The sequence below is a fragment of the Protopterus annectens genome, chromosome 2.part1 (genome assembly GCF_019279795.1).
Source record: "Protopterus annectens isolate FY-2018-M chromosome 2.part1, PAN1.0, whole genome shotgun sequence".
Classification (NCBI taxonomy): domain Eukaryota; kingdom Metazoa; phylum Chordata; order Ceratodontiformes; family Protopteridae; genus Protopterus; species Protopterus annectens.
In genome coordinates this window covers 1,608,486,513-1,608,558,601 of record NC_056729.1, presented here as the reverse complement: position 1 = coordinate 1,608,558,601, position 72,089 = coordinate 1,608,486,513, and positions in this window count along the sequence as shown.

Below are 72,089 nucleotides of genomic sequence, written 5' to 3'. Positions count from 1 at the left end.
ATTATTCGTTTGTACTCTATGTGGAGTTTTCCCTCCAGGTCTCTGCTGAAAACAGGCTCACACACAGTCGAACTATCCTAGTAAACAAATGTAAAATACAATAAAACAAATAAATAAATAATTACAATATAGAATATATGCAGATAAGTTACATCTACTTGATGTATTACACCAATACAAAAATCCAGTTTCCTGCTTATTCCTCCAGTGAAAACAATTTGCAACAATTATTAATGGAATTTGTTGTTTAAGATTCCTGGACACCAATTAATTTTGCTGTCTCAGACATACGTATTTCTCAGGAATGTTCTGGCTTCCATATATATATATATACCAGGTCAGGGTTATAAAAAATCCTACAGTGTACAATTTTCAATTATAAATGCCCAAAGGAAATAGTTAAATGGTGTCTTTTGATTTTTTTCTTACTGCAATTGACTATCAGCTGCCACCAACTCCTGTCTTAATTCAGTAGGTACACTGGACCAGCATTAGCCAGTTCCAGGTTCAACCTGACCCCCATCTGAGGCCAGTAGGACAATTAAGGATGTTGGTGCAGTATCATACTGTTGCTGAGGGGTGTGCCCTAACTCCTGCCCCCGCAGCAGTCTTGTGAGTTCCACAATTGCTGCCCTCAGGAGTAACATGCATGCTTCAGTGCATTCATGCATGGTTCAGTGCATTAACAACTTCCCAACTAAGCAGCTCACCATTTATGCAGTGTAGAGCTCTTCAGGCTGATTCGCTGCATATTACAGTGAGTTTAGGCAATCTCCATACCTGCAGGATGGGCATGTTGACATCAGTCAGTCACTGTCACCTTGCCCTGTGATCCCTCTATCACCTTTGCTATTAATCAGACACAGGTTATATGGGGACAGTAAGAGCTTTATCCCTTTGTGCCACTATGACAGTAAATTATGTATTTTATTAACTGTTTTTTTTTTTGGTACAGTTAGCAGAAGAGTCATAGAACGCAGAGAAAATGTATTCACTTTCACATTGGAAGCAAATAAATAAATATGGCAATCCAAATGGTTTGACATAAAAAAGGGTAGCACAATGGTACCTTAAAGAGGCAAAGTTGGTACGTATTTAAATTTGCCAACTATTTGTGCAGAAAATAATATGCTGAATATTAAGAAGAAAAATAGAAAGTTCTAAATTTATCAAAGAAGAATAGGAGACAAGCATAAGATGTGTGGCTGACAATTAGAAGAAATACAGAAAGAAAAAGAACATGTAACAGAAAAGTCACTTAGCAAAGCTTTCCTATAGTATGAGCAATGACAAATAGAATAAGTATCAGATACAGGCATCAAAATGATGGACACTATCAAAAGATCATACGTAAATTTTATTGTTAAGATTAAAATTATATCAAGCCAGAAAAAAAGTTTACCAAAGTTTTATATGGAAAGAACATAACAAGAAGAAACATTAATTAACCTGGGCTTTTAGTCAGTGAATCACAGAAATGGAGAAATGGTCAATTAATGTTATGTATGGCAGTACATTTCCTGCTTGAGCAGAAGGAATACATTCGGTAGTGAAAACGATAAATAAAAGGAAGAATCAGTGACAGATTGAGAAAGAGTAAACAGATAATTGCATGATCCACTACAGGAATTCCATAGTAACAGGAATACTGAGATTTCCAGAAAAGCCTTCAGTGATTTTCCTTGTTTTAAAAAGTTTTAAGTAGCAAACATTGCAAGGCTTGTAAAGGGATCAGATACTCTCACTGACAAATAAATATGTAAGAAATGCTAATATTAAGTCTGAAATTTGCAGACTGCAAATAGGACATGATTAAATGGCTAAAATTACTCAGCAAAAACAAGAACAAATGGAATATTCCATATAGGTTCATGGAATTTGAAACTTTTACAGGGTTCCCATTTAATAGCTGAAACTGGTTTTGAGTGCCAATATTTTAAAAGTATTAGTAAAACATATTTTCTTTGTACAATGGGGAAATAAAACTTGGAAAGGAAATTCATGCAACCATAAAAGTAATATTTAATTTGCAGGGTAGTAAAATGAAATGGTATTTGCACAGTGGTGCAGTACTTAGTATTGTTGTCTCGAAATTCATTTCCAAGCTCACCATCTGGGCGGGATCCCTTCTGTGTGGTGTCTCCATGTTGTTCCTGTATCCCTGTGAATTTCTGTAGGAGTCTTTTTGCTTCCTCCCACATCCCAAATACATGTTGATGGCTGAGATGCTGAGTTCTCTGATTTGCCTGCAGATGCATATAGTGTGTGAGTGGTGCATATAATGAAAAACTAGGTAAATGAGAATGGATACAAGATACATTAAAGAAATTGTAAAGTTAATTGGTAAAATGAAGTTTTGTAGCATCTGATTGCCAAAATGTTTATAGGAAAATACAAATGAAGGACTTATAAAAATGATAAAATTCTGGATATAGAGGGCAAAATCTGATTGCTCAAATGTTTATAGGAAAATAGATGAGAGACTTGTAGAAACAGTAAAATTCTGAGTATAGAGTGCAAACTCCTCTCATGGAGTGCAAACTCCTTAGTATGGAGAAAATTAATATATGTGCAGTAACAGAAACCTGGTTTAAGGCTCCAGAGAGCACCCCAGCACTACCAGGGTACAACTCATATACATTTCGGCTACAAAACCCGTTCCGAAATACAAAAGGTGGTACCCATATTCATCAAGGATACCCACACCTCCAGGTTAGTGGCACAGCACGATGCTTCAGAGATCATCCACGTGCAACTAACAATGGGCAAAACTTCTATTCAAATTATAGCTTGCTACAGATCAGCCACCATGTCCCAGGATCCCCACTCAGCATTCCTGGAAACACTGAGAAACATAAAGTTCTTACCAAACACCCTGATATAGGGTGATTTCAATTACCCAAATATTAACTGGGAGAACTACTCAAGTACAAACTCCCTTGCCCCAACATTTCCTAGAATTTATAAACTCAAATGCCCTGGATCAACTGGTCAACACCCCCACCAGAGGTGACAACATATTGGACCTGGTCATCACCAACATGGGCGACCGGTGTTCCACATCGGAGTTCAACCCCTCGCTGGTTATATCTAACCATAAACTAATCACTCTGGATATCCACATTCCACCAGCACCCCTGGTCAAAGAAACCACAGTGAAAAACTTTTCAAAAGAAAACTTCACTTTACTTAAGACCGAGGTGGGAAGTTTCAAAGCCCCCATGCTAAAAGATAACGCTGTCCAAGCTGCAAAATCATTTACTAATGCACTCTACGGGCACCTACAAGAATGCATGGATCATGCTATCCCAAACAAAACTAAGACTCACACCTCCAAGAAAAGGAAACCAGTCTGGTGGACCCCTGCCTTAAACAAGCTATATGACAGAAGGAGGAAACTAGTACAGATAAGAGTAAAATCCCAAGAAGTGAAGACATCCCTGATCAGTATCAGAAAGAAACTACTTTCCCTCATAAAATCATCCAAGGCTAGCTTCGAAAGAAGAATTGCCATGGACTCCAAAGATAACCACAAGGCATTCTTTAGCTATGTCAAGAATCTAAGTGTCAATTCTCAGATCTGCTCGGAGTTAGTGCAGAATGGCACAAAATACAGTGAACCGACCAATATAGCCAACATCCTAGCAGACAGGTACATTGCAAACTTCACCCCTCTCACCCCCAAAAGGGCCCATAACTATACCAGAAGAATGTAGTGCCCCTAAAATCACAGACACTCAGGTTTAAATAGCCCTCTCCAAAGCCAAAAACACAGCATCAATGGGACTGGACGGTGTCCCAGGCTGCATTCTACACAAGCTCAAAGATGAACTAACCCCTCACCTAAACACACTGTTTAAACTAAGCCTCTCCACAGGCTATGTGCCCACAGAGTGGCGCACAGCAACAGTTATTCCACTCCACAAAGGTGGAGCCACAACAGACCCTGTGAACTATCACCTATAAGCCTGACTAGCTTGGTCTGCAAAGCTATGGAGCGCATCATCATGGTTCTCATTAACAGAGACATTGGGAACCTCCAAACACTGGACCCTACCCAGTTCGGCTTTGTTAAGGGCAGATCATGCCTCCTAAACCTGGTGGACTTCTTTGAGACAGTTACCAAGGCTATAGATGAGGGAAAGGTGGTCCAGACAGGTACCTGTCAAATCTTCGAATGCTCAAAATTTCAAAAGTTACATGGTTGAGACCAAACGTTCAAAATTTTGAGTGTTCGAAGATAGGCTTTCAATGGCACTGTATGGTGCAGATAGGGAGAATTTCCCTTTTCTGCACTGAAGTGCGGTCTTGGAGTTCATATATTTAAGTAGGGGGGTGTGGGGGTGCAGTGGGGCTTGCCCCCCTTGCCTACACTGTTAAAGTGTTTTTTTCTGTGTTTTCTTTTTTTTTTATGTTTGAACATCCAAATGTCGAACATTTGGTCTCGACCATGTAATGTTCGACATTTTGGATGTTCAAACATTTAACATAGACCCATCCACACAGCCTACCTAGACCTCGCAAAGGCCTTCGACACCATTCCCCACTTAGGTATTATAGACAAGCTCACCAGCCTTAACATAACCCCCTACGTCATGAGATGGGTTGCCAACTGGCTCACGGACAGAACCCACATGGTAAGAGTTGCAGGTGCTAGGTCTAACTCTTAAACGGTTACAAGTGGCGTTCCCCAGGGCTCAGTCCTAGGAACCCTCCTGTTCAGCATATACTTCTCATAGGTACAGACAAGCACAGGAGGACTATGGCTGACCAAGTTTGCAGACGACTGCAAACTATGGGCTATAATTGACTCTCCGGCTGACACAGACATCCTCTAAAAGGGTCTCACTGAGACAAATACCTGATGTCAAAACCATGGCCTCAAGTTAAATGCCAAAAAGTGCATAGTTATCCCCTTTGGAAAAAGCAAAGTACCCACAAACTACCACATAGGTGGTAGCCCCCTAAATACGGAAGATGTAATAAGGGATCTGGGGACCCAAGTAGATAGTAACCTCTCCTTTGATAATCACATTGCCAAAGTGGTTAGAAAATCCTTCTATGTGGTCCACCTAATCACAAAAGGGTTTGCATCCAGATCACAAGAGGTCATTGGGCCTCTCTATGCATCACTCATCAGACCCATCATAGAGTACAATGCCACATTTGGGATGTACCTTACAAGACAGCTGCAACAGCTGGAAAGACCACAGAAGTACCTCACCAAGTGGATCACTGACCTCAAGCAGATGCCCTAGTCAGCTCGACTGAAGAAACTCCAGCTGTACTCAGTTGCATACCGCCTACTCAGAGGTGATCTCTGCCTAACATACAAGGCCATGTCCAACCCAGAATTGATGGACATGCTCCACCTAAAGAAAACCATATTCCCTCGAGCCACATGCTCCAGGGATCTAAACCTCACCACAACAATAAATAGGACGTGCTGGAAGGATAGATTCCTGTCCCAGAGACTTCACATGCTCTGGAACAAGATTCCAATCTACATTAGGCAGAGCTCCTCACTAACCCTCTTCAAAATAAACCTTCACGAGTAGATGGGAAACAGAAAGTTTACCCCAGGGATCACTTCAATGTCTCTGCTGGACAGAGGCACAGGAAACTAATCTAAGGGGGGCGGTGAAAGCCAACACATTCCAGCTAGGCTTATATAGGGCTGCCACCTTTTCAAATGCCCAAAGTGGGACATTTTTGGTAGAAACATCAGATTTTGCAGGCCAAAACATACCCACGGCCAGTACAAAGTACAGAACTTCACTTTTTTTTACAAAATAAAGCTTATTCTTGTAGTATTTTAATTGTTATTTCTGTTTCTTATAATATTTAGGTGTTTCAGATACAGAATAACTGTTTTATGCAACTATTAAATATAATGTAGGAAATAATTTTGTCCTAAAATCTCAGGACATTTGCCGTTTTTACAATTTTTTTGCAGGGAACAACTGCCCAAAGAGGGACTGTCCCTCACAAAGTGGGATAGGTGGTAACCCTAGGCTTATAAATGCCTTCGGGCAGCTAGCCTAGTACCAACCTATGACTCTATGAACATGAGACTGTCTAATGAACCTTAAAATGTGTATATCTTGTTAACAGATTTCTGTTTAATTAATCTGATCATCCACTTGATTACTTATAAGTTCATAGGTTCGTAGGTGTGTGCTAGGCTAATGACCCTGGAGCCTTTACAAACCTAGCTCATAGGATTACCCTGGCATCGTGCCACCCAACCTTAGTTCCCAGTGCCTCTGTCAAGTAGAGCCACTGGAGTGATCCCCAGGGTGAATTTTCTATTTCCCATCTACTCATCAAGATTTCTCTTAAAGAGAGTCAGTGAGGTGCTCTGTTTGACAAGTATGGGAAGTCTATTCCATAGCATGGGCAGTCTCTGGGCTATGAAGCTGTTATTCCAACAAGTTCTGTTGATTGTGGTAATGAAGTTGAGGTCTCTGAAGTGTGTGGTGTGGAGGGAGTGGGATTTCTTTAGATGTAGCATTTCTAACAGAGCTGGGTCAGACATGGCTTTGCAAGTCAAGCAGAGATCACCTCTTAGTAGACAGAGAATAGCTCGAGTTTTTTGAGACTGTCCATGTAGGACATGTGTTTAAGGCCTAGGATCCTCTTCATGAGGTAATTTTGTGGCTTTTCCAGCTGTTCCATGTGTCTAGTGAGGTACATGCCAAATGGGTCATTATACTCGATGACTGGCCTAATGAGGGGAAAGTAGAGAGAGATGAGGACGTCTTTCTTCCTGGATGCAAAACTCTTGGTACTTAGATGTGCCACATAGAAGGACTTTATGACCACAGTGGCAATGTGGTGGTCGAAGGAGAGGTTGCTCTCAACCTGTGTCCCCAGATCTCTTATAATGCCTTCAGTGTTCAGTGGGCTCCCATTGATGTGGTAATTAGTGGTAACTGAGTTTTTCCCAAAGGGGATGACAACGCATTTGTGGCATTAAGCTTAAAGCCACAATTTTGACACCAGTCATTTGTCTTATTGAGGCCTTTCTGCAGGATGTCTACATCACTTGGGGAGTTAATAATGGCTCCCAGCTTGCAGTCATCTGTGAACGTGGTCAGCCAGAGCCCCTCTGTGTTGGCCTGGACTTTTCAGAAGTAGATGCCAAACAGGACAGGACCCAGGATTGATCCCTGAGGGACTCCACTCGTGACTGGTCGACAGTCTGACTTGGAGTCCACTACTTTCACACTGTGGATTGTATCTGTGAGCCAATTTGCAATACACCAAGTGATATAAGGGCTGATGCCTAGTTTGGTGAGTTTATCAATAATTCCTGAGTGGGGAATGGTATCAAAGGCCTTGGCCAGATTGGGGTAGGCTGTAGGAACTGCCTTGCCCTCATCCACAGCTCTGGTGATTGTCTCAAAAAAGTCTTCCTTTCACAAAACCAAATTTCATGGGATCTAGAGTTTGGAGATTCCCTATATCCTTGTTAATTATATCCATAATGATGCGCTCCATAGCCTTACATATCAGACTCATCAGGCTAATGGGGTGATAATTCCCAGGGTCTGTAGTTGCTCCGCCTTTATGGAGAAGGATGACTGTAGCAGTGTGCCATTCGGTAGGGACAAAGCCTGAGGTGAGGCTGTGATTGAATAGGGCACACAGATGTGGTGCCAGTTCACTTTGTAGTTCATGTAGAACACATCCAGGGATGTTGTCATGTCCTATGAAAGCTGTATTCTTGGCCTTGGACAATGCAGCTTTAACCTGTGCTGCAGTAATGTTGGGTGCCTAGCATTCCTCCGGTATTATAATTGATCCTTTGGGGGGGGGGGGGGTAAAGTTGGCACTGATTCTGTCAGCCAGTATGTTGGCAATATCTGTTGGCTCAGTAATAGGAGGTACCATTGTGCAGTAACTCAGAGCAAACCTGGGTATTGCCGTATGTATTCTTGATATAACTATAGAATGCTTTGTGGTTGTTTTTAATATCTGCCATAATTCTGCCTTCATAGCTGGCTTTAGAGGTTTTGATGAGGGATCTCAACTTTTTGTCGAGGTTAATAAGGGAGTTTTTCCAGTCTTGGGACTTCACCTTTTTCTGCAACAGTTTCTTCCCTCTATTGTAGAGTTTATTAATAGCAGGGGACCACCAGATTGGCTTAATTGTTTTTGGAGGAGAGCATCTTGGTTCTGTTAGATATGACTAGTTCCATGCATTTATGTACATGTTCGTACAGTGCATTGGTGTATGATTCAGCAGTCATGCATCTATTTTACATTGACATGGGTGCCGTGAAGTTAGCCACCTCTGTTTTTAGGAGCTCAAAGTCAGCTTTGGAGAAGTTTTTCATGGTGGTTACCTATGTGGAGAGCGGGGGGGAGGTTAGTGAGATGTGGATTTCCATGGTGATTAGTTTGTGGTGATTGCTGACTATTAGTGTAGAGCAATGATTGCTCATGTTTGAAATAACTAAGTCAAGGATGTTGGTTCCTCTAGTGGGGGTAAGAATGAGCTGGTTCAGGGAATTGGAATTGATGAATTCCAGGAAGCGTTGAGCCAGTGTATTGGTGCATGAGTAGTTTTCCCAGTTGATGGAGGGGTAGTTGAAGTCACCTAGTATGAGAGTGTTGGGTTGGACCCTAATAGTTTCCAGGGTGGTTTAGGAATGTGGAGTGAGAGTCTTGGGACATGGTTGGGGACTATAACAGGCTACGACCTGACATGCCATTTTATGAAAGTTTGTTGTACCTGAAGTATCTCAGATGTGTTATATTGGGCTACTAGTCTAGAGGTGTGCCTATCCCTTATGAATATGCAGACACCACCACCTTTGGAGCTTCAGTCCATGTTCTGGGGGTGAAAGGTGTAGAATGAGTTATTGCCTGGTAGTGCAGGGGTGCTTTCTGTGGCTTTAAACCAGGTTTCCATTACAGCACAAATGTCGATGTTCTCCATTTTGAGGAGTGCTTTGATCAAGTGCATCTTGAAATTTAGACTTCTAGCATTGAGTAGCATGACTCTCAGATTGCATTTATTTATAGCTGTTATGGTGGTAATTTGGTCTTTGGAGCATCGCCTAAAAAGGCACTATAGGGGTGGCAAGAACATTAGCCAGTATCCAGAAACCCAGGGGTGACAGATGCAGGCCATCTCTGGCAAAGCATCGAGGTCTGTCAATCATGTCATTCCAAGCAGACAGATACTGGATACCCTTAGAATGACACCAGAAACTTAGCCACTTGTTGAAGTCAATTATTGTCTGCTTGCACTGCGGTATCATTCTGGGTGATGGTAGGATGCTACTCAAGGCTAGGGTCATACCTGCCTGGGCCACATAATCCAAGGGCTCCTCCATGTCTCTTGTCATGTAGTCCAAGGAGGTGCATCTCAGGTCATTCAGACCCACATGGACAGTGACAGCATCATACTTGTACTTACTGTGGAGTGACCTGAGTGGGTGTGTTATGTGTCGGATTCTGGCAACTGATGGAAAGCTGACTGTTACCTTCTCCTTATTCAACCTAGTGAGTGGGACATCACTGTGCCTCACCATTGAGTCACCTATGGGCAAGCTGTTTTGCCTTAGGGGCTTAGATTGAGGGGCACCCTGTGTAGTTGAAGTATGTGTCTTGTGGTTTGTGCTGTGTTGTGGTGGTCAAGTGCGTTTCTGCCTTGGAGGTCTCTGCTGTTTGGGTAGATTTCAATTGAGAGCCTCTGCAAAGGTGGGTGTGTGGTCTGTGTTTTTATGTGAGAGCTGTGATGGTGAGTGTTCTGGAGGGCTACGTGTTGCATCTGGTATGGTGCAGGTGTTGACCTCCTCTTGACCAGCTATTCCGGTCTTGGCTTGAGAGTGCATGGCTTCCAATTTGTATATATAAGTGCACCTCTCACAAGTCTGAGTGTTGGGAGGTAAGATGAGAGGGTTGTCTGTGTACATGAGGTAGTTGCTACACTGCCTCAGAATGCCCAAGTTCACCAGGTTAATAGGAGAAAACACAGGGTACTGAACTTCAGAGATGTCAGAAGGGATGGTTATTATTACTAAGTAATGGAGCTGTTTCCTACATATTCCTTTTACCGGAAAAATGTCATTAAAGGTGTCTGAGTCTGTACAGAGCACTACCAAACACCTGAAGGGAAATTAGTACGTAGACCCTGAAAATTTAAGGATGAAGTATTTAGGCAGATATTCTGAAGTTAGAAATAAATTGGCTTGTCAAGAATGAAAAAAGAGGGGAGTTGCATGAATGGCTACTGCCTGGCTACTACTAATGCTGGTCTCTGCACAACTTCACTCTGTTGGGATACAATACTCCTTTGCTTCTTCTCTCACCAGAAGCAAAATGTTAGCACCAATCCCAAGAAGAGAAGCAGGCCTCGGCCAGTTTGATGATCAACAGTCTTGTCCCAGACAATGCAAGGGTTTGTGGGCTTGTAGCCTTTTTATGGTAGATGCCTCGAAAAGCAATCAGACCAATCAGGTATGTTAAGCACAGACATTCACTCTCTAACCAGAAAGAGTCAGGAATCAAAGCACTCTGCTCCTACTCTCACCAGAATCAGAATATAAGCACAGATTCCAAGCTGTCATCTATAAAGCAGTTATTTAGCTTTCTGGTGATCAGCAGTCTCCAGGAAATAATGCAACTGTACTCCTTCTCTCACCAGGAGAAAACAGAAGCACTAATCCCAAGATGACTACCGAGAGGCAGAATGTGGGCTCTCCAATAACTGGTGGTTATCTTGGAAGCAAAAGAAAAACTGGGAGCCCATGTCCAAGTTGAGAAAGGAGAGCTCCTTTCCCAGTGACTGCTCTGGCTGGTAGCAATAGAAAAGGGAAGGTATTTTAGGCCCAGAAGTGGAGGGAGTTTATTTTGGCTCAGCTTTGTCTATGTGGAAATGGAAGTTAAGTGACTGATCAAGCCATAGTCCTAGGTATTTGAAGGTAGAAGTTGTTGCGTCTATGGAATGGTTGTGTAGGTCAAAGATAGTTAAAGGGTCAGGTGTTTGGTGAATTTTCTGCGGAGTTCCAAAAAGTATAGTTTTGGTCTTGGTGGGTTTGAGAAGTAGTCTATGGTTTATGAACCATTGGTGGAGCGCATGTAAGTCTGACTGACTGGAGCTGGCATTGAATGTTGGTGTGAGAGTGACCTGATCAGGAAATTACCATGTCATTAACCTAGAGGATAAGAGAGTGATCGAGGAGGTCACAAGGACATTTGTTAATGAATACGTAGAAGATAAGGGGGGCAGGAATGGCTGCTTGTGGTACACCATTGGTAAGAAGTGCAGATTCTGATTGACAGAATCCTATTTTTTTAACTCTGAAGTGTTTGTCAGTGAGGAAGTTTTTAAATCAGTGACCAGTGTGCGGACTAATACCCATTTCAGTTAGTTTGTTTAGAAAATAATAGTGGTCAATGAGGTCAAATGCCTTTATCAGGTCTATAAATAGGGCACCTGTAAGGAAGCTACTATCAGACTTTAGCAGGATGTCATCAGTTTGGAACCAAAGGGCTGTCATAGTACTTTTTCCAGGCCGGAGTCCATGTTGTTTGGAAGACGGCAGGTAGTACTGCTGGATACAGATGGAGAATTGGGTGTAGACTATCTTTTCAAGAAGTCTGACCAGAACTGGCAAGATAGATATTAGACAGAGGTTTGAGGTATCTTTTGGGTTGGTTTTGCTTAATTAGAGCAGTTTTCTAAATCTGTGGAATGATGTTTTATGTGAGATATAGACTATATATGTGGGTGACAGGAAGACACAGATGCTCTCTGCAGTGATATATGAACCAAGGGTTTATGTTGTCAGATCCAGGAGGGGTGTCAGTGAAAATATTTTCAAGTAGGATAGAGACTTCTTTGAAATGTATGCATTTCAAGTGGAAGACGGGGTGGGGTAGGCAATGATGATCTGAGGGAGATATGGAGTTCATTCATGGGACATTGCTAAACTCCTTAAGGAAATCCTCTGGAGAATGTTTTGTTGTATCACACTGAATGGTGTTTGTAGATGGGGTGTCATAAGGAGGTTTTCTTCCTGTAAGTAGGTTAACCTCTTTCCAAAAGTGTTTAGGGGAATGTAAGAGGATAATTTGTTTCTGTGTTTGGAGATTTCATTTGTGCCCCTTTATGGACTTGTTGACTAGGTTACCCAGGACTATAAATGATGTGCAGTTGTCAGCTATGGAGATCTTATTCCATTTTTTTTCATGCTTCATTTGTTACAGTTAAAGATGTTTGAATTCAGTGTATGGCTGTTCAGTTTGGGTGGGTTTATAAAGCCTGTGGATAAGTGGGAAGAATTTGCCTTGCAGCTGGAGTAGAAAGTTGGTTAGGCTTACAGCTGCTGTATCGGGGTCATGTAAGGAGAGTATATGGTGCCAGTTGTGGGCTGTGATAAAAAGTTCTGAGTTTGTCTATGTTTGTGCTATTCTGGTTTCTGAAGGTTTTTAATATTGGTGGTAATTTTATGGGATGGTTGACAACTGTAAAGCTGATTGGACAGTGGTCTCTTAGCAATGGTGTCATAATGTTTATGTTGGCAATTACATTATTATAAACAACAATGTTTATGCTGGTAGGCATTAAATGCTATAACATTTTAATCCCCTCGAAGCCATAAAGTCTGAAGTGAGCAAAGTAATAAACAAACACACTTCATCTCTCCCACAGCAAGAAAAGATGTACTTGTCCCTCTGGTTGAATATCATTATAAAAAGTTAAGTAGATGGTGCTAAATGCTCTTTTTTATACATACATTGAAGTACACTTTGGCTTTCTTGTGTTGTCTTGAAAAGTTCCATTTGTCAAATGCCATTCTTTAAAATAAAATTGCTGATTGTTGACTTAATGGTTCTGCCCAGAATATAGCAATTCTGAATGACTTGCCTGAGTTTCCCGGTGCTGGTTTTACTTTGATCTTTTGATCCTTCCGGTATCTATTCTGCATTGTACACTGTCACCTTTGAGAAAAACTAGCTAGGCTTAAAATGACTAACAAGGGCATCTAGTCAAGTCTTAGCTATGATTCAGTGATGTCTGTTATTCATGCTTGACAGATTTTTTTTTGTTTTGCTGTATATCAGAGTTGTATATGAACTCCTAAGGGGCGCTGAGTGATCACCATGTCTTTTTTTTCCACACAGCTCGTCTGTTTATCTCATTTGTGATTTTTACTTTGTTGCCCATTTTTGGTAGCTGTTGCTATGTCATCTCAGACTCTCTTCTGCTACAATTACTCTAGGGTGACAATTATGATTCATGAAAGGCGTTCATCTGCTATAGCAGAAACAGGCAACTTGTCAGTTCTGTTTTAGAAACAGTTTCCTCAGCTTGGATGCTATGCTACTTGACAAAGTATTGCTGAATACCTGAGTTGCTGCTAAGTGTCACATCTATGTTTCCTCCAGACCAGTAGCATGCATTCAGCAATTCTTCACTTCTCATTAATCAGCCATGCTAGGAGAATTACAAAGTGTGTGTGTGTGTGTGTGTGTGTGTGTGTAGATGCTTGATTATTGTAGGCACTTTATAGATGGCTGTCCATCCATATCATAACGACATGTTGTTCTGACCATTACAAGCATGTATTTTGAAGTACTTCAACTGCAAATTTTAATGCATATTTTTTATTATTTGGAATTTTCTCTCATGTTTATTTTTATTAGTTTATATATTTATCTGATGTGTTTTCGAGTTTTGTTTTCACAGTTTGTGTAAAGTACATGCATGTAAGTACTTTGATAAACCGAACTTGAATTTAATTACCAAAAATCAAGCATTTGTTTTAGAAATTTTTGAAATCATTAGTAACCAGTGGTTAGTCTTCATAGTGCTGGTGAATATCAAACAACTTAAACGTTATTAGGCATGTTCTGTCCCCCACTCTTACTTTTGGAATTAGCAAGAAATATAATATGTTTCATATTCATTCTGTTAGCCTGTATACTTGGTGTCCATTCACCTGAAAGTTAAATAAGGTTAGCAGAAACCTTATGTTGTTTCCTGCTGTTGGTGAAAAACTTGTACAATGCTTTGTTTCATTTAGGTTACTTTTATCTTCAGTCTAAACTTAATGTTTGTATTATATCTTGGTGTTCAGAATAAAAAAAAAAGGACGCAGTTGAAACAAAAGATCTGTGTGATCCACCTTAGGATTTTCAATGTCATTATTTACAAAGGAACACGTGGTGCGGGCTAAACTTCTTAAATCTGCAAAACAATATCACAGTCCATTGCCCAACTACACTAGCTGTTTAACTGCATAAGTTATCACTAAATTAGGAAAACTATTGATCAGTAGTCAAAAAAAAAATGAAACAATAACAGCATTTTCTATGCCATGTTATATCCATCCAGGATATGATTAATTAAGGCAAAAGCCATGCAGACCAATGAGTGTATAGCTTCAGAGAACATCCACAATAAACTGCCCATGCAAGAAATCCCCAATATAAAGTGTGTATGATTTTTTTCCTTTTGTTACAAATTGTGTTTAGTATAGTCCATCTAAAAGTCAGTCCTAATTTCTGAAGCAGATGAACTTCAAAATAAGATATGGGACTCTTATTTCAGAGAAGAAGAATTGCTGGGTCATTTCAGAGTTCCTGTTAAAAAACATTTTCATGTATACAGAATTCAGATGTTATTGTCAGTCAGTACTTATTACAAACAGGTTTATAGAAAACATACAATTTCTCCACTTATTTATTAGCTTGTCACAGCTCTTATTTGTTCATAAGCCATTTTACACATGCAATATTGTTGTCTTATTCATCTCAAGGTGGTCTTTATCTGGACATTTATTTCACAAGCAATGTACTTATTTAGTATTGATAACATGGAAGGTGAAAGGAAGTCAGTAATTATAAAGACAAAAGGGTTGAGAATGTGGTATCACTGCATGGGAAGTGGGAGTGGGAAGTGAGAAACAAGTGAAAAGATCATCAAAATGTATTACTGACAGGGAATTGAAGATAATCATCATTCGCAGGCAAGCTGATGAGAGGAATGTTGCATCAGCATTTCCTAAAGTATTTCTGCTATTATTATAACATTCCTGCGGGCTCTTTAATAAGGATGCCTCTATATCCAGAAAATAGCTTGTTTTTAATTTTTGAGACTATGTTGCATTCATTTCTCACCCTAATATACTACTAATTAAAATGGACATTGTTGGTATTTTTCCCAATTGTTCCATACTTAGTCACTAAATTTCCTTTGGGATCTGAATTCCATGGCAATCAAAAAGGGCATGTTTACATTTACTCTTTGCTGACAGACAGGGAAATACTTCTGTTGTAACACAAGATAAATATGTGACAAGTGATGAAGTGCATTGTGAACTTTCACATTATTCTTGACTTAACTACAGTCTATGAGGCAAAGGGTAAGTAGGAAGGGGAATATACTGTTCTTTTTAAATGTTCTGAAATATTTGAAAAAATGCCTTGGCTATGAGTCATTGTCATAGTTTGTAAACATATTCTCATCATTGCCTGGGAAATCTCAGCAAGGGGCATGCAAACCTTCATGGATTTGTTTGGTAACCTGTTTAAAATAGCTACTTTTAAAACATGTTGCAATATTGGTAAATTGTAGTGCATGCATTATACTTCAATTAAAGATCTTCACAATATTTGCATCTGATCTCAAGAAAGTCAGGTTTGGTAGTAGATTTCCAACTCACAAGTCAAACCATTAATCTGTCTACCTTCTCTTTAGTGCATGCCCTACTTAAATCAACCAGCCCAGGCTCAGGAGAAAGTCTTCAAGAGATTAGAATCAGCTAGTAGATAGTATATTTATACTGATAGCAAACCCTGAAGAACTTTCCAAACCTTTTAAACGTTTAACTGACTTTGCCACTTTGTCAGGAACAGGCAAAACACTACAATTATGTTAGCAGTCGCTATCCTATAACTCAAGCTGTATTTTTCTGTTGACTGATAGAAAGTTTGAATTGTTAGGAGCTTAAATCTATTCTGCATTGCAAGACATCAATCTAAGAATGTGATTTAAGAAATTTATATACATAAACTCTTACTCTTCCTAAGACAACAATGTCCAGTCATATGGCGGTCTCAGAAACACCTTAATCAATTATTCCATTCCTCCAAATTGCTATTTAAAACATGAGACATCCATCAAAAGATTATTGTGGGAGCAGAAACGATTAAGAATAACTTTAGCATCATTAATAGATCTGAATGTTCCTGGAAATCTAAGTAGTTGGCAGAGAGGGTTAAAGAAAGAATGTCTTAGCTTTGTCTTGCAGTCACTTGCTTGATGCTCTCAATGTCCATTTGCAAACTAGATGACTCTGAGTCAGTCCTTTAATTAGGCAGTTTTCCTATGCCATCCCTGATAAAGAGACATTTTGTCCTGTGAACTCATCTGATTAACAAATGAATAAATAAACTATGTAATATTTTCATGGTTATCCAGAAAAAAATCACTTAGTAGCTGGGTCTTGAGGTACAGTAAAGTCATTGCTAGGAATTCAGCGTGACCAACAACCATCCATAGAAGCAGTCTACTTCACTCACTACTTCTTCTTCTTCTTCTTCTGTTCCCAGTTAGGGGTCACCACAGCGGATCACCTGTCCGCTCATGATTGGCAAGAAGTTTTACGGTGTGGAGTTGCCAGCCCGGCACCCAACCTTCCACTGAAGGCACACACATGCACGCACTCACACCTAGGGCTGGTTTAGAGTGTCCAATCCACCTACAGTATGCCTTTGAGATGTGGGAAGAAACCAAAGCACCCAGAGGAAACCCACATGACCACAGGGAGGACATGCAGACTCCGCACAGAAGGCACCCCAGCCTCTTCTTTTTTTCTCAGAATGTTGGCTTTATATTCCATCTGCTGATGGCAGACAATGTCTGCTCCAGACAGAATCAATCAAACTGACATCATCTGTTCGACAGAAATATGCTTTTGACAGTGTGAAACAAATTTGAAATCTTCATGTCATATAGCCACTTCAAAATTCCCATAAAGAAAACCTTTATCATAAAAAGTATTATTAGCCACAATGGAAAGTTTTTTTTTTATAAAACAAATGATTGATTACCAAGATCTGCAAATCAATGCTAATGGCTAAAAACCTTTGAAAGTATAGAACAAGTGCAAACAGAGGCTGGAAATTTTTTATAAAAAAATATAAAAGGTGTCACTGACAACTCATGAGCATGGAGATTATCTGAATGATTGTTTTCAAATATATTTTTTATACCAAGAAAGTGGGTGAAATTGTTCTAAGGCTAAACCTTAAACTACTGGAGAGGCCACTTAGAAATTAAGGCTCACATGTCATATTTTCTGATACTGATTTTTTAACAAACATTTTGACATTGCTAAATGAAGTTATTCTGAAAATTTGGACTGGAAAAATAAACTTTGTCCTCATTGACAATAATCTCTCTCTCTCTTTCTTCAAACAGAAAAAGATGACACGTATAAATCTCAGTTATTAACTGTAAGAACTGTCACCTGGTAAGGTGAATAGAAGTGACGTCCATTCAAAACATGAACTGGATTATTAAAAATGGAATTCTACTTGCTGGTGTCATTTCCAGTCATTCTTTGTTTTAAATCTTACCCAGTTTGTAAAATGATTCCTAACTATTAGTCAGAATCTCTTGTTCATAACAAAAGGCTTTTACCTTTAAGTAATTCAGAGTGAAACAGCTTCAAATCAGCATTAAATTGCAAACATTCACTATGTCGAATTTAATGCTGAATTAGAGTAATCGTCATTATTCGACATATGCCTTCCCCTGCATCTTTAAGAACAGCAATGGATGTTGAACTTCTCAGCAGTACATACTTACTGCACAACACAGAAATGCCCATTTTTGTAGGGGGGAAAGCCCCCCACACCCCCTGTAAATTACATATATTCCAACTCTGAGATCGCACTACAGTGGGGAAAAAGGGTAAATTTCCTAATACGCACTGTACTGCGATCTGTAGTCCTAAGAGCGAATGCACAGTGCATTCGCTGAACTGGGAACTCGAATGCATGTAGGTCAGCAACACAGAAGTCATCCAACTGTTGTTTGACATTCCGTGTTCGCCAAACCTAATCACAGCATATTGATAGTAAATTGTTGCACAACGTTATGCCATGTAATATAACTATTAAAGCAGAAATGCAAGTGTGAGGTTCACAACTGTGTCTTATTTATGTCAGTGCTTCCTTAGTTGCTACAAATTTTACACACACCCACACCACACACACACACACACACACACACACACACACACACACACACACACACACACACACACACACACACACACACACACACACACACACACACACACACACACACACACACACACACACACACACACACACACACACACACATAAAGACATAGAGAGAGAGAGAGAGGTAGAAAGAGTGTGTATGTTGCATTTTACCATCAGTGGAAAGCCTACTTGCAGCAAGAAAAAACTTTTAACAATAAGCAGATTGTATTTAAGTCTATCGCTGGATGTGGTTGGTGTACAAGGTTTACTATCAAAATCACGAAAGCCAGAACAAAATCTGGTCATTTGCACAAATCACAACTCCATAATACAGCAGAGGAAGACATTCACTATGTCAAATTTAATGCCAAATTTGAGGAATCGGCATTATTCGACATATGCCTTCCCCTGCACCTTTAAGAACAGCAATGGATGTTTTACTTCTCAGCAGTACATACTTGCACAACACAGAAATGCCCATTTTTGCAGGAGGGAAAGCCCCTCATACTCCCTGCAAATTATATATATTCCAACTCTGATATCGCACTACAGTGGGGAAAAAGGGTAAATTGCCCAATACGCACTGTACTGCGATCTGTAGTCCTATGGGCGAATGTAACAGGGAACTTGAATGCAAGTAGTTCAGCAACATGGAAGTCATCCAACTGTTGTTCGACATTCCGTGTTCGCCAAATCTAATCTCAGCATATTGATAGAAAATTGATGTACAAAGTTATGCCATGTAATATAACTATTAAAGCAAAAGCTATGTTGCTTTCTGTAATCAAATCTAAACTATTACTTTCTGTTTGATTGTTCTAGGTGAAGAGTATAGTAACTGCAAATGTAAGCTTTGCCTTCAGTTTTCTTCCTTATTGTTTGTTTTTCTACAATGCAACAACTGCACACAATCTAAGCATGTTTTTTTTTCTAAAGTAATGTTATTTATTTTTATTTGGAGAGGAGCAGGAACTGAGGAAGGAGAAATAACTTCATTTAGCAATGTCAAAATGCTTGTTAAAAAATCTGTATCAGAAAATCTGACATATGAGCCTTCATTTCTCAATGGCCTCTCCAGTAGTTTAAGGTTTAGCCAGGTAGGTGAACTGGACCAAAGACCCTTTTCAGGAATGACCTGGACCATTCCGACAATAACAAAGTACAAACAAAAGGCATGCAGATAAGATCAATTACAATAAGATGAAAACTCATTATAGCAGAGGCAAGTAGGATAAAAAAGATGTAAAACACATTACAAAAAGATGTAAGTAGATAAGTTGAATAAAAAATATAAATGACATAAAATGTAATAAGTAAGGTTAAAAATGCACATTATTTATTTTATTTATTTATTTTATTTATTGTCATTTGTTAACTGGGTTGGTCCAGCTGAGCCAAAGTCCTGTTTTCAGTGGAGACCGGAGGATAAATGCTCCATTTACAATTACGGTCATTCAAGACAAACACTTATATCACAGATGGCATATAACAAGCAAAATATACAGCAAAGTGAAACAATCAATTTAACGGTTATGTAGGTTTCAGTGTATATCTATACAGTAGTGACAAGTTAATCTAGATGTAAAGGTTTATTTAGAAGAAACAGGGTGTTGGTGTGTTGTAGTATTAGCACTATGGAGAGGAGCAGGAACTGAGGAAAGAGAAAGATATGAGAGAACAGAGTGGATGCTGGAGGAAACAGAGAAAATATGAGAGAAGACAGTAGATTTCAGAGGGGGTTAGCTAGAATCAAGTTTGAGCTTGGCAGGGATAGGACCAGGTGTTTTGAAGATAGTGTTTAAGTTCAAGTTTGAACTGGGACTTATGAGGGATGTTTCTTATGTTATGTGGGAGGGAGTTCCAGGAGCTGGCGACTGAGTATTTGTAAAGTGACTTCCCAATATTTTATGAGGGTTTATAGGTGTCCAGAAGATGTTTGTCAAATGTATGTAACTGGCGTCAAGGATTGTATGGTGCTAGAATGTTAGAGATAGATGGGCAGAAGGTGGGGTTATAAAGAATAGAGTGTGTTATATGCAGTTGAGGATGGAGCAGTTGTTTGGGGAATTCAGGCCATTGCAAAGTCTTTAGGGTAAGGCAGTGATGGGATTTATAGGGGGGAGACTGGAGGCAAACTTAGCTATTTTATTGTAGGTTTGCTCCACTTTGCTGAGAAGAGATGAATGGAGATTAGTAAGGACAGGAGCAGCATAAAGAAGACAGGGTAAAAGGAGAGATGTGGCTAGGGAAAGTTTGGAGGAGGTAGAAATAAATTTAGGATTAGATATGGCAGGAGGCCAAATTTTGGGTGGGTTTTCTTTGTGCATTGATCGATATGTACATCGAGTTTTAGTTCATCATCGATGGTGACACCAAGTAATTTAGTGGTTCTGGTCTGATAATGGTATTGTTAAGGGAGGTGATGGAGAAAGAGGATTTATGTTGTGCTAGTGTTTTAGGAAGGAAAAGTAGAAGTTTATTTTTTTTAGGATTTAAGATTAGCTGATTATCAGTGAGCCAGGGTTCAATGGAAGTGAATGTGTCTTGGGTAAGAGAAGCGAGTTCAGGGATACTGTGACAGTGGTAATAAGGGTGGAGTCGTCAGCATATTGTAGGAGTATTGAGAGGATAGTAGCAGAGTTTAAGTTGTTAGTAAAGAAATTGAACAAGAGGGGACCCGAAATAGATCCTTGGGGAACACCAGTGTAGACAGGCAGAAATGAGGAGGTGACAGTTTGCCAGCATATAGATTGTAGTCTATTAGATAAATAATTAGTGAACCAGGCTATAGAAGGGTAGAGAGGCGAAGGTCAGAAAGTTTAATTAACAGTTTAGAGTGAGACAGTATCAAAAACCTTTGAGAGATCAAAGAATAGACAGGAAAGAAGTAGGCTGCTATCATGGGCTTCTGCTACAGTTTGTATGAAAGAGAGTAGAGCAGTAGATGTGCTGTGATGGGGTCTAAAGCTGTTCTGGGTGGGAGTTAAGAGATTATTATCAAACAAGTGTTTAAGTAGCTGAGAATTAATGCATTTTTCTAGTATTTTGGAAAGTGGGGATAGTATAGCAGTGGGACGATAGTTTGAGGGATCAGTGGAGGTACCACCTTTATGGAGAGGAATTGTGTAAAAGGATTTCCATAATTTGGGGACAACAGACTCGGTAATGGAATGATTAATGAGGATAGAGACTGGGTAGGCAATAGAACTGGCAGCAATTTTAAGGAAGTGAGGGGGGTAAATTGTCTACAGAGGGAGAGCAGGATTTGAGTTTATTTAGATGGGATTTGATAAAGACAGTGGGAACAGGATGTAAGGAGAAGGCATTAGAGGAAGATGGGCTGTGAGGTAAAGGTAAAGAAGAGGCTTTGGGACTATCTTGGGTTAGGTTTTGGATTGTTTCTATGAAGTAATTGTTTAATAGGGCAGCATTTCAGTGGCAGTATTGAGGGGGAAGAGGTTGGGGTGAGAGGGGTACTGGGGTAGTGGATTGTGTCAATGCTGGACCAGAATTTCTTGGGGTTGGTATGTGGGCTGCAATGGTTGGAAATGAAAAATTATTTTTTATCATTAATGATTAGTTTTTTACACTTGTTTCTAAGTTCTTTGTAGTGTTGGAGTAGGGGAGGGGTTTTATTTTTGACCCAGGTTTTCCAGGCAGTGTCTCTCCCGTGCATAATAAAATGTATTTGCTTGGTGAGCCAGGGGGCACAGTTTGATTTTACTCTAATTTTTCTAGATGGGGCCATGGTGTTTGATATGTCTAGAAATATTTTGGCAGTTACAGCATCATTTAGGGGGAGGTTAGAAAGGAAGGTCCAGTTGATGTTGTACAGTGTAGGGTTAAACTTGTCTGTGTCGAAGTGAGTCAGATTGCAACATACTCTGTAGAGGTGTTCTTTGGGTGGTTGTAGAGAGTACCTATGGACATAGGTGGGTGAGTGGTCACTCAGAGAGTTGGGAAGTGTGCCAGTGTTATGATAGATACAGGGGTCGGAAGTTAAGATCTAGTCTTTAACAGATCCAGAGATAGAGGTTTTGTTGGTCCTGGTAGGGAAAGATATGAGCTGATGGAAGCCATTAAGATTGAGGCCATGAGTAGTAGAAGAGGAAGAAAGTAAAGCCCAATCAATGTTTACGTCTCCAAGTATAATTATTTCATATGCAATATTGTGGGAGAGGCAGGAGAGAAAGCTTTCAAGAATAGGAATGTTGTCACCAGGGGGGATATAGATGGAGACAATGACAAATTTTTTATGGGGGTTAAGATGGCAGATTACAATGAAGATTTCTGCACAAGCAAAGCTTGGTAAGGGGGTTGAGATTGGAGAGAGAGTAAGTTGGTTGGAGTATAGTATGGCAACACCTCCACTTCTTTTGTTAGCTCTGTCTGCATGGTAGATTTTGGAGCCAGGGGATAGGATTTCTAAGTTAGAGATGTGAGGCTTTAACCAGGGGCAGGGTACAGGAGATGGTGTAGGGTAAAGTGGGAGGAGGTGTGTGTGGTTGGAGGGGAGGGGAAGAAATTGGGTGGGTAAGTGGATTGGTCAATTTTTGGTGTGGGAGGAGTTTAGAGAGTTTAAACCTAAGAAGAGTGGGGGTGGGGGGATAGGGGGAGGGTAGAAGAGCGGAGTGAGCCTGAGCATAGTGAAGGTGAATGGAGTTGGTTTTCCTAGCTGGGAGCTGGATAAGATTAAAAAAAAACAATCAGGTAAGACAGGGGGGAGTATACTAGTAGAGAGGGGCTCAAAGTGATCCTACGGCAGGGTGGGGGAATACCAGGTATGGATTTGGCATTCCAAATAGTAAAAGGAATTGCCTTGGGAAGGTGTGCACAGCTGTAGTTTAGAGGGCAAAAGCAGGACAAATTGTGCAAGGTGTTACTGTGTGTTAACATCACAATAACTAGACATTTAGAAACACAAGAGAGAAAAAACTGCTCACATACTATGTGTTATATTGTGTTTACAGCACAATAAGCGGGCACTATAAACACAAGATGCAGGATTCAGACAGCGTATGTACTAACAGAAAGCAGCTCCTGGAGATACAAGAGCTGGTGGCTATCAATTTCTAAGCAATACTTCCACCTAGTGGCAGAAAGGGATTGGAAAGAAAAAAATGACAAAAGATGGAAAGGTAAGTGGACAGAAAAAGACAAGTAAAAGCATAAAAGAGAAGAAAAATGGGTACGGGGGGGTCTAGGTGTGTGTGCAGGCTACTATCAACAGTCAACACTGTAGCAATAACACCTAAACTGATGGCAACAGTAGGCTAACAGCTACATTAAAATTTTGCAAGGAAGCACGTCCTGTTCCTTTATTTGTCTTTTAGTGTGGATAGTATTCTGCGGGTTTGCAGTCAGCAGATGGTAGAGCCAAGGTGGTTGAAAGGGCGGAAGAGTAGGCTCAACCTGGGAGTATGTGGCTTGCACACAACGTCAAGAGAGAGAGAGGGGTGTACGCTCACATGTGTGGAAAGTTAAATTAAATGTTACATTAAACATTAAAGGACCATTAAATAATATTTGGGTCTAAAGAAGGATTGAGACAAGTGCTAAATGCAATAAAAGATCAGGAAGATTATCTGTTAACAAAAGGTGAGAATACTTGAGTTTGTTTGAGTTATTATGAGAAGTGAAATTAATTTGTGTGCAATTTGACATGAGAAGGGTGTCTAAAGAACATATGTAGGAGCATAGTGCTATGTTATAAAGCGCTCTGAAATATACAGGGTGAAATAATTACAATGTCTTAATATTGTACCAATAACAACCAAAAATAGGTATAAAGAGATTAAAACAAAAGAGACGCACTGTAACATTAAGGACTTACCCTGACACATTTGCCCATAGCATGTTATGTTCATAGTACAGAGCTAGAGAGAGAGAGAGATCTTCATAAGGTCAAAAAAATAAAAGAAGGAGCATACAGAAGGAAGTTGTTAAATGTGTAATAATAAGAGTTTAGAAGTGAAGGGTGGGGGCAGCAAAGAAGTGCAATAGGGGTTAGGAGGGTGGCCTAATGGTTAAGGTGCTTGGTTTGCAAACACAAGGTGCAGGGTTTGAGTCTCACAAGGGATAATTGGCTAGGCTTAAAATGGCTCACAAAGGACAGTTAGCTTAGTACTAATCTATGAACCTATGAACCTATGAATAGCCAATATATGTAAGGTATTTACATTTATTTTCCTTACACTTGCATTTTTTTTTCCTTTATCAAGTGTGAAAGAATACACCTCCATCTATAACAAAAGTGGAGCAGAGGAGAGGATAATGAAGTTTAGAAAGGTTTTGCAGAAAAGCAATATTTTAATATACTAGTTATAAACAAGTGGGGACCAAGTGTTTGTTTTTAGACTTTTACTTGATCAGGAACCGAGTACAGGAAATACAATAATTTAATCCCAGAAGTCAGCTGTTGCTGCAGCATATCCCTGGCAGTTTGTGGAAAAGGTACGCAGTATCATCAGTAACTCTGTTACTTTTAAAAATGGCTGCACTGAGAATCCCCCCCCCCCCCAAAAAAAAAAAAAAGCTTTTTAAAGACTTTTACTATTGTCTTTCCCATTCTTGGGAATCCCAACTAACCTACATTTAAGTCTTCTCCTAAAAGAATGTAAAAAATGACAGGTTCATATCACAAATCACAAAATAGATAGGAACTGGCATAACACAGACATCATTTCTAACTCTGGGCTTTTTCTTTACAGAGTCATCACAACGGGTACATGGGATACAGTCTACATATTTTTAATATTTTTCAGTAGATATGCCTACTCTTGCTTTCCCCAAAGCAGATTTTCTGACATCACAATCTTTCATCTAGTACCCCTTAAGGCTACCTCCTTATTACCATACTATAAGCTATGCAAGATCCACATGCCATCTGTTACTGTATTAAGGGGGTCTTTGCCGCTTTAAGTATCCCCTACTGAGTGTCCAATGGCCTCACAGCACAGACAACACATGACCATGCTCATACCTCCTAGTTCACTAATGTGAACTGAGGTTTGTCATTTGTGGGTCCCTGTCTCGCTGTCCTCCTTATGCAGTAGGATGCCAGTGACAAGGCAGACATCCCCTCCCTTACTGAATCCATTTTGACAGAAGAAGAAAATAGACCATCAGCCTCTTTGCCTCCATCCAACTGGCTGTCCTGGTGCATTCACTTCATTACCAAACCTAAGATTGCAGATGGAGTGATTGGACGGCTTGCCTCTCTACAACAACTACCCACATAAGTGGAGTTTCAAGTTACAATAATTAAGGGGAGCACAATAATAAATGAGAGATCTTCACAAGCCCTAGTCTGTCTTTTTTTAGCACCTGAAGTCAGCGCTTGCTCTTGTGTTCTGTGTTCAATTCACCAGACATTTCATAGGTTCATAGGTTCATAGGTTCATACTAGGCTATCTGCCCGAGGGCATTTACAAGCCTAGCCCATAGTTTTGTGGCTTACGCCACCCCTTTAGTTTGGAGAAACTATGCCCATTATTTTGCTGTGCCTCTATCGAGCAGTGACACTGAGGTAACCCCTGAGGTGTATCTGCGATCTCCCATCCATTGGTTAAGATTCCTCTTGAACAAGGCTAGTGAGGTGCTCTGCCTCACATATACCGGGATTTTGTTCCACAGCATAGGGAGTCTTTGGGTGATGAATCTATCCCTCCAGCACGTCCTATTAATAACCGTGTCGAGGTTTAAGTCTCCCGCCCTTGTGGCTCTGAGGGATCTAGATTTTTTGAGATGAAGCATGTTCATCAAATCTGGGTTTGACATGGCCTTGTATGTCAGGCACAGGTCACCTCTGAGCAAGCGGTAAGCAACTGAATATAGCTGGAGTTCTTTCAGTCGGGCAGCATAAGACAGATTTTTGAGACCCTTTATCCTTTTGGTGAGGAACTTTTGTGGCCTCTCCAGCTGCTGCAAGTGTCGGGTCAGATACATTCCGAATGGGGCATTGTACTCAATCATTGGTCTGATGAGTGATGAGTATAGGGAGACTATGACCTCCCTTGATCTAGATGTGAATCCCTTCATGATAAGGTGGGCAATGTAGAAGTTGTTCCTAACTACTTTAGCAATATGAGTGTCGAATGAAAGGCTACTGTCAACCTGGGTCCCCAGGTCCCTGATAACTTCTTCTGTGATCAGTGGATTGCCACCTATATGGTAGCTAGGGGTAACCTTGTTTTTCCTGAAGGGTATGACTATGCATTTCTTGGCATTTAACTTTAGGCCATGGCTCTGGCACCAGTTATCCATTTCTGTGAGACCCTTCTGAAGGATATCTGTGTCAGATGTGTTTTCGACTATGGCGCCCAGTTTGCAGTCATCTGCAAACTTTGTCAGCCATAACCCTCCTGTGTTTGCTTGCACTTCAGAAAAGTAGATGCCAAACAAGAGTGGGCCCAGGACTGAGCCCTGTGGGACACCACTTGTGACAGGCTTTGAGTCTGACATGGCGCCAGCAACTCTGACCCTGTGGGTTCTGTCACTCAGCCAGTTTGCAACCCATCTTGTAATGTATGGGTTTACATTTAAGTTGATGAGTTTATCAATGATACCCGAGTGGGGTATTGTATCGAAAGCCTTCGCCAGGTCTAGGTAGGCTGTATAGACTGCCTTTCCCTCGTCAATGGCCTTGGTGACTGTTTCCTGGAACACAACCAAGTTTAAAAGGCATGATCTGCCTTTGACAAAGCCAAACTGGGTTGGATCCAAAGTCTGCAAATTCCCTATGTCTTTATTTATGAGATCCATTATGATCCTCTCCATGGCTTTGCAGATAAGGCTTGTCAAGCTAATGGGACGGTAATTTCCAGGGTCGGTGGAGGCACCGCCTTTGTGAAGTGGGACCACAGTGGCTGCGCCACTCCTGGAGTGCGTATCCGGAGGTGAGACTAAGATTAAACAGCTGTCCTAACTGTGGGTTTAATTCCTCGTTGAGTTCGTGGAGCACACAGCCGGGGACACCATCAGGTCCCATGGATACTGTGTTCTTTGCCTTGGAGAGAGCAGTTCTCACCTGGGCGTTAGAGATGTTTGGGGGGCTACAATAATTTGGTATAGATATCTCTCCTTTTGGGGGGGGGGGAGTTTGCACTGAACCTGTCAGCCAGTATGTTGGCAATGTCTTTAGGATCAGTAATCTTCACATCATTTTGAACTAATTCTGAGCATATCTGGGAGTTTCCTCCTAGGTTTCTGACATAGCTAAAGAATGCCTTATGGTTGTCTTTAGAGTCCTTGGCTATTTTTCTCTCAAAATTAGCTTTGGATGATTTTATGAGAGCTCTTAGCTTTTTACTTACAGTGATCAGCGGTGTCTTACCTTTTAAGGATTTTGCTCTATCTTGTAGTAGCTTTCTCCTTTTGTTGTAGAGTTTGTTTATGGCTGGGGTCCACCAGACTGGACGCTTGCCTTTGGTACAAAGAGTCTTTGTTTTGCTTCGGATTGCCTGATCCATGCAGCCCTGCAGGTGCTGGTAGAAGGCATTTGTAAGTGATTCAGCGGTTTGAGTAATGTTTACCACCAGCTCGGGGGCCTTAAAGGAGACCACACTAGTCTTAAGCAGTGTGAAGTCGGCTTTCGAGAAGTTCTTTACTGTGGTCTTTTTTATTTCGGGTGTGGGTGGGATAAGGACCTCCAACGAGATTAGTTTGTGATCTGATCTCACCAGTGAGGTGTATACTTCCGCTGTTGAACATTGTGCTCCCATGTTTGTGATGATGAGATCAAGTATATTTTCTCCTCTTGTGGGGATGGTGACTAGTTGTTCCATGGCATTTGAGTTTATGAATTCCAGGAACTTTTGGGCTAGAGTGTTTGGGCTTGAGTAGTGTTCCCAGTCTATATTAGGGTAGTTGAAGTCACCTAGTATGATGGTGTTCGGAGATACATTTATCCCCTCCAGTGTTTTCAGGAAGGCCATGTGAGGTTCCTGAGTTTGCGAGGGTGGCCTGTAACATGCTACAAATTGCAGAGCAGTCTTGCCTATGGTTAATTGCACCTGGATGGTTTCCGATGCATCGTCGCTTGCCACCAATCTTGAGGTGTGGTTGTCCTTGATGAATATGGATACCCCCCCACCTTTCTTGGTATTGTCTGCATTTTGGGGCCAGAACGCATGATATGAGGTAAAACCTGATAGTGCTGGGGTGCTCTCAGGAGCCTTGAACCAGGTTTCTGTCACAGCACAGACATCGATGTTCTCCATACTGAGAAGGGCCTCGAGTGCGTGCATCTTGAGGTTAAGACTTCTGGCATTGAGCAGCATTACCCTTAGTTTTTTTTCTTTGTTGTGTTCTAGGGTGGTAGGTTTAGAATTTGAGCCTTGCCTAAAAAAGGCACTATGGGGGTGGCAAGAGCCTTTGCCAAAATCTGGAATTCCAGGGGTGACAGGTGCAAGCCATCCCATGCAAAGCAGCGTGGCTTGTCCAGAATGTCATCCCAGGCAGACAGACATTGGATCCCCTTTGAATGACACCAAAGTTTAAGCCAATTGTTAAAGCTGATCATCTTATCTCTGTATTGTGGCATCATTCTTGGTGAAGGTAGGATACTGCTCAAGGTCAGGGTCATACCTGCTTGGGCTACATAATCAGAGAGCTCCTCTATGTCTCTTTTCATGTAGTCCAAGGAGGTACGTCTCAGGTCGTTTACACCAGCGTGGACAATGATTGAGTCATACTTGTACCTGCTGTTGAGAGACCTGAGTGCTTGCGTTATGTGGCGGATTCTAGCGCCCGACAGGCAGCTTACTGTGACCTTTTCCTTACTCAGTCTGGTGAGCGGGACGTCAGTGTGTCTGACTATGGAGGCCCCAATGACTAGTGTGTCTGGCATTGTGTTTGGCCTTAAGGACTGTGACTGCTTGACACTCTGACTGTGTGGTCTATGTGTTGCAGGTGTTGTGTTCTGAGGTGGTAGTTGTTTGGGTGTCTGCTTTGGTGGCCTCTGCTGTTTTGGTAGATTTTTGATCAGAGCCTCCGAGTATGTCTTTGTGTGTTTATGTGTATGATTTGAGGTTGTGATGGTATTATGTGAGACTGGGTCTATAGTGTGTGTGGTTACCTTCTCCTCCTGTCTGGTCTTGCCAGTCCTATGTTGAGAGAGCTCAGTCTCCAGTTTGGCCGTATAGTTGCATCTCTCGCATGTATTTGTGTTTTGTGGGAGGAGGAGAGGGTTGTCTGTGTACATGAGGCAATTGTAACATTGCCTCAATATTCCCAGGTTCACCAGCTGAGCAGGAGAGGACATTAGCAACTGATCCCTCGACATGCTAGAAGGAATAGACGGAAAAACTTAAAAAAGGTTTTGGGGGTGTGGGTGACCGAGAAATGGGGTTTGCTTTTTTGGGGTACTATCTATAACAAGAGTGCTGTATCAAGGTGATAAGTACTGTAGGAGCAAGTGATGGGCTATACAGATAGAGAATAGTCTACTTGGGAGTCAAGTAGAGATAATTTATAGTTATAGGATACACTAAATAGAACAGTATTATACTTTGAGGAAGGTAGTTTTAAGGGAAAATTTGAAGAGTGGACTTTAGGTAGCCCGAATAGTTTAAACCTGATTAACCGGCGCTGCCCTAGTGTGCAACGGTAGCAGCTCCACGCTAAATCACGCTAAATCGCGCTAATGTGCTAAAAAGCGCGCTTTATAGAAGGGGGCTGGAAAAGACAGGAAATGACCCAAAATGGCCAATAAACTACAAGTTACCGGTTTAAACCACTCCTCTGAGGACAAACAGGCAGCTCAGTACTCCCCACCCTCACTGGTGAGTAAAGAAACTTCCCTTTGACCAAACAAGGAAAATGGAGAAACACAGGAACCAAGACAAAGCCCAGGGATCAGCAAAATCTGATCACTGGAACAAACTATTAGGAAAGTATGGAAAACAAGAGTATATATTTTTTTGTTTTTTTCAAGTTTTTTTTTCAAATAGGCAGAAAATACAATAAATGCTGTGTTTTTCGACTAATTGCTATCAAAAGCTAGTACACTTGAGTGTAATAGCCTGTTGTTTAACTTTTAAGCAAAACTTAAACAAGCAAGTGCAACAAACAATTCAAGCTATTAAAAACAGTAAAAACAGGTAATAACAGAATAAAACAGGCAGAAATAGCAATCAAAAGGCTTAAAAAGTCGAAAATGCAGAAAGAAATACTTAGAATCTGGAAAGTTTGTCTTTTCTGGTCTCTGCTGCTCTAGGAACTCTGCTGGACACCACGAGGAGCTGTGCTGAGTTCTCTATAGCCAGAAAAGCCCGCCAAAGTGTGCTTTATAGCAGGGGGCTGGAAAAGACAGGAAATGACCCAAAATTATCAGCAGAGGCCTGTGGCGAAATGCTCCAGATGCATGTCTTTGGAATGTGGAAGGAAACCAGAGCACCCAGAAGAAACCCACGTGAACTCAGGGAGGACATGCAGATTCTATACAGAAGGCACCCCAGCAGGGAATTGAACTGGAGAACCACTTGCTGTGAGGTGACATTAACCACTGCACCATTGTACCACTGATAGAATTGATAAGACTGTAGTATACTGGAATTAGCTGGAAACAAACTGAAATGAGACTGGAATGAAAGTCTTTATGTGTTAATTGCCCAAACTTGTGCTGAACAGGTGTTGGGTTCTCCTTTATGGGCCAATACCAAGACTTTTGTACGTTTCACAAAACATATGCTGCAAACACAGTAGTTTGGTTAATAATGCTTTATCAGATGTTAATATCTGAATACTGTCTTTAATAGCAATGCTGCTAAACAATCACAGTCTGTAGAAATTTTGGAGTGCTGGATGACAGTAAGTGTTAATAAATATATTCAAAGTTTCTGCACATATAGCTTGATAATATCAATTATAATGTATCTCTCCAACATACTTTTTCTTTCTGTCAGTATATGTTTACCTTTAACATCCCATTGACTTATACACTCAGTAGTATCTGCGGCTCACTCCTTGCGCAGAACCTGAACTCAATGACGCCCAGAATTGTTCACAAAGTTTAAAAGGCCAAGAAAAGTGGGTGCATTTAATGCCTAGCTGTTATAGTGATCATTACTTCCTTGTCTCTGTTAGGTGGTCAGAATATGCTCTTTCCAGGCACCCAACAGCCAGACCCCTCTCTGAGTCCCACATACTCTATCCTAAATTAGTAACCAGGCACCTCCATTGTTTCATTCGCCCTAGCTTGGCAATCACCCTTTGGGACCACTAAGTACATGCAGTTAAGTGGTTTGTCCACTAGGTGGCAGCCCTTACCTACTAATTAACTGCTTTACTTTTTAATCCTTAATTAAACTTTAAAATTTCTGTAATCTAATAACTGCCCTGCTTTATAGCCCTATACCTCTGTGAACTACTCACTGTTCCTCTGTCACTCTTTTCAATACCCACACCACACCACTGTGAATTCTTACCTCAGAACAGGCTATTCTACTTCACTGATTATTTCTTCGCTGTCTTGGCTCCTTCTCCTTGGCTCTACCCGCTCCATTCGCCATACCCTACCCTCATATCCCACCCACCCCCAGCACCCCTACTCTTACAGATAGCAATCCCCACCCATCATCAATTTCCACCCAATCTACATAATCTACCCTGCCCTTTACTATCTCCTCCTACACTCCATCTCTTTAAATTAATCCCAACCCTCCCATTCTACTATTCCCAGCACTATAAGCTAGTCTATCCCTATATCTCAGAAGTCTAACTTCTTTCTCAAATAACTTCATTGAATATTTACTCATTCCTAACCTATTCCCTATTAAATATCTTGAGCAAACATCATGCTCACCAAACCTCTTTCACTCCTAACTCTATCACTACTTATTATTATTATATCTTACTTAAGCTATCTCACTTAACCTCTAAATGCAAACCACTCCACCCATTACCATATAACCAGCCCAACCTCCATAAAGCACACACATTCCCCAACCTATATATATCCCCCAGCCTCTACCCTTTCAACAATAGCATGCGCTTCACCTACAAACTCTTACCCAACCCCAAAACCACTACTGTCATCCATACTAGCCATACATCCTCAAAGCTTCTAAGCCACAAACTGCATACTAAACAATTCAAGTATCTCCTTTGTCACCTTATCTCTAGCCTTCTCTCTGGAAACATTCACCCAAATCCTGGTCCCTCCTCTCTACACACCTCTACTTCAAAACCCCTTCCTCCCCACACAACTGGTAAACCTCTCAAATTCTCAGCTCTAAATGCTCAAAGCAGATGCAACAAAATTCAAAACCTCCATGCCTGGCTTCTCCATAACCAGCATGATATCCTTACTATCTCTGAAACTTGGCTAAAACCCTATATAAGAGACTCAGAACTAATACCACCCAACTACTCTATGATTAGGAAAGATAGAATGCACAAAAAAGGGGGAGGGGTAGCTCTCCTTTACTCTTCATCCCTCACAGTTACCCCCTATACCAAGTCCATTCCTATATTCGGTAATACTGAATTAATTCCTGCCCTACTTCATATAAATAAACACAAATTAATATGCATAGTCTCCCTTTACATCCCTCCTGGAGACAATGTCTCAACCCTTGAAGACATTCTCTCCTGGTTTTATACAAACATTACCAATGAAACCATAACCCTAGGAGATGTTAATATTAACTGAGCTACAATTCAATCTCACACTAACTCCCTAAACATTAAATTGTATAACTTCACTCAGCTGATTAACTCAACAAGGCCTTCCAAAAACGTCCTTACCGGAAGTACCCTGGACTGGATCCTTGTTACCCATCCTCACTATATCTCCGACTGTGGTACTCTTCCTGATCCAACAAGGAATCACTTCCCCACTTTTGCCCATTGACTTCCCTCCTCCATTCAACTAACTCACACCTATGGCTCCACCCAGTGCCTAAAATACTTTAATCTGAGCACATTCTCAAATGCACTAAAAAGAACAAATTGGAACCCACTAAAGACCCTTCCCTTAGAAAATGCTGTAACCTACTTTAACTCAACTTTCCTAAATTTGCTCGAGTCCTTTGCCCCATCTGAAAACAAAACACATCAGAAGTACACCTGTGCCTTGGTTAACCAAAAATACCTTAGTTACTATGCAACTCTGTGATAAAGCTTGGAAACGTTACCACAAAAATAAAAACATCACCACTCTTAATGAATATAGAACACTTTGTAACAAAGTAAAAAAAACTTATTATCTGAGACCAAAAAAACCTACTTTTTGACACTTCAAAGCAATCATAGCATGAACCCCAAAAACTTTTTGGAATGACATCTCTTCTCTCCTCAATCCTGGGAAAAAAGAAAACCCTTACCCTGATCCAAATGCCTCAGACTTGGAATTAGCCACACAGTTCAACTCCTTTTTCATCAATTCTATAGGTGAACTAACATCATCCTTACCTAACCACTTTACTTCCCCTTTCTCACCCACATCTATGCCTTCCTCCCCCCGACCTCCTGCTTCCAAACCCCTTCCTTCTCCATTAATGCCATCCCCATAACAACCATAAAAAACTTCTAAAACTGAAACCTGGCTCCAATGCCCATGATGAAATCCTAAAAGTAGCCTCAGATGGCATCGCCCTGCCCATCTGCATTCTTATAAATCATTCTATTTCTGAATGCCGTGCTCCTCAACTCTGGAAAAAACCTTCATTATTCCACTTCATAAAGGTGGCAACAGCGATGATATTCCAAACTTCATTGCTATCTTATCCCACATGTCCACACTTCTCGAAAAATGCATCCATCTACAACTTTTACCCTGTCTGACAAAGAGCCACCTTCTAACTCCCGCACAGCATGGTTTCAGACCTGGCCATAGTACCACTACAGCTCTCCTTTCCATCCTTGAAACTGTTAACAAGGACCACAACTCTATCCATATCATATCCACTCTCCTCTTAGATCTGTCTAAGGCATTTGACACTATCTCTCATAACCTTCTCCTTATTAAGCTTTCCAAATTAAATCTATCCCACTCCTCTGTCAATTGGTTCACCAGCTACCTCACAAATAGGCAGCAAGCAATTAGATGGAAAAAGTCCACCTCCCCTTTCCTTAATACTCCCACAGGTGACCCCAGGGTTCAATTTTAGGCCTCCTTCTATTCAATATATTCATAAACAACTTCTACCTAGTCATCCCCAATGCTAAACTAGTCCAAAATGCTGACAACTCAACAATAATATGCTCTTCCTCCTCTATCTTCACTTTAACAAAAATAACCCAATAAGCCTTCTCTTCCACTGAGAAATGGATGCAGGACAACCATCTTGCACTCAATGCAACTAAAATAAAACTCATGATATTTACCGCTTCCAAAACCACCAACATAGATAAAAACTCATTCTCAATCACTAGTCAGAATAATACTCCCCTTGAAATAGTCTCCAATTTTAAACTTCTAGGAGTCCTTGATGATGATCAGTTAAAGTTCAACAACCATCTACAAGTAAATATCAAAAAACCTCATCAAAAAATTGGGATGCCCTAACGCCACAATCACTACATCTCACCCTCCACCAGGCTCACCCTTGCTAATTCATACCTCATTCCATACCTCCTATACGGTGCCTCTATCATTACTAACCTGCAATCCTCCCTCAAGTCAAAACTCTCCTCCTTCTTCTGTTGGCTTTTCCCGGTTAGGGGTCGCCACAGCGGAACTCTGGTCCGCTAATGATTGGCAGTAGAATTTTACAGTGCTGAGGTGCCAGCCTGATGCCCAATCTTCAACAAAGGCACTCCCATTCACGCATGTCTTTTGAATGCCATTCGACCACGGGGAGGACGTGCAGACTCCACACAGAAGGTGCTCCAGAAGAGAATTGAATGGGAGAACCTCTTGCTGTGAGGCGACAATGCTACCACTGCAGCACTGTGGCCTGCTACAATAAAATAGCTAAATTTGCAACTAGCCATAGATCTACCTCCCATCACTGCACTTCCTTACATCAACTTAACTGGTTCGAACTGCCCAATTACCTCACCTATATTCAACTTGTCCAAGCTCACAAAATTATTTTCGATACCTCTCTCTCTGTCCCTCTCTTGCCACTACCTTTAAAATGCATCAGTCTGACAGACTCCTTAGATCAAACTCACAAAACCTAATAGAGCTACTTAAACCTGCCCAACCTCCAGGCAAACAATTAATGTCCTTCTCTCTTGCTTGATACTGGAATTCTCTCCTTCCTCCCATCCGTTCCACTAGCTGCCTCTCTTCTTTCAAAACCTTACTTCACTCACACCTAAACCCACAATGGGAATGCTGTTGCTCTCAGCCTGCATAACCTTCCATCATTATAGCATCAGCGGTTAGCATTGCGCCTCATAGCAAGAGGTTCTCTGGTTCGATTCTTGGCTGGGCTGCCTTCTGTGTGGAGTCTGCATGTCCTCCCTGTGGTCGCGTGGGTTTCCTCCGGTTTCCTCCCACATCCCAAAGACATACTGTAGGTGGATTGGACACTCTAAATTGGCCCTAGGCATGAGTGTGTGTGTGTGTGTGTGTGTGTGTGTGTGTGCCTTCTGTGGAAGGTTGGGTGCCAGGCTGGCAACTCGACACCATAAAACTCCACTGCCAATCATGAGCGGACAGGTGATCCGCTGTGGCGACCCCTAACCGGGAAAAGCCGAAATAAGAAGAAGAAGGCTCACATAGTTCAACCAGCAGTACCACTGTAAGTCTGTATCAGTATATGCTGTGATAGTGTTCCTAGTGATGTGACAATGCTATCCGCTGTGCCACTGTGCCACCATAATAAAGTATAATTACAAACAGCAGAATGGAAGGAGTCAAGAGTCATTTTGCACGATTAAAAGAATCCAGGAACTGCAGCTGGATAACAGAATAGGATTGCCTTAGCAGGATGAAACAAAATCTATTGCTTCTTCAGTAACTCACCCTCTCATACTGCCTAACCCACAAAAAAGCTGAATGGCTCCCTGTGTAGCACAGAATAGATCTATAAAATCTATAAAATTTATTGTGTTAGAACAGGTGCAAATGGATAGTAGAGGGGGAAACTGGGAAATGCGTTTAGAATATAAGGAACTTTTGTGGCAGCTTAAATTGGATGCTGCCACAAGTCCAGGTCTAAATGACAGTATAAACATAAAGAGTGTCCTTAAACTAAGAATGGCCAGATTGTGATTTACAAGTAAAGAGATGTCACTATATATGAACATTTAATCATTTGAATAAAATATGTTCTTAGTACAGTGGATTAATAAATTCACATACTCCTAAATTTCACAACAATACATTGATTGCAAGTAATTTTTATAGGTATTGTATTATTGAATGACAGTTTAGAAAATATGTATCAATTGAAAATATACATTTAAATCTTCTTAGTATTTATATAATATTTATTTATTCAACGTACAGTATATAGATTTATTTATAAGAAATGCATGGTTCTATGTTTGAAACAAGTTTTTATACACAGATCTATAGATTTTGGTACATTTTTAGATTTTTTATGAATTAATTCAATGACAATATATAGATAATTTGATCCAATGAATTTTGTATAAAGTTTTATATTCTATGTATGTTAGTATTAGTGAATTGTACAACAGTGGTAAGTTGATGAATAACAGACAGGCTTGAAACCAAATGTATAGCTTTAAAGCTTAATTAGTATAGCTATCACATGATGGTTAATAAATCCCATATATACAGCCATTTTTTCACTGATAGTTCATCTTGATAAAGCTTGGCAATGGGACCAAGCGAAAGCGCTTGCTTTAAACTGTTGTTATTTGTTTTTTATTTGGTTGAAGTATTGTGCTGAATAGCAAGATTTTAAAAGGTTCTAAGGCAAGAGCAATAAAATTATCTACCACGTTCCTCCATTGATTGGTTCTTTGAGCAGTGGAAGGGTTGCTTTGGTGTTTTGCTGCTAACATTTCGTTCCTAGTGATGTGGCAATGCTATCCGCTGTGCCGCTGTGCCACCATAATAAAGTATAATTACAAATAGCAGAATGGAAGGAGTCAAGAGTCATTTTGCACGATTAAAAGAATCCAGGAACTGCAGCTGGATAACAGAATAGGGTTGCCTTAGCAGGATGAAACAAAATCTATTGCTTCATCAGTAACTCACCCTCTCATACTGCCTAACCCACAAAAAAGCTGAATGGCTCCCTGTGTAGCACAGAATAGATCAAAAGTGTGGAATCTGTCCCCTCACCAAAAGAAATTACAATCCTCCTTCACCTTCAAAGCTGAATTCTCCACAACAAATCAAACTTTACTTGCCATACACACAGCAGGCAACATCATGTAAGAGCCTCTCAACCTCTCGCCATACTCTGTCTCAACTACTAACACCTCTTAACTTCATTTTCCCCACCCAGACTCTCATTACACCACAGCATTTCCACCATGATATAAACCTAAAATATTATCATATAAAACCGTAAAATGTGCATTTCTCTCATAATTGTTCTTACATCTATTAAATGCTGCTGAACCATTTTTATTATTTATTGTTACTTTCTTTTCTGCTTTGGACATATTGAACTTACTGCGTCTCTCTGTTACACTGTTTTACTCTGTGAATTATTTCACCCAAACAGTATCTGCAGATTGTTAGATGTGATCAGCGTACTACTTTGTTAAAGAAATGTAAAATAGATAGATAGATAAACAGAAAAATAAATAAAGATGATCTGAGTCACATGACCCAGACAGCAGAGTTAATGAAGAATATCGGCTCTTCCAAACATTACACGGGTTAAAGGATTTCAGTAGACTCATGAAAGTTAGAGGTGCCAACAGAATTACTGGAATTAGCAGACCCACAACAGGACTGCTGGAGATGGGGAGAACTACGTCAGTAGTTATGGGACTCACAGCTGGATTGATGAAGTCATAAAACCCCATTTCTTAAGTGTCACCTTTGTAATTAAGTTTGTCCAGCACACCCAAAGCAGTGCAGTTATGACAATTTTTATTTTATTTCAAAGGAACATTAGCAGTGCTGCTTAGTACTAGTGGTATTCGTACTATCACCTCTCTTAATTAATTGTGGAGAGCGCTGCGTGACCTTTTTGTTTTGTCTTAACTAAATAAAAAAATATATATATTTAAACAATCTGTTTGGAAGGTCCCCTTCAGCAGATGCATAAAACTAGCTATGACTGTAACTCAAGTCATTAAGAAGACATGCACAAGACTAGAAAAGTTAATAAGATCCACATACATTAAATAACAACAGTTCTATTTAATATATACATTAAATGGGTCTATATTACCTTATCAAAAAGGCTATACATCGAATGCCTTTTCATCGACCCCCTAAACATCGAACTGCCATTTATGCAAATGGTCACTTCAGCGATTTTTTCTTTTTTTTCCCTAGGAAAAAAATCACTTGGCCAACCAGAAACAACACATCACTTCAAACATTTCAAAGTGGGGGGCTTTGCCCCCACACCCTCCTAACTAAATATACCAACTCCAAGATTGCACTACAGTGGGAAAAGGGCAAATTCACAACAATGGCCAAGTGATTTTTTTTTTCCCCTAAGAAAAGATGTTTAGTGGTCAAAGGCGTTCGATATAAAGCCTTTTCGATAAGGTGATATAGACCCCATTAAATAACTACAGTTACATTGAATATATGCATTAAATAACAGTTGCATTTAATATACAGTAGGTGAATACTCAGACTAAAGAAGTTGAAAGCATTAAAAAATGTGTTAAATAAGTGCTGGAAGTTCATTAAACAAATAGGCAGATTGGACCAAGCTGTCCCTAGCTGTGGTCAGTGTCAATGTGTGTATCTATTACACTTAAGTACTTAGATGTGTTATGTCACTAACCCAATACCACAACTAAAAATGCTTGGATAATAGGGAATAATGCTGAACCATATAATACAAAGTACTGCAACCCACCTGAATATTACAGTGCACGTAGGACACTGTGCTCTACACTAAGAATGTCATGCTTTCAAAGATGCCACCTCCGAGTAATTTCAGGCACATTACTGTTTGAGGGCAGTAGCAATTAGTATGAACTGACAGTCAATGTAATGGTATACTTTATGCTGTGCAATATCATTCTACAGACAAAACATCTTACTGAATATTGGAAAAAGTAAAAAGAATGAATGTTTCTGTACTGAAAATAAAAAAAAACTGCTTCTCTACTGCTTGTTTTTTATTGCACTTTTAAACAGTCAAGTTGTGATATAGTATTATGAAATATACCAAATTATTTAAAAAATAATTTATTTTCTTAGACAAGCAGAAAACTTTGGTCAGATAAACACTTTTAAATGTAGGGACAGATAAGATTCTTTATACAATTCCATTAAAGCAGCTTCATAATGTTAATAACATTTATTTGTTTGGTCTGTTTTGTTTTAATTATGATGTTTACCAGAAGGCAGCAGTATTCTTAACATTGTCATAGTTTCATTTGTGGTAAATGGTACAATCTGTTTGTCATGCTTCAGTCTTTCATTCTTACTAAGGTTTTTCCTCTCTTGTCACTGAAAAATATAAAGACAGCTACAAAACAAAATGTGGCTGACTTGTTAAATAAATAATTTAGGTACAGTAAGCTGTCAGCTGAAAAATGAAACTGACAGTTACTGTGAAATTAAACTTGTGCTCCTTGATAGCTTGATAGGTAACAGTGTCTTTATTAAAATCACATGATTATTACTAGTATTTCTATTCAAAATGGGTTAATTGATTTAATATTGTTTTACTGTTTTTCAAGTATGTAATAAAATTGCTACCTTGCAGATAAAACCATAAATAGAGAGTTCTAGTTACTAGTGAATAACTAGAAAGTGGCTGCATTTATTTAAAATCCAGATATAATCAAACTCTAATTATATAAGACACAGAAACTGTAATATAAAATTATATGTCTTCATATTCATAATTTATGAAATGCAAAATAACATAATAGATTATTCTAGAAGCTTAAATATGTATATTTACATCATCTGCCAATAATAATACATCTAAAATGTTTGTGTAACATCATGCTTATGGGCTATTCTGTTTATAAATGTGCTGTTCCAAGTATTCGCCTCCTGTTTGCTGTCATTTTTATTCATTATACTTTCAAATAATAATAGTGATTGTATAAATTCTGATTAATTTCTGTTTAAATTGTACTGTGGAGCTTTTCTCCCTGGGCCTTCTGTAAAGATGGGCTCGTACCCAGTCAGACTTTCCTGGTAAACAAATGTCAAATAAATAAATAAATAAAATAACTTTCATATCCCATTAAAAAAGGCTAGCAGCCTTTTACTTCTTGGGATTATCTCACCAGTAATTACAAAAAAATAATTAATTTAGTACATTGTTGTTTTCTTTAACCCTAAGTCATGGCTTGGCATCTATAAGAAGTCTCAGTTTGAAGTAAGCATGTTTGATATGTTTGATTTAAATAATCAATAACCATTGGTCTTTGCCCTTTATACTTTGTACTTTTGTGCATGGAATTTTAAGAGCATATTTAATATACATCTATAAAAAGTTCAAAAGCATTATTTAAACTTTAGCAAACTGTTAACAGGCATGTGTATTTTGTACAAACAAAATTTGTCTTTCAAGTGGATTTCTAGTATCACAGTATATTTTCAATGAAGAAATATGCCTTCAGAATTTTAAAATGGTTTATTGTTGTAGCACTGTATTTAAGTTACCTAAATTGTATTAGCTTAACAAGGAACACAGGAATGCATATGTTATCATTAAGCACTGCAGCTGACTTTGTTACAATAATTCTAGTGTCATGCTGTTTGATTTGCAGACTCTGTAAGAGAAACACGAATCTGGTTATTTGTTAATGCTACAATTATAACACTGATCACTGTCAAGACATATTGCTTGGCAGCTGATTATGGGACTATGACTCATTTCTTGAAAATGTCCTTAAATACATGACTGCTGCTACTTCCCACAACCCTGAATGCCATCAGTTTTTCCACTGAACATCTGTGTCATATCCCGCAAACACTCACAGCAGACAATAAGGCTGGACAAATGTGACCCTCCCAGGAATAACTCCTCTCCACACATGATGTGTCACACATCTTGGTGGCATCGCACACAGCTATACTGTCAGTCTGTCTGCTGCGGCCATGTGGAGGCATGTGATGGAAGTGGCGATCATACTGCCACTTGAAGATTTCAGCCAGGAATGAGTGTTGCAAGGATAATTTGAGTACAGTGACAATACTGAGAATTTTCACATACTAATGGCCTGCGTGCCTTTATCCTGAGTGCCTGATTATGTAGATTTCAGTGCACCCATTAACTCTGCCTGCTGCATTACACAGGTAGCTCTAGCTTTTGAACAAAATAAAATTAAGAGATACAGAACTTGCAGTACGACAAGATTCTTTAAAATATTCCTCTGATATATTTAAAAGGTGGACATTAATCATTTCTCTATCAGTGACTTTTCACTCTTAGCTAAACAGGTTGGTAAAACATGGGCCATATCTAAAGCTTACCTGAAGTAAGCAGTGGTGAGACAGTACTGAGGATAGAGTTTAAAGGTTTTTGATGAGAGCCCTGAACTCTGATAATGAACTATACTGTCTGCAGGTTGATTTTGCAATGATAATTTCACCAGCCAGATTACAAAAAAAAATACAATAGTTGATGATCTTAAGTCCTAATGGACGGGGATATCCATGCTGTTAGAAAAACATGTTTATTTCTTAGTTATCTGTGAGCAGCTTTAAAAGTGGTTCTAAAGATGTATTGTGTATACAGAATACAAAATAAAGGAGTATGAGCGGAGTCATGTGTTTCAGAGGTAATTGTCTCAGGGGTATGGCTACTTGACCCTCAGCCATCATTAAACAGCACAAGACTAAAGAGATTAGATCAATTTATTCTAAAATATCACACTTTAACCTACACTGATGACTACATTTAATGACTGCTACATATTAACTTTTGGACAACAGCACAGTAAAGAAAGACAAGTGTTGTTCTACTGCAAAATGCAATATATCCTAGCAAAGCAGTTTATATTTTCATTTGTATAATGCATAAAAATATATTAAAATCATGAACTTAAGTTAAGCTACTCTTATTTATGCATAATACTGTATTCAAATCTGTTCAGGTATTAGGGAACAAAATACTGCTTGCCATTTTCAAATATGGTAAATATGTTTTATTTTGACTCATGCTTAAAGAGTTGTATACAACTATTGAACAGTTAACATGCCGCATAACTGATTAATACTAATTAAGCATACTGGGTTACATCGTAAGAAAAAGGTAGAAGTACTTATCTTAACATTCATTTACTAATCACAGCGCTGACATCTTGGGACATCATGGAATAGAAACTAACCCTATGCTGTGAATAAGTAATACCCTGCAGGTTTGGGTTCGATATCCACAATCTCTATTTTTTGCACTGTTGATTCCTCACTGCTTATTTAATTAGATTAAGGATTCCAGGACAACACTGCAAGTAGGACGTTGTGCTTAGTGGGCACATTCATATACAAAGAATGTGTGAAAAGACTCTGCATTGGTAATAACAAGTCCCTATTCACCACCAAATCTTTGCAATTCATGAACTTGTAACTTCACATACATTTTTTACAGTTTATTTTTGTGGAAAGAAAATAAATGTATTTAGAAATGTAAAGTAATGGCTATTTTTTACATCTATACAGTTAGGGTTCATGGGCATGGAGTTCATTAAGCCAGTGAGAAATTTAGCCTAGTTACCAAATTTCCCTAGAGCACTGTCTGGTTAAGTGACTTGCTCAAGGTCACAAAATAGGGAAATGAAGGCTAAGGGAATCAAACCCTGAACCACACGAAGCAGCTTGTTAACAGCTCATTGCCTTAATCTTTTGAAGTAGTCAACAGACATATATCTTTGTCATATCCCTGAAGGCACTGAGTACCACATACCCATCTGTTGCCTGTAATATAATGTATTGCCTTTAGGGACAACAGCTCAGACAATGGACTCCTGACTCACCATCATAGTTGTGGACCTTTAACACTTAAGTTCCAAGAGCAGTGTCTTAAGGTTATAAACATATGTGTATGCAACACTGTATTGAGGTAATAGTAAATGATATCAGATACATGGATCGAGAGGGTATAGCCACTAGCAGACAAACTAAGCTCAAACTTTACCTGTCTCTCCTCACCTGTATATTCCCCAATCATGCACCCACATCTCCCTCTCAAATCTCCCAAGGACAGGCCTTCAAAGCACTATACAAGGCCAAAAATGCTACTTTCATGGGGCCAGATAATATACTTGGGCTGTCTACTAGTCAATCTGAAACAAGGCTTTTCAGACTCCTTAGAGATGCTATTCAGTATCAGCCTCCAAACATGGATTTAGCCAGATGACTGCAGTACAGCAGCAATCATACCCTTGCACAAGGGTGGGGAAAAAATGACCTGGGTAATTATTGATCTGTAGGTTTTACCAGTCTCAGCTGTAAGTCTATGTAAAGGATGATTATGGAATTAATAAAGATAATGGGTAATCTACGGACTCTTGATCTAAGCCAGAAAAAATTCATCAAGGGGACATCCTACCTACTCAACCTGGTTGATTTTTAGAAGGTTAATGAAGGAATGGATGATGACAAATCAGTACACACTGCAAATGTAGACCTTGCAATGATGTTCAACACCTTCCCAAATTCAGACATCATATTATAAATTATCCAAGTTAAATGCAAACCATTATGTAACTCATTGAATAATATGATTCACAAACAGAACCCAGAAAATGAGAGTGCATAGGTCTACCTCCTCCAAAAGACCTGTACTAACAGTGCACCCCAGGGTTCAGCCCTTGGGTCACTCTTCTTTGGTAGAGATCAAAGCAAATTTTAGGGATCTTTGCCTGACAAAATTTGCAGATGATGGGAACTTGTTGCAATCATAAACTCCCAAGATTGTCCAAGAGGGCCTTTCCTAGACTAATAGCTGGTGTCCAAACCATGGACTAAAACTAAATGCCAACAAATGTACAATAGTAGTATCCTTTGGCTAGAAGGACCACTCATTTAACTATCACAATGAAAACATGCCCCTGACATTTGATCCTATAGTTAGAGGTCTGGGACCCGATGTCAACAATAAACTGCCCTTTGATAATCATATTCCATATTTGTTTGAACCAAGCTGAACTGAGGTGGGCTACCAGACACAACTCTGAGCTGAGATACCAGACAACTAAAAGCTTCTGAGCTTCCCAAAAACATAAGTTGCCTGTTTTTTGGCTTGATTATACTATTTACTGCATTTTATAGTCTTTTGCTTATTTAATACTGTAAACTAAACTGCACTGTTTGTACTGCAATTGTCTGCCTTACTGTGCCTTTTAAATCTTATTTTCTTGCTGTTTTCACTGTTTGCAAAGCTTTGTTTGCTATTTTCACTGTTTGAAAAGTAATTGTTGCTACTTTTGACTGTTTGCAAAGCATCTGTTTTGTTTGATCTGTTTTCCCGCCAAGCAGTGTTTTAAGTAACTGATTTGTTTGCTGTTTAAAACATTCTTTAGAGTGTTCATGCTGTTTTTCTGCTGTTTTAAAATATTTTTAGAGCCTCACTGCTGTTTTTCTGCTGTTTAAAACAATTTTAGTGTTTCCTGCCTAAATTAGTGTAGTTAGTAGCTGTAGCATAGTCCAGATACAGGTTTGCTGCATCTGTGTCCGTTTGTAATGGATGCTGTATATTGAGCGCATTTTCCAAGCGATCTTTGATTGGAAGGGGGCCTTCTGCACCCTTGTGAGAAAGGTGTGCTAATTGGAACCTGTCTGGTGAAGGGTGATTGGTTTAGGGTTTGGAGTCATACCACCCAGGAAAAAGAAAAGAAAGAAAAGAAGCAAAAGACTTTGCAAAACTGACAAAAAAAAGAAACAACAGCTATGTAGGACCAGAAAACCCTAACAAAATAAAAAAATGACTAAGGAAAAAAAACCCTAACAGCAAGCATAGCAAGTCCTTACAAGGCTGAGAATGAGAGAGAAAACAGTAAAGAAGGGCAGGCAAGAAGTTCGACAAAAGGAAGAAAATAAAAAAAAGAAACAACACACACTCTGGCTAGGCTTATAAATGCCCTAGGGCAGATAGCTTAGTATGAACCTATGAACAGTTCTAGAGGACATAAAAAAACCTAACAAAGAGCAAAATCTTACTAATATTCAAACACACACCCCAAAGAAACCAAATGGATAAAAGTAAGAAAGGAATGCTAAATCAAATGCAAATAGTCCTGTAATACTGTAAAAAGAGAACAAAAAAGAAAAGGCCGCAAGGAGGGTAAAATGCTGGGGAAGCCATCAACAAAAAGGAGTGCAATAGCTGGTGAGATATACTCCATAAAGCAAATCAGGAGAGAGATATATCTAAACCATAAAAAGCACTGATAGAAACACCAGTGCAACACACTCATCAAAAAATGTAAATTGCCTGTTGTGCAAAAAAAGAAAAAAACAAGCAGGGGTAGGCAAATTACTCAGCCCCCTGCCCCCGCACCTTTTAAGCCATAACCACATTCGCAACTGCTGCAACAAATCAGGGACTGACACAATCTTCCCAGTAAGTCCATCACTACAACAGGCAGCACAAAGAAGATGTAAAGCTGACACCAAAAGGAAATCTGCCCTAGCAACAGCTGGCATCTAGGCACAACCATAGTCCCCATATAAACATTGCTCAGTAGTGAGAGGAAAAATGTGGCACTGAATATTGACATTATACACCCTCCCAAAAGTCAGCCACCCTGGGAAATTGAAGAAAAACATGCTCTGCTCTATCTAAAACCTGACACCCATCATGTGGACAAAATCGTAAACCCACAGGGAGAAAAACAATAGACACTCTAACAAGCAGCTTATCAAGAGAGCAATGCCACAAAAAAGGCACGCCAGTGAGGAAATAAAGCATAACACTGCCTACACTGACTCAAACCCAACAATCTCCCAGGGGGATAGTGTTGGCACCCATTAATGGTGTAGAAACAGGCCAAAAGAGAAGAATACCATTCTATCCTAGTGGAAGGCAGGGAGTTCAAAGACACATGCCAAGCAAGCAGCAAAGACTGGGCTTCCCACAGCTGCAATGAAGAGACACTCAGTGCATGCTTCCCAGCCAAAGAAGTCTGCCAAACTGACCAGACAATACTAGGAGCAAGCGACCAAGCAAAGAAAGATCTGCAGCCTGTAATGCCACAATACATGTAAAAGAAACAAAGTGTACAAAAAATGGGACAGGATTCAGTAAACGGACACCACCAGAAGCAGGAGGAGAATACAAAATACCCCTCCTAACAAGTGTATAGGAAGTGCCCCAAAAAACGAAAGACCTCAGACAAAAGGTGGCTGGACCAGGAACATGGAAATAAATAGACAGAAAAAACATACCCTAAAGTGCCCAAAAGGGCACCATTTAACAAATAAAGCTCTTTTGGAAAGACAAAGGAAAAGAAAGCCAAGGGTTGAACAGCTTTATCAAGAAGGGCTTTGCAAGACTTAGAGACATAAGAAGGAGAACCAAAAGGCACACCCAAGACAGCGATATCATCGGTAGCAAAAGAAGCATCACCAACATGGAGAACTGCACCAAAACCACAGGATTTGGTAAAATTAAGAGAAAGGCCCACTAATGAAAAAACAAAGGAAAAATACTGCAAATAAAGCAAAAGAACAGAAGAAGACTCTGCAACAATAATAACATCATCTGCATAAGAAAGAAAACGAGGCAGCAAAACTCCTGAACATAAAACAGAAAAAGGAGGCAAAGAAAAGTGCACCCTTGCCTTAAAAAACACAGCACCCACCACCAGAGTAAAACGATAACTGCTCAAGGGACAGCCTTGATGTTCATCATTCTTCACATTCTCCATGGCAACTTCAGCTCCCATCTAGCCATTGACCACAGAACAGAAGCTAAATAAATGCAAGCAATACCCTGAAGAAAAAATGGACCAAATCCATAAGCCTTTAAGATGGCCAAGGCTGAATGACTAAAATTGTCAAATGCTTTGGTCAGGGTACAAGAGAGCAGCAGAGCAGAATTAGAAGCATGAACAAGGGAGGCAAGAGACTTCAACAAAAGCAATAAATCTTGAATAAGCCTTCCAGAAATATCATAGACCCCAGGGTCCAACAAATATTGGATCTTTGACTACAAATGTAATTGCATGATCTTACAAAATAACTTATAATTGGTATTGCAAAGAGAAATTGGATGCCAATTAGACAAGACCCTGAGATCCCCCTTTTTCCAAAGTAACTTAAGGGCTATCCATAACAACCCAGGATGGGAAAAATCATGAGAAAACCACTCATTAAACAATTGCACCAGTACAGGCAAGTTAGCATTGGAGCGAGAGAGCAGTAAAAATGGTAAGAAAGACATCCAACCCTGGGGTAGTATCAGCCTTATAAGAATCAATAGCCCTTTGACCATCAAAGGTTTACCACCATACAAAGTGGACAAATAAGAATTAACTTCCTGCGGAAAACCCTCCTTAGTGGTAACAGCATCACCTGAAGACGACAACAAACTGTCAATAAAGGTCTCCTTCCTAAGAGTACATTTACCAACATAAGGAAGAAACTCCTCACCCATTCCTTTCAAAGAATAGGCTAAGTTCCAAAAAAAACACTCTCATCCTATAAAGATTATGCAAATGCAACTTACGAAGGTGTTGAAGGGCGCTGGCAGGTGCACAATGCACAATAGACTGGAAAGCAGCATAAAGGGAGTTGGAAGAAGCCTTAAAAAGGGAATAGTAAGAGCGGGCAAACCAGGAACAATGGAAAACAAACATCTTTAAACATAACCACCAAGAAGAAAGAGAAGGATAAAAAGGCAACAGAGTAAAATGATCATGCCATAACTCAGTAATGACCTCTTGCCAGGGAGAAGTAAAAGTCCAAGCAGCAGTAAAATGAGAAGGACCCCTACCCTTATCCAATGCAGAAGAAACTCCAAAGGAAAAGGACAAAACTCGATGATCAGTAAAAGGCACAAAATGCAAAAAAGAAGAAACCACTTCAAAGGTAGGAAAACAAAAACAGTAATCAATTCGGTGAGAGCAGCCCCATGAAAGTAAGTAAAGGCAGGATGACTACAGACAGTAAGAGAGGCCAAACATAAAATGTCCTTACAATGGACACTAGAGTCCTGTCTGACCCTAGAACACCCTGGCAATATATCACAGTTAAAGTCACCAAAAAAAAAAAAAATAGGACAGTCAATTAAAAATAAGGTTGCAAAAGTTGAAATAATAAGCAATGTTCAGACACCGGAATAAAAGCATAATCAATCACTAAATGCACAAAAGAATGTCCACACAACAAATCCACCACCAACCCCTTACCAGGCAAAACATGAATAACATCCCTAATAACCACAACAGATATATGATACAGTAACCCAATGCCAGACCTACGATCTGTCCCTAAAGACTAAACCACCCCATCCCTCCACAAAGTTTCCCCTTGGGAACAATATACAGAGGAAAGCCTTCCCACATCCAACAGGCAAACAATATCAGAGCGTAAGGCAGAAACCCAGGAAAACGTAGCCAAACACTGGGGCAATGACACCATACCATTAATATTAACAAAACTTTAAAGACAAGTTACAATAAACCCCTTCAAGACCCTTTCTATCCAGATAGTTTCTAAGATGTCTGTGCCTAGAAGATGAGGTCCATTGCTGAGAATCATCCATATCAGTACACAAATCAGATTCACAACTAACAGTATCCCTAGAAGCAATAGCATCACCAGTAGAAGAGGCATATCAGTAGCAGTCAGGACAAGAAAAATAACAGGGGAAAGAGGTACAGTAGCATGAGAACCAGAAAAAAACAGAAACAGGCAAGGAGGACTAGAAGGCAAAGAAGACAAAACAGACCCCTCCAGAGAGGGAACAGAAGTAGGAATAGAGACAGAAAAAGAGGGCAGGGGGGCAAGGGAAAAAACAATAGCCTGCACTGGGGAAGATTCCACAGGAGCAGCAGCAGAAACAGAAATGGAAACATAAGAAAGTAAAGTTTGAGAAGACTCAGTGGAAATAGTAACACTAGGAGGCACAGCACGACAAACAGAATTAACATCAGAACAAGAACGTAAACTGTACTCACTGTGGTCAGGCTCTAGCAAAATGAGCTGTGGAACCACAATGAGTGCATTTCCTAGCAGGACAATCAGACACCAAGTGAGAAAAATCACCACAAAAAAAAAACAGGACTTAGGCTGACCTGCTTATTTCAAAATGCCTCTCTGACCAGACAACAACAAAAAAAACAGGACTTAGGCTGACCTGCTTATTTCAAAATGCCTCTCTGACCAGACAACAAGCACACACAGAGGCAGTGGGAATCACCAGAATCAAAGATGTGCAAAGCCACCCAGGCCTCCCATGCTCCATCCCAAACTCCACCAGCATCAGAGTCAAAAGATTTCTTAATAGAAAGAAACATCAGCGCACCCAGGAAGAAAATACTCCATGACTTGTGCTTCTGTAACACAACTAGAACGAAAATAAAAAATAAGTTTATGCTTATAAGAAACATCTACTTCAGAAAGCATATAATCAGACCAAGGCTGCCGATGTTTATGTGCAGCAAAATGAGAAACAAAAGTAGAAGCAGCCTCCTGCTCTTCAAATAAACATCAGCAAAAGCTCCCCTCTGCCAGTACATAATAGCACACAAAGTCTGAACAGACACAGACAATGGTTTCAATAAAGAATGTCAAATAAACTTATGTGAAAGAGGCTGGCCTGAAGCAGACTTAAGATGAATCAAAGGCTTAGAAACAATACTGGATTGCCTCAGAGAGGTAGGCTGATTCACAGAAGCAGAAACTGTCAATTTTGCCAAAGCAGCATACAACTTGGCCTGAGAAATAACTGTAGAAACAACAGAAGACACAGCACTAGCAGAAGTAACCAGCAGAGCTGTAGGGAGAGCCAAAGCAGTCAAAGAACCATCCTGAAGCTCCATTTCATCACCCCAATCAACCACAGACAATAACCAGAGTCATGCAACACAGCTTAAGCCTGTGAAGAAGTCTGAGACACAGATAAAATGGTTAAATGAAAAGAAGACTGTGAATCAGTAATAGAAGGCAAAGCAGAAGAAACAACAGGAGGAACAGAAACACTAGCTGCAGCACTCACATCAGAAATGGCCGCCATCTTGCTTCACCAGGAAATGAAAGCAAGGACTTCTTAGGGCTTGGAGTGAACACCCACATTGGCTCTTTTGAGTTTTTAAAAGTTTTTTTAAGTTTTTAGCTTCTAATATTTAATCCATGTGTTTGAGTGGATTTCTGCTTGTTAGTGCTTTGCTCAGAACATCCTACTGCCACTTAATTGTGCACTACAGTCAGACAGATAATTTTGACAATTTTTCCCTTAGATACAGCTGTAGGCCTAAGAAGTATTGCTAGTGAGCTGTGACCTATTAAACCACCAGCCAAAAGCCTGTCAGAAATACCCATCAGCAGACCACCTCCTAGATCAGTCCTGAAAGCACCCCCTTTGTGATAACAGTTCTTCAAACCTAGCATAATGTCAGTTGGACTACCCTTGTTTCTCCTGCCAGCCTTGTTAACTTGGGTTTCCTGAGGTAGTGTAGCAACTGCCTCATATGCACTGACAACCCCCTGCTAATAGTTCGCTCTAGTACAGAGTGCAAGAGATGTACCTACACCAAGAATCCCGAATCCCTGCTCTCTTGCACTCAAAATAGTAACAGTAAAGAGGTTGTCAACTCACCCACCACTACTCATGCACATAGTACCTCTACTCATACACATAGACTGCATCCAACACATAAATCAACATACGTGGAGGTTCTCTCAAAAAACTTACCAAAACACCAGAGACCTCCAAAACAAAAGAATGCTACAACTAATACAGTTCCCACAGCACCCAAGACATAGCAACACCAGTGTCTCACCTACCAAACCCTTTAGGTGTAACACTCAGTAAACAATTTTTTTTGTTATTGTAGACTCCATAGTGAGATAGACAGATGTCCTACTTACCAGGTTAGATAAGAAGAAGGTCATGGTCAGCTGTCTGTATGGTGCCAAGGTTTGTCAGATCATGCATGCACTCAGGTCTCTCGGCAACAAGTACCATTATGACTCTGTCATACCTCATATTAGAGTGAACCACCTGAGATGTATCTCACTGGACTATTCGAAGAGAGACATGATTGAGTTATCCGAGTATGTGTTCCAGGCAGATATGTGCCTAGCCTTGGGCAGCATATTACCCTCGCCTAGAATGATACCACAGTATAAACAAAAATGATCAATTTCAAAAATTGGCTTAGTTTTTGGTGTCATTCAAAGGGGATCCAGTTTCTGTCAGCCTGGGATGACATGGTCTTCAAACCTCACTGCTTTGCCAGAGATGGTTTGCACCTGGCACCACTAGGCTTTTGGCTGCTGGCAAAGGCTCTTGCCCCTCATAGTGCCTTTTTTAGGCAAGATCTGAAAAGCAAAATTGTCGATGTGAAAATTGCAAATATTAACAAAATAAGGGTTATTCTGCTAAACGCTAGGAGCTTAAATCATAAACTGCACTCCCTGGAAGCACTTCTGTCACTGGAGGATGTAGATGTCTGTGCAGTCACAGAAACCTGGTTCAAGGTCTCAGAGAGTATCTCAGCCTTGCAAGGCTGCAATGTCTTCCACACCTTCACACTGCAAAACAAATGTGTGAGAACCAAAGCAGGCATTGTTCCTATCTATGTTAGAGATAAATTCACTTCCTGACTAGTTAGACTGGACAACTCCATGGAGTTAATCCAAGTTCAGATTTCTATGGGTAAGACCCCCATTCAAGTCATAGTTATAGATCCACTTCCATGGATCAAGATGTACACAAGGCCTACTTGACCAAACTGGAGTCAATCCAAATATTGCCAACCACTCTGGTCATGGGAGATTTCAATTATCCCACCATCAACTGGGAAAGCTACCCTAGCCCTATCTCACTAGCTTAAAAGTTCATTGAATTTGTGAACTCAAATGTCCTGGAACATATTTTTCAAATGCCAGCAAGAAGAACAAACATACTAGATCTGGTCCTCACTAACATAACAAACAGATGCACCACTGCAACTGTCGGACACCCATTAGGTAAATCTGACCACAAATCAGTCACCTTCAAACTGGCACTAACACCAGAACTCACAAAGGGGGAAGTCTGACTAAAAAGCTTCACTAAAACAAACTATAACCTCCTAGGGGAAGGTATAAATGCATTCCAAGCCGCACCCCAGCTGGAAGTGGTAACTACACCAAAGCTTACACTAAAGCCCTGTACAATCAGTTATATAAATGTATAGACTAAGCCAGAGAGAATCAAAACCAGAACCCTATGTAAAAAAAAGCTGCCCCGGTGGACATCTAACATCAACAAACTTTACAAGAAATGCAAAAAGTTGCTGTCTAAAAAAACTAAGGCAAGACCCCAATAATGGAAAAACACCTTTCCCAGCCTCAATGGGCAAATAAGACAACAGGTCACATGCTGTAAGGGTAACTTTGAGAAAACCTTAGCAATCACAGCCAAGGAAAACCATAAGGCCTTTTACAGCTACGTATGTAGCCTAAAAGGTATGACCCAAGCATGAGCCAAACTAGTGATGAATGGTATCACACACATTGTTCCCACAGAGATAGCAAACCTGCCAGCAGACAGATTTGGTGAAAAATTCACTCCCTTGTCCCCTCCAAACTTATCACAAACCTTACCTCCAACTCCCCACCCCCCACACTACATATCAGAAGAGCAGGTTATTAAAGCCTTGTCTAAGGCAAAAAACACAGCCTCTATGGGACCAGATTGCATCCCAAACTAAACATGAACTATCATCACCATTAAGTACCCAATTCAATCACAGCCTAACCACATGCTTTGTTCCTGTGGAATGGAGAGCAGAAACAGTTATTCCCCTCCACAAAGGTGGCTTAGCAACAGACCCAAGAATTATAGACTCAAAGTCTGACAAGCCTCATCTGTAAAGCCATGGATTCTATCATCATGCACCTCATAAATGAAGATATAGACAACCTCCAAACCCTGGATCCGACCCAATTTGGCTTTGTCAAGGGCAGATCCAGCCTGTTAAACCTGGTGGATTTCTTCAAAAATGTGACCAGTGCCATTGATGAGAGCAAGTTTGTGCACACATTATACCTTGACTTGGCAAAGACCTTTGACACAATCCCACACTCAGGCATTACCAACAAACTTAGCAAACTGAATGTAAACCCCTTTGTTGTAAGATGGGTTGCCAACTGGCTCACAAACTCATCACATGCTATCAAAGTGGGTGACTCCACATCACCCAGCAGACCTATCACCAGTGGGATACCACAAAGGTCAGCATTGGGCCCCCTACTGTTTGATATATACTCTCAGAAGTTCAGGCCAGAACTAAGGGGCTGTATCTGACCAAGTTTGTGGACAGCTACAAACTGGGTGCAATTATTGAATCCCCAAATGATGTCAGTATACTTCAGGAGGGTCTTAAGCAGACCAACAACTGGTGTCTTAGCCACGGTCTCAAACTTAATGCAAAGAAATGCATCATCATTCCCTTTCCAGTAAAAACAATGTCCCTTCCCACTATCAAATTAACAACAATATCCTATAGATCTGGGATCACAAGTAGAATGTGACCTTAATTTTGACCATCATGTGTCTACTGTAGTAAGGAAGGCTTTCTATGTAGCACACTTGATTAGCAAAGGCATCATTTTCCTTTATACTTGTCACGAATTAGGCCCATAATTGAATATAACACCCTTTTTGCCATGTACTGTACAAAGTACCTGCAGCAATTAGAGAGACCTTGGAGGTTTCTAACTAAGAAGATCAAGGGACTCCAGCACATGCCTTACACAGACTGAGTAAAGTCCCTGTCACTATACTCAGTATCATATAGACTTCTTAGGGTACACTTATGCCTGGTTTACAGGGGTATCTCTGACCCAAACCAATGATTTTGCTGCACATCTGTAAATCAAATGAGACTAGAGCTACCCCTTCCAGGGACCTAAATATAGCCTGTGACTTGAATGGGACATGCTGGAGGGACATATTTGTCTCCAAGTGACTGCCATGTCTTTGGAATAGGCTGGCAATTCATGTGAAGCAGAGCACCTCTATGACACTGTTCAAAAGGAACCTGGATAAGTGGATGGGGCACTGTAAATTCCTACCAGGGGCCATGCCCACAACCCCTCCTGTACATGGGCAGTCATTACTAAATACATTCCTGGGTATTGACTAGAGTATCTATGATATTACATTGGGATGAAATGGCTAGGCTTGAAATGATCTCTGGGTCGATAACCTGGTAACCTCCTATGATCCTATTGCAAGGATGTCCTTTTTCATTGTGCAGCTTATATCAAAACATATGGCATCCAATTCCAGGGGTGTAATCATTCCACTGTACTCAACTCTCATTTGTCCAGTCATTGAATATAATGCCCCTTTTGATATGTCCCTGTCTAAACACTTGGCACAACAGGAACAGTTGCAATGCTTTTTCACTAAAAACAAATCAAGGCCCTAAATCATAAAATCTATGCAGATCATCTCAAAGCTTTGTCCCTATTCTTTGTATCATGAAGGCTACTAAGAGATAACCTCTGCCTCACATTTAGAGCCTCAACAGAAGCTAAAAGACATATTACACATTTGCAAGTCCAACAGTAGTGTAATCACCAGATTGAGGGATGTTAATCTCTTTTGTAATGTAAACAGGATATGTTGGAGGGACAGTTATGAATCACTGAGAATATCACTCCTATGGAACCATCTTCCACTCTGTATAGGTTCATAGATTAGTACTAGGCTAACTGCCCTTGTGGACCATTTTAAGCCTAGCTGATTACCCCAATGTTAGGCTTTGCTAAATTCTGGGCTGTGGTATAAGTTCCTGTGTTGCCCATATCCTTACTTGGATAGGAGGAAGCTTCCCTGTTCACCAGTGTGAGTGGAGTGCTTTGAGCAGCCTATCTGTCCCTGGAGGAGTGGTCTCAGTCCAGCAACTAGTAGCTTATTGGCCATTTTGGGCTAATTCCTATCTCTTTCAAGCTCCCTGCCTTAAAACCCGCATTTGCGTGGTTTTGCGCATCGCGCAATGTCGCACAGCGCTGTTTAAGCAGTTTTAAACTATTCCCGGCTCCACAAAGTCTGCTCTTCAATTTTTTTCCCTTAGAACTAGTCAAACTCTCAAAACAAGCACTCAACCTTCCTTTTACAGCCCAGCACTTGCTCATACTTCTCAAGTAAGTACTAACAAACTATAGCACTACACCCCCTTATACTATTTAGAAGTACAAGGCTCCCTATTCATCCCTTCTGGACAACCAATAAACCAGTTCTTTAAACTATTCAGGCATGTCCAAAGGGCAGTTTCAGGTATACTCTCCAGTCCAGCTGGTGAATCTGGGAATCTTGAGGCAATGTTACAATTGCCTTATGTACACAGACAACCCTATCCTCCTTCCAACAAACTCAAATGTATGTGAGAGATGCAACTATACAGCCAAACTGGAGGCTGAGCACTCTCAACCCAAGACTGGTACAGTCAGTCAGGAGGAGAAGGAAACCACTCACACCACACAACCAGTCTCACATAGACCAATCGTATCAGCAAACAAGACACATAAACACACAAAAACATACTCGGAGGCTCTAAATAAAAATTTGCCAAAGCAGCAGAGACCTCCAAAGCAGACATTCAAGCAACCGCTACCCCACAACAATATTCACGTATCACATATTTCACAAAGTCAGTGTGCCACACAGTCACAGCCCTTAAGGCTAAATAACACACCAAATACACTAGTAATAGGAGACTCTGTTGTCAGGCACACTGATGCCCCGCTCACCAGACTGAACAAGGAGAAGGTCACTGTAAGCTGCCTGTCGGGTGCCAGGATCCACCACATAACACAAGCACTCAGGTCACTTCAAAGCAAGTACAAATATGACTCTGTCATTGTCCATGTTGGTGTGAATGACCTGAAACGTACCTCCCTGGACTACATGAAAAGAGACATAGAGGAGCTCTCTGATCATGTAGCCCAGGCCGGTATGACCCTGACCCTGAGTAGCATCTTGCCCTCACCAAGAATGATGCCACAGTATAAAGACAAAATGATCAATTTTAACAATTGGCTAAGCTATTGGTGTCATTCAAAGGGGATCCCATGTCTGTCAGCCTGGGATGACATGCTCAACAAGCCATGTTGCTTCACTAGGTACGGCTTGCACCTGTCACCCTTAGGCTTTAGAATACTGGCTAAGGCTCTTGCCACCCCATAGTACCTTTTTTAGGCAATGCTCAAAAGACAAACCCACCTCCATAGACATCACAAGAAACAAAAAACTAAGGGTAATGCTACTCAATGCCAGAAGTCAAAACCTCAAGATGCATGCACTAGAGGCACTCCTCAGTATGGAGAAAATCAATATCTGTGCAGTAACAGAAACCTGGTTCAAAGCTCCAGAGAGCACCCCAGCACTACCAAGATATAACTCATACTATGCTTCTCAGCCCCAGAACTCGGACCGAAATACAAAAGGCGGGGGAGTATCCATTTTCATCAAGGATATCCACACCTCCAGGTTAGTGGCACTGCACGAGGCATCGGAGACCATCCATGTGCAACTAACAGTGGGCAAAACTGCTTTTCAGTTTGTAGCTTGCTACAGATCACCCACCTTGTCTCAGGACCCCCACTCGGCATTCCTGAGAACATTGGAGAATATGAAGATCTCACTAAACACCATGATATTGGGTGATTTCAACTACCCAAACATTGACTGGGAAAACTACTCAAGTCCCAACTCCTTTGCCCAATGGTTCCTGGAGTTTATAAACTTAAACACTTTGAACAACTGGTCACCACTCCCACAAGAGGGGACAACATATTGGACCTGGTCATCACCAACATGGGGGCTCAATGTTCCATACCAGAGGTAAACCCCTCATTGGTAAGATCAGACCATAAACTAATCACACTGGACATCCACATCCCGACCCCACCCCCAGCCAAGGAAACCACTGTAAAAAATTTCTCAAAAGCAAAATTCCCATTTCTCAAGACTGAGATGGAAAGCTTCAAAGCCCCCGGGCTAATGGAAAATGCTGCCCAAACCGCAGAATCCTTTACAAATGCATTCTATGAGCACCTACAGGAATGCATGGATCGAGCCATCCCAAGTAAAATGAACACTCACTCCTCCAAAAACAGGAGACCAGTCTGGTGGACCCCGGCCATAAACAAGCTATACAACAGAAGGAGGAAACTATTACATGATAGAGCAAAATCCCAAAAAGGGAAGGCATCCCTGATCAGTATTAGCAAGAAACTACGATCCCTCATAAAATCATCAAAGGCCAGCTTCGAAAGAAAAATCTCCAAAGACTCTAAAGATAATCACAAGGCCTTCTTTAGCTACATCAAGAATCTAGGTGGCAACTCTCAGATCTGCTCTGAGCTGGTGCAAAATGGCAAAAAATACACTGAGCCCACTGACATTGCCAACATCCTGGTGGACAGGTTCAGTGCAAACATTACTCCCCCTTCCCCCCCCAAAAGGGCCAGTGTCTTTCCCAGAAGAATGTAGTCTCCCAGACACCACAGACACACAGGTGAAAGCAGCCCTCTCCAAAGCAAAAAACACAGCATCAATGGGACCAGATGGTGTCCCGGGCTGTGTCTTACACGAGCTCTAAAAAGAACTGAACCCTCACATAAAGTCACTGTTCAAACTCAGCCTTACTACAGGATATGTACCCAAAGAATGGCATACAGCAGCAGTTATCCTGCTCCACAAAGGTGGCGCCACAACGGATCCCGGGAACTATCACCCTATAAGCCTGACTAGCCTGGTCTGCAAAGCTATGGAGCGCATCATCATGGATCTCATAAACAAAGACATTGGGAACCTCCAGACACTAGAGCCTACCCAATTCTGCTTTGTTACAGGCAGATCTTGCTTCTTAAACCTAGTTGACTTCTTTGAAACAATTACCAAGGCCATAGATCAGGGAAAGGTAGTCCACACAGCCTACCTGGACCTCGTAAAAGCCTTCAACACAATACCCCACTCTGGCATTATAAATAAGCTTACCAGCTTGAATATCAACCCCTATGTCATGAGATGGGTTGCAAACTGGCTCAGGGATAGAACTCACATGGTCAGAGTTGCGGGTGCCATGTCCGACTCCAAACCAGTTACAAGTGGCGTCCCACAGGGCTCAGTCCTGGGACCCCTCTTGTTGGGTATATACTTCTCTGAGGCACAGGCAAGCATGGGATGACTGTGGCTGACCAAGTTCACAGATGATCGCAAACTGGGAGCCATAATCGACTCTCCAGCTGACACAAGCATCCTCTAGAAGGGTCTTAGAGAAATGGATACCTGGTGTCAGAACCATGGCCTCAAGCTAAATGCCAAAAAGTGCAGTCATCCCCTTTGGGAAAAATAATGGGCCCACAAACTACCACATAGGTGGTAATCCACTAAGTACAGAAGATGTAATTAGGGATCTGGGGACCCAAGTAGATAGTAACCTCTCCTTTGATAATCACATTGCCAAAGTGGTTAGAAAAAACCTTCTATATAGCCCACCTAATCACAAAAGGGTTCACATCTATATCAAGAGAGGTCATTGTGCCCATCTAATCATCGTTCATCAGGCCCATAATTGAGTACAATGCCCCATTTGGGATGTACCTTACCCGATACCTGCAACAGCTAGAGAGACCCCAAAAGTACCTCACCAAGAGGATCGTGGTCCCCAAACAGATGCCCTATGCAGCTTGACTAAAGAAACTCCAGCTCTACTCAGTTGCTTACCGTCTACTCAGAGGCGATCTCTGCCTGACGTACAAGGCCATGTCTAACCCGGAATTAATGGACATGCTCCACCTCAAGAAATCCAAATCCTTAGAGCTACATACTCCAGGGATTTAAACCTCAGCAAAACAATAAACAGGACATGCTGGAGGGATAGATTCATATCACAGAGGCTTCCCTCGCTCTGGAATAGAATCCCAATCCATGTTAGGCAGGGCCCCTCACTGACCCTCTTCAAAAGAAATCTTGATGAGTGGATGGTAAATCGTAAATTTACACCTGGGATCACTTCTATGGACAGAGGCTCAGGAATCTAATCTAAAAGGGAGGCGAAAGCCAACACATTCTGGCTAGGTTTATAAATGCCCTAGGGCAGATAGCCTACTACCTAGCTATGAACCTACAAACCTATGAACTATGAACCCTGTACCTTGTATTTATAAGGTAATCACCTTAACCATTATGCCACCCCTTCCACTCAGCAAAGTACTTCTCTTACTCTATTTAAATGAAATTTTTATGACTGGATGGGGAGCCATAAGTTCTTACATGGCATCTTTGTCCCTTATGGAAAGGGGTAACACATAATGTCATAACATATCCTTATTGCCCATTCTGGCTTATTAATACAGAAAATATAAAAGCTACAATGGGAATGTAAGGTCAGACTTCTAATGATCCTCACAGATCAGTAATCTAGTAAGCACCAATGAATTTATAACTTTCCATAATCATCACTTTTGGTGAACAGGAAGTCACTGGATATTCTTACTGAGGAATCCAACACCTGTAGTACCCCCTGATATCTTTCTGGTGTCATCCTTAATTAAATTAATTTCTACACTCTCCACTCCCTTTGTGGGAGACAAAAACATCAGTCACTGGATTCAATCCCCAGAGACTGAATTTTTGGCTCTAGAATTACCAGTCAGTACTAGTAGTGCAGACAGGCATGTTACCCCTATGCCATCAGGTCAACTGCATGTGAAATACTGAGATGGGTATTGACCTTGGGAAGTAAAAACATGGAAATTCTTCATGAGTCTGAGCAGGTCTGAAGGAAAAGAGTAACAAAAGAAGAAAGGAGGAGATAAAACTGGAGAAGGTCATACCCATCTTAAATTCTTCCAAATGGTGGACATGGTGATTGTACAAGGAACTGGCCTGAGATGATGTTTATATTTAGATTGAACTTCCAAAAAATATGCTTATGAAGTTTGCTGTGCATTTGTATGGAAAGGGGAAGAGTTAGGCAGGGAATTGCTTAAAAAAAAACTTGGTTATTATCATATCATTTATCATAATAGTTAGAAAAGAGATTAATAAAAATTATATGGTGTCCCTAAAGCTGAGAGAAAGCTCCTTTCAAGACACACACATGCACACACGCATGCACACACACACACACACACACACACACACACACACACACACACACACACACACACACACACACACACACACACAACACATACATGCCGCCTGCATGCATACATAAGACACAATCACGAGTGCATATGCGTGTAGCCTTAGAAACAACTGTATTTAATACTTATCCAAGACCATACTTGGCTCAGTAAATCTTAAAATAGTATGCTGTGTTACGTATCATTCTGCTCAGGTTTCATGCTATGTTACTTATCATTCTGCCCAGGTTTCATGCTATGTTAACTAATATTCTGCTCAGGTTTCATGCTATGTTACCTACCATTCTGCTCAGGTTTCATGCTATGTTACCTAACATTCTTCTCAGGTTTCATGCTATGTTACCTACCATTCTGCTCAGGTTTCATGTTATGTTACCTACCATTCTGCTAAGGTTTCATGCTATGTTACCTAACACTCTGCTCAGATTTCATGCTATGTTACCTAACATTCTGCTCAGGTTACATGCTATGTTACCTACCATTCTCCTCAGGTTTCATGCTATGTTACCTAACATTCTGCCCCGGTTTCATGCTATGTTGCCTAACACTCTGCTCAGGCTTCATGCTCTGTTACCTATCATTTTGCTCAGGTTTCATGCTCTGTTACCTATCATTCTGCTCAGGTTTCATGCTCTGTTACCTACCATTCTGCTCAGTTTTCATGCTCTGTTACCTATCATTCTGCTCAGGTTTCATGCTATGTTGCCTAACATTCTGCTCACGTTTCATTCTATGTTACCTACCATTCTGTCAGGTTTCATGCTATGTTACCTAACATTCTGCTCACGTTTCATGCTATGTTACCTACCATTCTGCTCAGGTTTCATGCTATGTTACTTAACATTCTGCTTAGGTTTCAGGCAATGTTATTTAACATTCTGCTCAGGCTTCATGCTATGTTACCTAACATTCTTCTCAGGTTTCATGCTATGTTACCTAACATTTTGCTCAGGTTTCATGCTCTGTTACCTACCATTATGTTCAGGTTTCATGCTCTGTTACTTAACATTCTGCTCAGGTTTCACGCTATGTTATTTAACATTTTGCTTAGGTTTCACGCTATGTTACCTATCATTCTGCTCAGGTTTCCTGCTATGTTACCTAACATTCTTCTCAGGTTTCATACTATGTTGCCTAACATTGTGCTCAGGTTTCATGCTATGTTGCCTACCATTCTGCTCAGGTTTCATGCTATGTTACTTAACATTCTGCTCAGGTTTCATGCTATGTTACCTACCATTCTGCTCAAGTTTTATGCTATGTTGCCTACCTTTCTGCTCAGGTTTCATGCTATGTTGCCTACCGTTCTGCTCATGTTTCATGCTATGTTACCTAACATTCTGCTCAGGTTTCATGCTATGTTACCTAACCTTCTGCTCCGGTTTCATGTTATGGTACCTAACATTCTGCTCAGGTTTCAGGCTATATTGCCTAACATTCTGCCCCAGTTTCCTGCTATGTTACCTACCATTCTGCTCAGGTTTCATGCTATGTTACCTACAATTCTGCTCAGGTTTCAGACTGTGTTATTTAACATTCTGCTCCGATTTCATGCTATGTTGAATAACATTTTGCTCAGGTTTCATGCTATGTTACCTATCATTTTGCTCAGGTTTTATGCTATGTTGCCTAACATTCTCCTCAGGTTTCAGGCTATGTTACCTACCATTCTGCTCAGGTTTCATACTATGTTACCTAACATTCTGTTGAGGTTTAACGCTATGTTACCTAACATTCAGCTCAGGTTTCATGCTATGTTATTTAACATTTTGCTTAAGTTTCATGCTATGTTACCTATCATTCTGCTCAGGTTTCATGCTATGTTGCCTAACATTCTGCTCAGGTTTCAGGTTATGTTAACTACCATTATGCTCAGGTTTCACGGTATGTTACCTAACATTCTGCTCAGGATTCATGCTATGTTACCTAACATTCTGCTCAGGTTTCACGCTATGTTACCTAACATTCTGCTCAAGTTTCATGCTATGTTGCCTACCATTCTGCTCAGGTTTCATGCTATGTTACCTACCATTCTGCTCAGGTTTCATGCTATGTTACCTAACATTCTTCTCAGGTTTCATGCTATGTTACGTACCATTCTGCTCAGGTTTCATGTTATGTTACCTACCATTCTGCTAAGGTTTCATGCTATGTTACCTAACACTCTGCTCAGATTTCATGCTATGTTACCTAACATTCTGCTCAGGTTACATGCTATGTTACCTACCATTCTCCTCAGGTTTCATGCTATGTTACCTAACATTCTGCCAGGGTTTCATGCTATGTTGCCTAACACTCTGCTCAGGTTTCATGCTCTGTTACCTATCATTTTGCTCAGGTTTCATGCTCTGTTACCTATCATTCTGCTCAGGTTTCATGCTCTGTTACCTACCATTCTGCTCAGTTTTCATGCTCTGTTACCTATCATTCTGCTCAGGTTTCATGCTATGTTGCCTAACATTCTGCTCACGTTTCATTCTATGTTACCTACCATTCTGTCAGGTTTCATGCTATGTTACCTCTCATTCTGCTCATGTTTCATGCTATGTTACCTACCATTCTGCTCAGGTTTCATGCTATGTTACTTAACATTCTGCTTAGGTTTCAGGCTATGTTATTTAACATTCTGCTCAGGCTTCATGCTATGTTACCTAACATTCTTCTCAGGTTTCATGCTATGTTACCTAACATTTTGCTCAGGTTTCATGCTCTGTTACCTACCATTATGTTCAGGTTTCATGCTCTGTTACTTAACATTCTGCTCAGGTTTCACGCTATGTTATTTAACATTCTGCTTAGGTTTCACGCTATGTTACCTATCATTCTGCTCAGGTTTCCTGCTATGTTACCTAACATTCTTCTCAGGTTTCATACTATGTTGCCTAACATTCTGCTCAGGTTTCATGCTAATTTGCCTACCATTCTGCTCAGGTTTCATGCTATGTTACTTAACATTCTGCTCAGGTTTCATGCTATGTTACCTACCATTCTGCTCAGGTTTTATGCTATGTTGCCTACCTTTCTGCTCAGGTTTCATGCTATGTTGCCTACCGTTCTGCTCAAGTTTCATGCTATGTTATCTAACATTCTGCTCAGGTTTCATGCTATGTTACCTAACCTTCTGCTCCGGTTTCATGTTATGGTACCTAACATTCTGCTCAGGTTTCAGGCTATATTGCCTAACATTCTGCCCCAGTTTCCTGCTATGTTACCTACCATTCTGCTCAGGTTTCATGCTATGTTACCTACAATTCTGCTCAGGTTTCAGACTGTGTTATTTAACATTCTGCTCCGATTTCATGCTATGTTGAATAACATTTTGCTCAGGTTTCATGCTATGTTACCTATCATTTTGCTCAGGTTTTATGCTATGTTGCCTAACATTCTCCTCAGGTTTCAGGCTATGTTACCTACCATTCTGCTCAGGTTTCATACTATGTTACCTAACATTCTGTTGAGGTTTAACGCTATGTTACCTAACATTCAGCTCAGGTTTCATGCTATGTTATTTAACATTTTGCTTAGGTTTCATGCTATGTTACCTATCATTCTGCTCAGGTTTCATGCTATGTTGCCTAACATTCTGCTCAGGTTTCAGGTTATGTTAACTACCATTATGCTCAGGTTTCACGGTATGTTACCCAACATTCTGCTCAGGTTTCATGCTATGTTACCTAACATTCTGCTCAGGTTTCACGCTATGTTACCTAACATTCTGCTCAAGTTTCATGCTATGTTGCCTAACATTCTGCTCAGGTTTCATGCTATGCTACTTAGCATTCTGCTCAGGTTTCATGCTATGTTATTTAACATTCTGCTCAGGTTTCATGCTATGTTGCCTGACATTCTGCTCAGGTTTCACGCTGTGTTATTTAACTTTCTGCTTAAGTTTCATGCTATGTTGCCTAACATTCTGCTCAAGTTTCATGCTATGTTACTTACCATTCTGCTCAGGTTTCACGCTATGGTATTTAACATTCTGCTCAGGTTTTATGCTATGTTGCTTAACATTCTGCTCAGGTTTCATGCTATGTTATCTACCATTCTGTTCAGGTTTCATGCTCTGTTACCTAACATTCTGCTCCGGTTTCATACTATGTTACCTAACATTCTGCTCAGGTTTCATGCTATGCTACTTAGCCTTCTGCTCAGGTTTCCTGCTATGTTACCTAACATTCTTTTCAGGTTTCATGCTATGTTGCCTAACATTCTGCTCAGGTTTCATGCTATGTTACCTACCATTCTGCTCAGATTTCATGCTATGTTGCCTACCTTTCTGCTCAGGTTTCATGCTATGTTGCCTAACATTCTACTCAGGTTTCATGCTATGTTGCCTAACATTCTGCTGAGGTTTCATGCTATGTTACCTAACACTCTACTCAGGTTTCATGCTATGTTACCTAACATTCTGCTCAGGTTTCATGCTATGTTACCTACCATTCTGCTCAGATTTCATGCTATGTTATCTACCATTCTACTCAGGTTTCATGCTATGTTGCCTAACATTCTACTCAGGTTTCATGCTATGTTACCTATCATTCTGCTCAGGTTTCATGCTATGTTTCCTAACATTCAACTCAGGTTTCATGCTATGTTGCCTAACATTCTGCTCAGGTTTCATGCTATGTTACTTACCATTCTGCTCAGGTTTCACGCTATGTTATTTAACATTCTGCTCAGGTTTTATGCTATGTTGCTTAACATTCTGCTCAGGTTTCATGCTATGTTACCTACCATTCTGTTCAGGTTTCATGCTCTGTTACCTAACATTCTGCTCCGGTTTCATGCTATGTTACCTAACATTCTGCTCAGGTTTCATGCTATGCTACTTAGCATTCTGCTCAGGTTTCCTGCTATGTTACCTAACATTCTTTTCAAGTTTCATGCTATGTTGCCTAACATTCTGCTCAGGTTTCATGCTATGTTACCTACCATTCTGCTCAGGTTTCATGCTATGTTGCCTACCTTTCTGCTCAGGTTTCATGCTATGTTGCCTAACATTCTACTCAGGTTTCATGCTATGTTGCCTAACATTCTGCTGAGGTTTCATGCTATGTTACCTAACACTCTGCTCAGGTTTCATGCTATGTTACCTAACATTCTGCTCCGGTTTCGTGCTATGTTACCTAACCTTCTGCTCCGGTTTCATGTTATGGTACCTAACATTCTGCTCAGGTTTCAGGCTATATTGCCTAACATTCTGCCCCAGTTTCCTGCTATGTTACCTACCATTCTGCTCAGGTTTCATGCTATGTTACCTACAATTCTGCTCAGGTTTCAGACTGTGTTATTTAACATTCTGCTCCGATTTCATGCTATGTTGAATAACATTTTGCTCAGGTTTCATGCTATGTTACCTATCATTTTGCTTAGGTTTTATGCTATGTTGCCTAACATTCTCCTCAGGTTTCAGGCTATGTTACCTACCATTCTGCTCAGGTTTCATACTATGTTACCTAACATTCTGTTGAGGTTTAACGCTATGTTACCTAACATTCAGCTCAGGTTTCATGCTATGTTATTTAACATTTTGCTTAGGTTTCATGCTATGTTACCTATCATTCTGCTCAGGTTTCATGCTATGTTGCTAACATTCTGCTCAGGTTTCAGGTTATGTTAACTACCATTATGCTCAGGTTTCACGGTATGTTACCTAACATTCTGCTCAGGTTTCATGCTATGTTACCTAACATTCTGCTCAGGTTTCACGCTATGTTACCTCACATTCTGCTCAAGTTTCATGCTATGTTGCCTAACATTCTGCTCAGGTTTCATGCTATGCTACTTAGCATTCTGCTCAGGTTTCATGCTATGTTATTTAACATTCTGCTCAGGTTTCATGCTATGTTGCCTGACATTCTGCTCAGGTTTCACGCTGTGTTATTTAACTTTCTGCTTAGGTTTCATGCTATGTTGCCTAACATTCTGCTCAAGTTTCATGCTATGTTACTTACCATTCTCCTCAGGTTTCACGCTATGTTATTTAACATTCTGCTCAGGTTTTATGCTATGTTGCTTAACATTCTGCTCAGGTTTCATGCTATGTTACCTACCATTCTGTTCAGGTTTCATGCTCTGTTAACTAACATTCTGCTCCGGTTTCATGCTATGTTACCTAACATTCTGCTCAGGTTTCATGCTATGCTACTTAGCATTCTGCTCAGGTTTCCTGCTATGTTACCTAACATTCTTTTCAGGTTTCATGCTATGTTGCCTAACATTCTGCTCAGGTTTCATGCTATGTTACCTACCATTCTGCTCAGATTTCATGCTATGTTGCCTACCTTTCTGCTCAGGTTTCATGCTATGTTGCCTAACATTCTACTCAGGTTTCATGCTATGTTGCCTAACATTCTGCTGAGGTTTCATGCTATGTTACCTAACACTCTGCTCAGGTTTCATGCTATGTTACCTAACATTCTGCTCAGGTTTCATGCTATGTTACCTACCATTCTGCTCAGATTTCATGCTATGTTATCTACCATTCTACTCAGGTTTCATGCTATGTTGCCTAACATTCTACTCAGGTTTCATGCTATGTTACCTATCATTCTGCTCAGGTTTCATGCTATGTTTCCTAACATTCTTCTCAGGTTTCATGCTATGTTACCTACCATTCTGCTCAGGTTTCATGTTATGTTACCTACCATTCTGCTAAGGTTTCATGCTTTGTTACCTAACACTCTGCTCAGATTTCATGCTATGTTACCTAACATTCTGCTCAGGTTACATGCTATGTTACCTACCATTCTCCTCAGGTTTCATGCTATGTTACCTAACATTCTGCCCCGGTTTCATGCTATGTTGCCTAACACTCTGCTCAGGTTTCATGCTCTGTTACCTATCATTTTGCTCAGGTTTCATGCTCTGTTACCTATCATTCTGCTCAGGTTTCATGCTCTGTTACCTACCATTCTACTCAGTTTTCATGCTCTGTTATCTATCATTCTGCTCAGGTTTCATGCTATGTTGCCTAACATTCTGCTCACGTTTCATTCTATGTTACCTACCATTCTGTCAGGTTTCATGCTATGTTACCTATCATTCTGCTCACGTTTCATGCTATGTTACCTACCATTCTGCTCAGGTTTCATGCTATGTTACTTAACATTCTGCTTAGGTTTCAGGCTATGTTATTTAACATTCTGCTCAGGCTTCATGCTATGTTACCTAACATTCTTCTCAGGTTTCATGCTATGTTACCTAACATTTTGCTCAGATTTCATGCTCTGTTACCTACCATTATGTTCAGGTTTCATGCTCTGTTACTTAACATTCTGCTCAGGTTTCACGCTATGTTATTTAACATTCTGCTTAGGTTTCACACTATGTTACCTATCATTCTGCTCAGGTTTCCTGCTATGTTACCTAACATTCTTCTCAGGTTTCATACTATGTTGCCTAACATTCTGCTCAGGTTTCATGCTATGTTGCCTACCATTCTGCTCAGGTTTCATGCTATGTTACTTAACATTCTGCTCAGGTTTCATGCTATGTTACCTACCATTCTGCTCAGGTTTTATGCTATGTTGCCTACCTTTCTGCTCAGGTTTCATGCTATGTTGCCTACCGTTCTGCTCATGTTTCATGCTATGTTACCTAACATTCTGCTCAGGTTTCATGCTATGTTACCTAACCTTCTGCTCCGGTTTCATGTTATGGTACCTAACATTCTGCTCAGGTTTCAGGCTATATTGCCTAACATTCTGCCCCAGTTTCCTGCTATGTTACCTACCATTCTGCTCAGGTTTCATGCTATGTTACCTACAATTCTGCTCAGGTTTCAGACTGTGTTATTTAACATTCTGCTCCGATTTCATGCTATGTTGAATAACATTTTGCTCAGGTTTCATGCTATGTTACCTATCATTTTGCTCAGGTTTTATGCTATGTTGCCTAACATTCTCCTCAGGTTTCAGGCTATGTTACCTACCATTCTGCTCAGGTTTCATACTATGTTACCTAACATTCTGTTGAGGTTTAACGCTATGTTACCTAACATTCAGCTCAGGTTTCATGCTATGTTATTTAACATTTTGCTTAGGTTTCATGCTATGTTACCTATCATTCTGCTCAGGTTTCATGCTATGTTGCCTAACATTCTGCTCAGGTTTCAAGTTATGTTAACTACCATTATGCTCAGGTTTCACGGTATGTTACCTAACATTCTGCTCAGGTTTCATGCTATGTTACCTAACATTCTGCTCAGGTTTCACGCTATGTTACCTAACATTCTGCTCAAGTTTCATGCTATGTTGCCTACCATTCTGCTCAGGTTTCATGCTATGTTACTTACCATTCTGCTCAGGTTTCATGCTATGTTACTTATCATTCTGCCCAGGTTTCATGCTATGGTAACTAATATTCTGCTCAGGTTTCATGCTATGCTACCTACCATTCTGCTCAGGTTTCATGCTATGTTACCTAACATTCTTCTCAGGTTTCATGCTATGTTACCTACCATTCTGCTCAGGTTTCATGTTATGTTACCTACCATTCTGCTAAGGTTTCATGCTATGTTACCTAACACTCTGCTCAGATTTCATGCTATGTTACCTAACATTCTGCTCAGGTTACATGCTATGTTACCTACCATTCTCCTCAGGTTTCATGCTATGTTACCTAACATTCTGTCCCGGTTTCATGCTATGTTGCCTAACACTCTGCTCAGGTTTCATGCTCTGTTACCTATCATTTTGCTCAGGTTTCATGCTCTGTTACCTATCATTCTGCTCAGGTTTCATGCTCTGTTACCTACCATTCTGCGCAGTTTTCATGCTCTGTTACCTATCATTCTGCTCAGGTTTCATGCTATGTTGCCTAACATTCTGCTCACATTTCATTCTATGTTACCTACCATTCTGTCAGGTTTCATGCTATGTTACCTCTCATTCTGCTCACGTTTCATGCTATGTTACCTACCATTCTGCTCAGGTTTCATGCTATGTTACTTAACATTCTGCTTAGGTTTCAGGCTATGTTATTTAACATTCTGCTCAGGCTTCATGCTATGTTACCTTACATTCTTCTCAGGATTCATGCTATGTTACCTAACATTTTGCTCAGGTTTCATGCTCTGTTACCTACCATTATGTTCAGGTTTCATGCTCTGTTACTTAACATTTTGCTCAGGTTTCACGCTATGTTATTTAACATTCTGCTTAGGTTTCACGCTATGTTACCTATCATTCTGCTCAGGTTTCCTGCTATGTTACCTAACATTCTTCTCAAGTTTCATACTATGTTGCCTAACATTCTGCTCAGGTTTCATGCTATGTTGCCTACCATTCTGCTCAGGTTTCATGCTATGTTACTTAACATTCTGCTCAGGTTTCATGCTATGTTACCTACCATTCTGCTCAGGTTTTATGCTATGTTGCCTACCTTTCTGCTCAGGTTTCATGCTATGTTGCCTACCGTTCTGCTCAAGTTTCATGCTATGTTACCTAACATTCTGCTCAGGTTTCATGCTATGTTACCTAACCTTCTGCTCCGGTTTCATGTTATGGTACCTAACATTCTGCTCAGGTTTCAGGCTATATTGCCTAACATTCTGCCCCAGTTTCCTGCTATGTTACCTACCATTCTGCTACCATTCTGCTCAGGTTTCATGCTATGTTACCTACAATTCTGATCAGGTTTCAGACTGTGTTATTTAACATTCTGCTCCGATTTCATGCTATGTTGAATAACATTTTGCTCAGGTTTCATGCTATGTTACCTATCATTTTGCTCAGGTTTTATGCTATGTTGCCTAACATTCTCCTCAGGTTTCAGGCTATGTTACCTACCATTCTGCTCAGGTTTCATACTATGTTACCTAACATTCTGTTGAGGTTTAACCCTATGTTACCTAACATTCAGCTCAGGTTTCATGCTATGTTATTTAACATTTTGCTTAGGTTTCATGCTATGTTACCTATCATTCTGCTCAGGTTTCATGCTATGTTGCCTAACATTCTGCTCAGGTTTCAGGTTATGTTAACTACCATTATGCTCAGGTTTCACGGTATGTTACCTAACATTCTGCTCAGGTTTCATGCTATGTTACCTAACATTCTGCTCAGGTTTCACGCTATGTTACCTGACATTCTGCTCAAGTTTCATGCTATGTTGCCTAACATTCTGCTCAGGTTTCATGCTATGCTACTTAGCATTCTGCTCAGGTTTCATGCTATGTTATTTAACATTCTGCTCAGGTTTCATGCTATGTTGCCTGACATTCTGCTCAGGTTTCACGCTGTGTTATTTAACTTTCTGCTTAGGTTTCATGCTATGTTGCCTAACATTCTGCTCAAGTTTCATGCTATGTTACTTACCATTCTGCTCAGGTTTCACGCTATGGTATTTAACATTCTGCTCAGGTTTTATGCTATGTTGCTTAACATTCTGCTCAGGTTTCATGCTATGTTACCTACCATTCTGTTCAGGTCATGCTCTGTTACCTAACATTCTGCTCCGGTTTCATGCTATGTTACCTAACATTCTGCTCAGGTTTCATGCTATGCTACTTAGCATTCTGCTCAGGTTTCCTGCTATGTTACCTAACATTCTTTTCAGGTTTCATGCTATGTTGCCTAACATTCTGCTCAGGTTTCATGCTATGTTACCTACCATTCTGCTCAGATTTCATGCTATGTTGCCTACCTTTCTGCTCAGGTTTCATGCTATGTTGCCTAACATTCTACTCAGGTTTCATGCTATGTTGCCTAACATTCTGCTGAGGTTTCATGCTATGTTACCTAACACTCTGCTCAGGTTTCATGCTATGTTACCTAACATTCTGCTCAGGTTTCATGCTATGTTACCTACCATTCTGCTCAGATTTCATGCTATGTTATCTACCATTCTACTCAGGTTTCATGCTATATTGCCTAACATTCTACTCAGGTTTCATGCTATGTTACCTATCATTCTGCTCAGGTTTCATGCTATGTTGCCTAACATTCAACTCAGGTTTCATGCTATGTTGCCTAACATTCTGCTCAGGTTTCATGCTATGTTACTTACCATTCTGCTCAGGTTTCACGCTATGTTATTTAACATTCTGCTCAGGTTTTATGCTATGTTGCTTAACATTCTGCTCAGGTTTCATGGTATGTTACCTATCATTCTGTTCAGGTTTCATGCTCTGTTACCTAACATTCTGCTCCGGTTTCATGCTATGTTACCTAACATTCTGCTCAGGTTTCATGCTATGCTACTTAGCATTCTGCTCAGGTTTCCTGCTATGTTACCTAACATTCTTTTCAGGTTTCATGCTATGTTGCCTAACATTCTGCTCAGGTTTCATGCTATGTTACCTACCATTCTGCTCAGGTTTCATGCTATGTTGCCTACCTTTCTGCTCAGGTTTCATGCTATGTTGCCTAACATTCTACTCAGGTTTCATGCTATGTTGCCTAACATTCTCCTGAGGTTTCATGCTATGTTACCTAACACTCTGCTCAGGTTTCATGCTATGTTACCTAACA